The sequence below is a fragment of the Uloborus diversus genome, unplaced genomic scaffold (genome assembly GCF_026930045.1).
Source record: "Uloborus diversus isolate 005 unplaced genomic scaffold, Udiv.v.3.1 scaffold_808, whole genome shotgun sequence".
Classification (NCBI taxonomy): Eukaryota; Metazoa; Arthropoda; class Arachnida; order Araneae; family Uloboridae; genus Uloborus; species Uloborus diversus.
In genome coordinates this window covers 14,848-86,936 of record NW_026559020.1, presented here as the reverse complement: position 1 = coordinate 86,936, position 72,089 = coordinate 14,848, and the positions used below count along the sequence as shown (strand labels likewise).

The 72,089-nt window shown below is 33.4% G+C and overlaps 1 protein-coding gene across 1 annotated transcript; it reads right to left on the bottom strand.

Moving 5' to 3' along the window:
* Window positions 1–45,585: 45,585 nt before the first annotated feature.
* On the bottom strand, window positions 45,586–63,840 carry LOC129233924 (rhythmically expressed gene 5 protein-like). Its single transcript, XM_054867846.1, has 5 exons — window positions 63,519–63,840; window positions 60,712–60,778; window positions 51,888–51,992; window positions 47,854–47,931; window positions 45,586–45,680 (listed from the first exon to the last, which is right to left on the bottom strand). Exons 1-5 carry the CDS (start codon window positions 63,618–63,620, stop codon window positions 45,586–45,588), a joined length of 447 nt encoding a protein of 148 aa, XP_054723821.1. The 5' UTR covers window positions 63,621–63,840.
* Between the last annotated feature and the right edge of the window lie 8,249 nt (window positions 63,841–72,089).

Genomic DNA, 72,089 nt, shown 5'->3' with positions numbered 1-72,089 from the left:
ATTTAAATCTGCCGACAGTTTTTTTTTTTTTTTGGTAATAATTTTTCTTTTTTTTGGTATGCAGCATGTGAATTCTCACTTCCATGTGTTAGAATTTAATTGATTTAAAATAAATAAAGAGATAAAAAAAGGTAAGAAAATGAAAATAAATAAATGAACGACAGATAATGCACATTAGAAATTGCTTGTTTTTGTTTCGGAAAGGCAAACGTTGTAAAGAGTTTTAAATCTAAAAATATTTCCTGTAACCATCTGAAACGCAATATCACTAATTAAAATAGTTTGCTATAAAAAAAGGCTAATTAAAATTGCATGTTTTAGTTTACCCTGTACAATTTTCTGATTTAAATGTGATTAAGTTAAACATTAAAATATAAAATTTGAAAGATAAATATGCAAAGAAAAATTGGAAAGTTCAATACTAGAAATAGGTAGATGGTCAAAACGAGGTAACCCCTCCCTCCCCCCCCCCCCCAAACCAAAGAAAGAAAGAATACCAAGAACCTCTAAATAATTTAGTGGTTCCGTAGGCACTCTTGGTTAAAATATTAATTTGAATAAAGTTGAAAATTATTAATTTAATTTGATGTAGATAGAAATATTCAGAAATAAATTAAGGAGTTGAGGGATGTAATTTGAAACATTACTTATTTTCAACTCATATGAATAAGAAACAAATGTATCTATTGTTATTTATTTCTCTGCATCACATCATGCATCTATTACTTACATTTTGAACAATATTTTCAAATCAAAACAATATTATAAAGAAAAGAAAATAGACACTTTCTTAAAGAAGCAAAGAAAAAAATCATTCCCAGCACGAATAGAGGACTTGTACTTATTTTCAATGTTCGTGGAAAAGCAATGTTTATATTTAATTTTGACAGAGATTTTAAATACAACTTAGCATGAAGAAAACTCATTCATTCCATACTAACAGTTCAGGTCATTACCACATAAAGATTACAAAAGTCTCTAATGTTCAATTAATTTTTTTGGTGTTGTTACATCTGTAAACTTTATTTCAAATATAGAATTTCTAACATTTTTACACAAAAAAAAAAAAAAAAAGAGAAAACAAAGACATTTTTCTCAATGAGGCAATTAAAATCAAATTCAGGGTACCAAAACAGAATTTGTAGTTTTTATAGATTTTGGGTAAACTATTATTGTCAATAACTGCTTAAGTAACAAAATAAGCAAAGATTAATCTTTGTGTTTTCTGAAATGCAATGTAACTTTAAACTATTCACATGTTCAAAATGTGGTTATTATTATCAAATTTTTAAAAATTCTTTACTCCAAAGTATCATTTCCTAAAACTAATAACTATGGACAAAACACAAGTTTAATCAAAAATTTCAGTCATTTATAAGCATAAAGAAAATAAATTTTGTTATAGGCTTTACTCCCATCTACTCAATTAGGGAGTTTCGATTAGACAGGGCAAAATATACTGATGCTTGTAATTTATTTTCTTTTATACTATTTGTGAAGTGAATGTTTGTGAAAAAAAAAAACCCTTGATTAAAATAGATTGAATTTTTTGTTCAGATTTTTTCATATAGATTGCAATTCCATTCATTACCCTGTATCATGGATGGATGAACATGACCTATATTCCAACATCTTGAAAAATGCTTCCAGAATTTAGTCAGAAACAGAGAAGGTGCATTGACAGTCGGAAGTGGACTAAGATAACAGTTGCTACCTATCCCTTTCAAAATTGGAGTTATTTGCAGTTATTCAAATCCTGTCCTGTAGTTTAAGTGGGGAGAAAAATCTCTTCTTGAGAGGGGGGGGGGGGGTTTCTGGATAACTACACAAAGAGAATAAGCATCAATGAACTGTTCATTTAATGCTGAAATAAACAAACCTAAATATATCTTTCATAATTTTATGTATACCTTAAATTACTTCAATTGAATACTGAAAAATTTATTAAAAATCTAAATTGAAAACAATATTTTTACATGACAAACAAGCATAAACCTTAAAGCATTTGTTTTACAAAACAAATTCAAAACTCTAAATTTAGAGAATCAAAACAGAATTCCAGCTATTTCTCAATTTCTGTTGCAAAATTGTTTGTTTTACCTCTTTACATTTCAATATTATTATACAAATGAATGATAATAAATATGATAATAAGCGTGACAAATCAGAAATACAGCACTGTTTGTATGAAGAAGATCAAAATTTTATTTAATTACACTATTTAGCATTTAAACACAGAATTTTTGTTGGTTTGTGTGTCATTGTTGAAAGTCCAAAGACCATTTCGGCAACAAATTTTCTGAAGTCATCAGCATAATAAGAAGCATAACAAACATGAATGGCATATTATGTATGGAAGTTTATTATTTTTTAAACAACTTCATTAGTTTTGATAAAGCTGTCAAGCTAAGAAAACTTGGAAAATGATTTCTGGACATCCTTGTAAACTAAATATTGGAGATCATTCTATTATACAATTCTTTAAGCGAACAGTACAATACTATCATGAGTTTTCTAGAACATCTGCATCAGGGCCATTCAGCTAGTAGTTGAGTTTTCTTCAAGTTGCAGAATATCTGGAAGAAACTTAAAAAACATTAAGGGCAAATAAATTTAAAAGCAGAAGTAAAACTCTTCAAATGTGCTAAATCATCAATACGGCTGAACACAATTGGTAGGAATGTTTTTTTAAACTAGTTCATAAAATTATAAATGGAAAATAAATAAACACACTTTAATTGAAATAGAACTGTATTTCAACTACTTTGCATTAAGTGTGTTGTAAAATTTAATTTCAAATAACAGGGCGTGTTTTAAAAACACTTGAAAAAGTAAAACACATATTACAGGGGAATATTTTACCTAATTCATCAATCTCTTTTGACTAGCATAGATTGTTTTTCATTTAATTATGTACATATTTATTACTGTGCATCATCTTTGCTCTTAAGAACAGGAATCATCAGTTTATGATGACTAAAATAAGTAATGAACGTTCGTGATTCTAAATTTTTTAGGAACCGTGAGAAAACTTGCTTGTTTTTTCTGCACCTTACTTAGGAATATCCACAACAAAATTGTAGGGGGAGGTGGGGCACATTGGACAGTGAGGCATGTTGTACGGGTTCCAATTATTTGAATATTAATATTTTTAAATTTATTTTTTGACCAACAAATAGCTCCTATGGTCCTACAAATCCTATAATGAAATCACATGGTAGTTATATTGAACAAATTTTATTTCAGAAAGTGTTATTTCAGCAGTCCTCAGTACTTTTCAGAAAACTATGAATTAATTTTTTTAACGGTTTTAGTCAAGATTGCGAAAAAAAAATTGCACTCCTGTCTTTACATGAGTTCAATTTTTTCAATTTTTCAACTTCAATGAATTCAACTTTTACATGAATGCCACTACCACATCAAAGCGCTTACTTGTGATTGTGATTGGAAAAAATGTGAGTGCATACTAAAGAAATTAACCATAAACTGTTATTGTTTGTTTTTAATATATAAATTTAAGTGAAGTAAAAATATAGGGAATGCAATATACTGATGCTTGAATTTAAGTTCTTTAAAATAAAGCCACATTTTTTAGCAAATTCATTTATCTGTACCTGATATTTTAGCTGGCCACATGAATCAGTTTTGAAAGCTGTATGTTTGAGCACCACTGTTTTAGAGCATTTGAATTCCCCTTAATTTCAATGTTCTATTTCCTGACAAAAGTATTGATTTTCTAAAGACTTCAACAAATTAAGATAAGCTCTGATAAATTGAATATTCATTTATATATATATATTTATTTTTATGAGTGGTTGAAATGAACTCGGATGCAATTGAATTACTTTTTGAGTGGGTGAGGCAAAATCATGAACATGTAATAAATGAATATAAATAATGAAAGAAAAATTACTTTTAAAGTTGATACATTATAATAATAATATAAGAAAATAAATAACTCTGATTTAAGGAAGCAGTTACTAAACACTTTATTTTGCAATTGGTTGAAAACATCGGATAAATATCAATATATCCAATATACAGTCGACTCCTGCTACAAAGTGATCCGACTTAAGCGAAATGGCAATAACGAGATTTTTTCAACAGCAAAGAATTTTTGAGCTAGCGCGAATTCCTTGCCCGCAAAATGAAAATTTTCGGAAAGGAACCGCAGTGAGTAAGTTGTTTTCGTGAATGGACCTTCATCCCTTTAGAATCACTGAGAGCAGAAGAACCCACACTGTACTAGTCTTTTGTCGCTTATATAAATAACTACTTCTCATCTTCCATTATTTTTTTTTTTCATTCTAAATGCGAAAAGAAACGAAATATAATGACACCTAGGAGCGCTGCTTTATCTAAAGTTGGTGAAGATAGAAAGAAAAAGAGAACGTTTCTGACAATTAAAGAAAAGGTAAAGCTTCTTGAAAAGCTGAAGCTGAACCAAAAAATGCTTCGAAGGGTAGCACAACAATTAGGTATGATGGTATGAGTGAATCTTTCATACGTACAATTAAAAGTCAAGAAAAGGAAGTCCATAAAAGTTCACCGAGTAATAGTATCCAAGCAAAATGCAAAAATTATGAAAATGGAAGCTGTTTTTTATTCTAAATTAAAGAAACCAGGAAGAGGGGTAATGCCATAGATGGAAACTTTATAAAAGAACCAATGAAGCAACTGTATTTAAAAATATATTAGAATAACAACAGCATAAATCATCATTTTCACTTTTTTTAAGTTACAAATATCATTATTGAATCAACTGTACAGGACAACTATAGGGCATTTGTTCTCCTTACTACATGCCGTACGTACAGTACTGGTTTATTTTATGTCTTTCTTTCCCATTGATCATTGTTTCTGTGCATCATAGCAGTATTTTATGTTGAATAAAACGGCTTTTTTTAAAAATACAAATAAAAATTCAGTTCTTTATGTAAGAAACAGTAAGGTATGGTTAAGAAAAGGTTTTTAACTGTTTAAGGTTGTATTTACACGTGTCTAAAATGATTGGTTATGTTTATAAAAGTTTTTACACATACCTTTTTCCACAACGCGAAATTTCGACTTACGCGAGGGGTCTTGGAACGCATCCCTCGCGTAAGTCTGGACTCAACTGTATATCAAAATATGGGTACGTCCACCGTTACTCTTGTGACCATCAGAGAAAATTTGTGTTATTTCCAATTATTATGTCACATTATACATTTAGGTTAAAATTCAGGATTATTTCAGAAAGTCATGTGTGTTTTGCTTAAAAAAACATATTTGAATTATAATTTAAGAAATTTTGCTTCCCTTGGGAGAAGATTAAACATTTGTTACTCTTGTGACCAATGGAAAAGGCAAATTTCAAATTTTAAGTTTGAGCTACAAGTCCTGTGAATTGTACAGGAATAATAGATTGAAATTCAGAGATTTACCAAAGGTATTATTGCTCTTGAAAAGGATAGTAGCAAAAAAGTTATCTGATTACAAGTTAACATATTGCACTTGCTTTTGTAAAAAACAGAGTGTTACTCTTGTGACGTTACTCTTGTGACAATTTGTCCAAAATAGTATTTCTGGACAAATGTAACATTTGATACACTTTTAAGACACTAAATTGATACTTTGATACATTTATTTTCATATAATAGAACTTTTAAACATTTATTACATTTTAAGGCATGGAAAATTTAATAAATAATAAAACAATTATATTCTATAAAATCCTCGAGAGTTGATTAAGGTGGGAGCATCAGCGTTAGCTATAATTTGGTTTTTTTTGTACCAAATACTGTGCTCATCAGGCTGAAACTTGAAAACTCCTTTTATTTTTGTTGGGACCAAACACTTAACCTGGTATTCTTCATTCATAACAGCAGTTATCATGCCATAAAAACATGCACCATCATATGTTAAAGATACCCATTGACCACATTGCAGCTTCTCATTCTTTGCTTCTGAGCTAAGTAAAACCTCACTGTCATCATCAGTATTGTCACTTTTTTCACCAATGTTTTCGGTATTAAATCTATATTTTATGAATGAGTGATGTTGCGGATAGGGCTTGTAGTGGATTGCATCGCGCCTTGCTTCAACAAAATGTATTTTTTGCGTGCCTTTCACACTTTGTACTTTTTCCCATTGAGGTGACACACGTTCTTTGGCTGTTTCGATTTCTTCGTTTGAAATGTGGATAACATTGACTTTTGTTTTTCCAGCAACGATTTTTGTGAAGTCTGCAGCATTTCTTACAATTCCTTTTTTAGCACGTACTTCACCCCAAACGTATCTTTTAACAACAGCACCAATTCCATCAACAGCTCCTTTTCCATGCGCTGTTGAAAAGAATGTCCAACTAAGTTTGTTCAAATTGTAATCTGATTTAATCAAAGACATGTTAGAAAAATTGTATTTTTGTTTGAATTGTGCTGCACAACCATCAGAAAAAATGCTTACATTTTTTACAGATGCGTTTCCTTTAAGGTGGTCTTCTAAAATTTTGCGAAGAAATGCATTTACAGAAAAAATATCATGTGTTATGTTATCAGAAACAATAGCATACGACTTCACTTGGCCACTTTCACACCATATGACTGCTGTAAAAACAGTAACTTGTGGATTTGACCAGTGTGCAGACTGGATCTCATCTTGATAAAGGCAGGTATAGTTTTCTGCAAAATCTACTTGCAACACAATACTTTCAGTATTTGTGTTGCTCTTTGCATACTGAAAATATGCCCGAGTTGAGGATTGAGTGAATAAATGAAGCAGAAAAGGGTACAATTGCTTTCTCAAATCATGTAAAGCATTAATGATGGTTTCAGTTACTTTTATCTTCTCAAAACGTCCAGCAATGCTTTTCCACTAAAAATAACTAATACGCTGTTCTTCATTTTGGATATCTACTTCTTCAAAAAGTATTTTTATATTATCTTCGCAAATCACACATTCAGAGTTCATACACTCAAATGAAGATGTATCACAACAAATAAAATCTATTAAATCCTTAGGTGATCCTACATTAAAGGTGGGTAATACCTCTGCTATTGCTTTGTAAATTTCTTCGAAATTTTCATGGTATCGACAAATACAGATGTTCTGGGGAATACCTCTATATGGTTTTACAAAACTAGGTCTCATTGCTGCAAATGATGATTTCCCAATCTTAATGTCAGGAAATGTGTCTTTAAATATTTGGAAAGCTTCCCTTATTGTGAATAATAAATACCGCCTAGGATTTATGGCATTGTTTTGATTCTTCTTACGCCGTACTAATGCAGCTTTAGCTGAAGGATCAACTCTACTTATATCATCTCGAAGATAAAAATCGGTTACTAATTTATGCGCTGTGCTAGTTAAACAAACATTAGCTTTAGGAACTGGGGTGGTTTTTAGAATTACACCAGATTTTTGAGCTAAATTTGTAATGACAGAAAGCTTCTTAGTAGGCGATCTTGGAAGTTTTCTTTCTATACGCTTCATCATTCTCCCTAAAGCTTGCGGAGTTAAAGATTTCTTTGTTTCATTACCATGTCTGACTTTTGCTAATTCTCTACTTTTTCTTTTCCTAAGCTTCGCCTTTTCTCTTGCCAAAGCCTTTTCAGATTCTGATATCAATCCTTTCACTTTATCATAATATGTTTTGTTTTGCTTCTTTCTCATCTTCAAATATTCTTTTTCATTTTTGTGCCTTTGCCTCCATAATTTCTGTCGCTCTGCAGCATTTTTTCTCTTATTTTGAGCTATTTCCTCCATTGCAAACAGACTTCTTGTTGAAACCAAAATGAAATTTTAAGTAATGGTAACACTAAGAAGAAAGCAAACACCATGTGCATATTAAACTAAAAATGAATAAGTTGAGCTGTTTCACTAAACCTGATATTTCATACATTCCAAATAAAACACAATTAGAAAGTATATGAAAATATATACTGATAGCATAATTAAAAGTATAATGTGCTTGAAGAATTGATCCACTGATGAAGTATAATGAAGAATTAATCACCTTGATTAAGTGTCTAATTAAATACTTCAGAATTATTCTGATCAGAAAGATAACTACTCAACTTGAAGGATTGTTGTTTATTTTTATTTTGATCTTATTTATTTGATTTCATTTTAGTATTACTTAGAAGTCAACCTACTGAGAACAAAATGTTACTCTTGTGACAGTAAAATGTTACTCTTGTGACATCACCCCAGAGCTTAATCTATGGATTAAAAAAATGAAATATTTAGTGTAAAATGTGTCTGATATTAACAAATCAGAAAATAAGAAGTTTGAAGCGAAAATTTTAAAAAGTTTTTTCAAAATTAAAGCTTTGATATGTTTTTGTTACTCTTGTGACATGCATGTATTGACTACTAATTAAGCACTTAAAATTAGCTATTAATTAATAATAAAAATGTTTTAACTACATACATATGATAAATAAGATTATACTCTATTAAATTAAATGCAAAGTATCTATTTTTTTTGAAAAAAGGGAGATCCTTAGTCAGTTTTACAAAATCAACATTTTAAGAATTAGTGGAAATAAAATTGAGTGATCTTAATTCCCATTAAATTTTCATTGTATATTTATCTATGTGGAAATTTAAGTTACATTTTCAGTAACATCAATTTCTGAGAATTAAAATGGTGTATAACACTTGAGGTTTCATGAAAAAAAAAATTTGTGAAAAAAGGTTCAATTGCTGTGGACGTACCCATATCGGATATTTTTGAACCCTGATCTTTACAGATAATCTCAAAACCCCACGATGACAGCCTTTATTTTAAAATGCAATTCCACACTAGTTAAAATTTAACTCCACATTAATTGAGATAGGATTATTTAAAAATCATTTTCCCACCAAATATCGAAATTTTTACGAACTTGATGTGGGGTGAGAGCTTCATGTACTTTATCTTTCTGCTGATCTAGAAGAGTAGAATTCTTCTAAAGTTTGATTCCAAGAAACAAGTTGTGTCATAATGACACACGATAGACGTGAAACATTTTAACTATTCATCAAACACTTTTGAACAGATTATGTTTCTTATTCATATTTTTACATAAAATTATATACATGTGTCCACTGATAATGATCATCTTCTTCCTTCTTAAGAAGAGAAATGATCTGTTTACGATTACTAAAGTATGTAATAAAAAATGTACATATTGATCTCTGCGCTGCCTGAACGCAGTACATGCAACCATACAAAATGAGAAAGGAAGCGAGAAGAGTGTAATGTCTCATTTTTCTCCAATACCTGAAGGCAAGCAAGCCACTGCTTTCCTTCTAACCGACATTGCTTATCCCCACCACATTTCGTCACACAAAAAGGAAGGATCATAACTTCAAAGCCCTCGCGTAAAAAGTTTCACTTAAAAAATCTTTGATTCAGCATTTTATCATAAAAGTATTGATATTTCAACCCGCAAAATTTTAAATGTACCCAATTTCTGACAAACAAGAGCTGGTGCTGGGAGGACTTTTACAATCTTAAAAACCCATGATAACGGTCCTTTTCTCAAAGGTAATTCAACACTTGTTAAAACTTAATTATGTATCAATCATGGCCATAATTATTTAAAAATCATTTTCTCAATAAAAATAGAAATTTTTACTAACCTGAAGCGGGGGTGATAGCATGCACTTTATTCTTCAGGTGATAAAGAAAGAGTAGCATGTAAAGGAAATAACTAGGCAATCTAAAAATTAGTAAACCCTAATTAAAGCATAATAAAAAGTACCAACACACTACTTGAAACGAACTTAGAACATCTCAGTTTTCTGTTTATGATGGAACACACAGCGAGTGACATGCTTGTTGAATAAAAAAGAGTAAATTACCAAAATAACCGAAACTGCCTACAATTCATTAAATTTTTAATAAAATAGTACATTTTAAATTGGCTCGCTCAACTAGCTCAACCTAAAAAATCAAAAAATCGATAAAAACTGCCGTGTGTCAAGCAAGTGTTCTACTTCATATCCACTTCAAACGCTTTGGCAAATTCATGTGGTGACATTAATTTCATAATCGAATTGACATTTTTTTAAACAATTTTTAACTGATAAATATTTGGCAGAAAATCATAAAATCGTTTTTCCTTAAATCTAAACGTTATTAAAAGATACTGCCAGCAAGCATTGAAAGTTCTATAATTTATAAGCATTTTATTTCCTCTGCATCTCCTTTCAAAAAACAAAAATTTGACACTGTAAATATTTACGTTGCATAAAGAGAAGTTTTGACTTGGTTTAACTTGGAGTTTTATAGCTTGAAGGAATATTAAAAACGATAGAAAATTTTTGTCAATGATCAGGAAAAATAAAAACCCTAAAATTAAAACATAAGTTAAAATGGGTTTTAATATCAAGTCACATTTATTTAAAAAAAAAAAAAAAAATTCTGCAACATACAGCATTTATAATACAAATCACAAGTTAAGCCATCCTCACGTACATCACAAGTGTATGTTTTGTTCATAGACTAATAATAAAAGTAGACCGAGCTATGGCAACCCTTTTGCTGCTCATAAACCAAACCATGTGACTAGTGGATATCCTAGCAACAGCGGGCGTTAATCGTAGCAGACGATCAACGCCAGCGCGAAATAAAATAAATAGAATTGATGGAACATGGAAGAATGATCTTTTATGGAGTCCGATTTGTAAGTTTGTTATTCTAAGTTGTAAATATTTTGTTAATATAGTGAGTTTTTCGTTTAGATAGTATTGTGCATTTTCTTTAGTCAATTTCAATAACTCTCTAAGCAATAAAAGATGCAAGCGACCAAGAAGAATCAGCAAACGGTAAGATTTTTACCTACAGTTTCAATTTAAGATACCGATTAGTACATTTTTTGCGTTAACGCAAAACGTTTACGCCATTTCGTTCACGCCAACGCTGACAGCTCCAAATGAAATAAAAGTTACCGAAAACTGATCAAAAACTATTACTAATGTCAAAATAATGCATAACTAAAAGAAAAACAGTTCAATCTCTGCACCTGGAAGTTTTTTTTAATGAAAACACATTGTCTTAAAATACATGTCGAGTGGAAAACTATAGATAATGCTGCCATCTAGCAACCATGCTGCCAAAGTCTTCGCCAAGCCCTTCCACTAGTCACATGATACATCTATGAACCAATTTTCTTCATCAGCAAGAATGAGAAAGCTCAGTCTACTCTTATTATTAGTCTATGGTTTTGTTTATTTTCACTCGTCGCCAAGCACGAAATTGATCGCGCCAAACCGAATACAGAGATCTGTCGTTAAAAAAGTTTAATTTACACAATTTAAACTTTTGCCTTGTCTTAAAGTGTTGTTTTTTAATAATGTTGTGATTCGATTAAATGATTTAACAGGAAAACTAACTTTAAAAGACCCAAATAAAGTGTCAGAAGGGAATTTTAGCACACCGGAACACATGTTCTTGATATAATTACGCGATAGTTAAAGAAATAGGAATGGACTCACTCAAGTAAAGCTACACACTTATAATTTGAACATTGTAGAACAGTAATATGAGCATTAAAATCTTGGACTCACCTTTAATTTTCCAGATTCTGGGTTTTTCTACAGCACTGTCATACGCTCCATGTTAATCCTACGGGAGAAGAAGAAACACTGCCTCAGGCGGTCTTCGACCAATAGGAAAATGATACCGCGTTGTCGCAACTCTGAAAACTACGTTTTCATATAGGGACTCTAGCGTTCTGAAGGAAATGGTGGCAACCATCGAAAAGTGCCTAGTGAACTTTAATGCCTACCGTTCGGATGGATGGAGCGCCCGTGAATGGCGGCCCTAAGGCTTGCGGAGACACAGCTGTGAGAACCGATTTCGGTTTCCGAACATCCCGTAGATAAGTTAAAGAGACTGACTCTTTGTGACCGTAACTGATGTCCGAAGTTTGTTTTGTTTAGAATGGAATTCGCTTGAAAAAAAAATCTTCTGAATTCAATTATTGAAGTGGTTCGAAATTATTCCGTTGGTGCATATTTTACAAATCAATACATTTTACTCAAGAAAAGAGTAAGTGAACTCCTTTTAAAGTTATTAATTAACCATGTATTTTTTTCATTTTAGTATACATTCTTAATCTAGTATGCTAAACGTTACGTTACAAATCTTGAATCTGCACAAAATAGGTCTAATTTGTACTGCACTACCTTTGTTCTGATTGTACTCATTTAAAAAAATTCCGAAGCAGTTTTGATTCGTAAAAGTGCATTAGTATTCTATCTTGTAGCACACATACTAGTGCTGTTACCACATTTTCAGTCGGTGAAATTAGCTTTTGAAGCCTCAATAATTTTGCAGGTTATCTTAACAAGGGGCGGGGGGTGTCGTGGGGCAGATTGCCGTTGAAATTTACAGGGGGCAGTTTCGATCTTTTGGGGGAATTCTCAATAATAATGGGTACCTCCTCTGTAGTATAAATGGAGGAACTCTGAATTCAGTACTATTGTTTATTTTATGTTGTGAAATAAAAGAGGATATTTTCACACAATTTGAAAAAAAAAAACCCTGATCTTGGTTTTTTAATGCAAATATTTTATTAAACTGTAATTCAGGTGTAAGGGTAGTTGGGGCGATCTAAATAATTTTAATGCTATTAATGTTTTTTGTTTTATCCTCAACAGGGGAGGTGCGGTCTCACAGACCACTCAAAAGTTCATCCGAGCACCCCTATTTCATTTTCAGTCCGATTGAATGGTTTTTCCAAATAGTTTTTTGACCTTGAACACTCCCTTTGCTTATTAGTATCTTAAAGCAAGTGTATCTGTTTTAAATTTCATTTGCATTCTTCAGAAACAGTCGGTGAAAACGCACCTCCCCTTCAGTCTTACAATTTTCGGCAGTAGTAGACATGGCTCTTAGCGTTAGAACTGCGGATATAGATTCATTTATCTTATCCACATTATGTGGAAGAGATACAAAATATTCTAGATGAGGTTGAGAGTTGTTTGAAATGTTCACACAATCGTTACGCAATGATGTTCTATGGAAAATGAAGGCTGAATTATTCCTCGAAATACGACATGAAATATTAATAGTTAAAGGACTCAGAATTTTCCTGTGACGTGATATAATCAATATTCTGGTACTAAAAGGTTCTGTATAAATTTGCGGTAACAAATATTAACGACTCAACTTTTTGCCATTGAAGTGAAGTGAAGCGCTACGTCTTGTCATTGCGTCATGTTACTCGCGCCTTGCACTTCTACGAATCACGTGTAGATAATCCTTGGAATTTCTTTACCATTTTCTTTTCCCTTCTTGTATTGTCCAAAAATGTTTGAATAAATGTGTTACTTTTGTGTAACTTCGTTTTCTTCATGAACATAACACGCCAACCACCGTACGCCAACCACCGTAAATTGGTGACCTGAGGACTTATTAAAAAAAGTGTATGCAGTTAATGTTATCTGGTTGCAGCCTTAAGAATGGCGTGTTAATGAAGCATTTGGCGTCATTGTTTTCCTGAGGACTTTGATTAGTAAGTTTTTGCATTTGGAGCTACTACTGTGAATTAGCGATGACTGCTCCCGATCAACAAAATCAGGTTGCGAAAGTTGCACTTCGCATCCCACCAAGTTTTGCCTCTGGCCCTCAAACTCCTGTTGGACAACCTCATCAATAAATGCCGCAAAGTCAAGCAGTCAGTGGAAATCAACCTCATGGGCCTAGTGTTCCACAAAATTTTAGTACAACACCTCACCCTTATGTTGGTCACTCACCTGGTCCGCAGCAGCAGCAGCAACAGCAATCTCCAGTCTCTCAACAAGCTCAACGGCAGCAGGCACAGCAACAGCCCCAGCACCAACAACAACCACAGGCTCAACAGCAGCAGCAACAAGCATCGCAACAACCATAGCAACAGCCTCAGCAGCAACCTATACCCCAGCAACAAACACAACAGCAGCCGCATCAGCAACAAGCCGGATCCCAGCAGTCTCCCGCTAGCCAACAACAATCGAGCATACAGTACAGCCAGACTGCTAATCAGCCTCATCAGTCCCAAAGCAATTTCAATGTTTCTCAGAGCACCACTCCCCAGCCTCAAGTATACACTACCCAATCTGCTACATAAACCACTTACCTCACCGAGCGGTTCTTCATTGAAACCTACAACTCCTTCATCAGAGGATGAAGCAATTGTTCAACCAAGGACTACACGTTCTGGATGTCATGCGCATTTTCCCGCAAGATATCGTTGACACTGGGAGGAGAGTGTGCGGCAACAAATATTGACAACTCAACTTTTTGCCATTGAAGTGAAGTGAAGCGCTACGTCTTGTCATTGCGTCATGTTACTTGCGCCTCGCACTTCTACGAATCACGTGTAGATAATCCTTGGAATTTCTTTACCATTTTCTTTTCCCTTCTTGTATTGTCCAAAAATGTTTGAATAAATGTGTTACTTTTGTGTAACTTCGTTTTCTTCATGAACACAACACGCCAACCTGCGGTAAATTAAAGAACTAAAATGAAATCATTAATAAATAATAGATTCATTTTTATTACGAGTAGTTAGTTATTTACTGCAGCATATGATTTTCTCAAAAAAACTTAAGACTAGAAAAATTTCCTCGTAAAAGCTATATTTCGATTCAAAGTTCCAAAATATTTTTTCCCCATGCTAATAAAAGTTCAAAGAACATCTAAGGGAAATTACAGAAATGTATCTTAGTTACACGATTTTTAAAAATTTGTAAAGCGGTCTGAGACCTCATGTCCTACTTTTTAACCTCCCCTCTTATGGGTTAATTCATGACCAACAAATAGCCTTTTGTGCTACAAATCCTTTAACAAAATTAGGAGGTAGTATAGTTATATTCAACAAATTTTATTGTTTTTTTTTTCAATGATAAGTAATTTTCATAAGTCTGCACCTTTATTTTTTTAACTGGTTTTAATGAAGAATGGAGTATAAAATTGAACTCCTCTCCTAAAGTAAATTTTTTTTGTCATAAATTGCGTATTGCGTATGTTCTACTAAAAATAATAATGAACCAGCTCTCTTAAGATTTAGGATGCAAGCAGTGGTCAATAATGAAGCTTGGTTTTGCTATTTCGGTACATCATTTAAAAAAAATCAATTATAATTTTCATCTCATGTTTTATTGCTTTCAAACTAAACTTTCAAAATTACGTTTACTTTTGTAGAAAATCTGCATAACCAAATTTATGATGCAGCTTTTATTCCTTATTTTTTGTTATATAGGGGAGAGGGGGCACATGTGGATTGTTTTAGTTTTACACAAAAACTAGTTTTTTTTTTTAAATTTAAGCTGACTTTAAAAAAGAGATAGTTGTCAGTTCATACCGGGGGTGTGTATGTTTTTTGTTAGTTAGCTCATAGCTTCTCACTTAGGGAACCAATTTTGATGATTCTTATTTTGATGAATTGGGGGATGCTCTAACTTAGATCCCATACTTTTGATTGACCATATTTTTTCTTTAGAAAGAAAGTACATATCATGCAATAAATTATTAAATACAAAACCCATTGTTATAAAAATTCCTTGCGGTACAACAGTAATATTAACATTAGAATGAAAGCTTCTGTGAAGCAGACGTGAAGTTCATTCACCATCATTTGCTCTGTGGTATTGTTATCTCTGCCAACAATAGATAACAGGGACAAAGTAAGGAGACAAAGGATTTTTGTCACAAATAACTTGTTTTGCTGTGAAATATAAATTTGTTCGTGAAGGCATTAATATTCAAATGGTTTTAAATGTATGGATAGGGTTTTGTTCTCTCCCCCCCCCCAGTAAATGTAGGGGATTTATATGAAGTTTCATGATGGTAACATGATACTATTTCTGTGAGACATTTACACCAAAAAGAATGACATTAAAATATTTTAGAAAGAAATAGAACCAATTTCAAAACTGCTGCTGGAAATTGCTCTAAAAAGTAAAAAATAATTTATTTTTTGCACACCATTGATGCTACTTTTAAATATATTTTTTTAAGTCGGCAATAAACGATAAATAAAAGGAATGACTAACCCTGGATTAATTACAAATATAAATTTTAGTGGATCCAGATTCTTCAATAGCATTCACATGCATTATATTGATTACAGCACATTCGTGCAGTTGTTAAATGTTTCGCCCTTAACTTTAAGTGTTTACCTATTCTGAAAAATATAAACTAAATTCAGTTATTCATCATTATCATTTTTGACAACTTCAAAAACTATGTTTAAGAGAAGTATGCATGGTGTTTAAAGAATAAACCTTTTTTTTTTTTAACTTTTTGAATCGATTTCCTATACACCATACAAAAACTAACACTAATAATTTAAAATGGCTTACACTAATAATTAAAAAAAAAAAAGTCAGATTCCGATGTCTAATAGTGTATCATGCATGCCTTCTACTAAAGTCTACCGGCTTTTGAAAAAGGGCAAGGCACGCCAAACGAGTCGCTGAAATTTATTTAACTTGTTGTTTAGCCAATATTGGAGGTTTTTTTTTTTTTTTTTTTAATTGAATGCGTTGTACAGTGCTAATAAAACCCTTTTTATGCTCCTCGGAAGGTCAAGAAAGATCGATAGAATAACTTTAATAGCAAAAATGCTAACTGGTAAGCCGGCCGCCATGTCTTGTGGTCAGATAAGTCTTACTGTTATGGGGAGGCCCCGGGTTCGAATCTCGGCTCGTCTTTTTCTAAGCCTCGACTTTTCTTTGAGTGAATGAGTTGTTGTGCTGTGAATGGTTGCCTATCCTATAAACGGGTCCTTATGGCATATGTGCACTGTGGAATTTGGACTTCACATCAAACTACGGAACAGTTGGAAAAGTGAAGGCGCATATCCCTATTTGCCAGCCTTGCTGGCACAAGACAACAAGAACAATTAACACGTGAAAAAAAAACTCGGTTGGCTCAGTCAGCTACGAAAACAAAATGGCGACTGCGCAGGTGAAAGTGCAGTGTTTGCTGTATTTAGCTGAATGAAAATCACCGGCAACCGTGCAAAGAAATTATTCACACATAAACCTGGCGCAAGTGTTGCATTTAGTGGACCTTTATCGTAGATTCGGCGGAAATTTCTTTGTAAATTTATCGATGATTTTGTTTCTGTTAACCGTAATGCACACTTCGCTTTCTCCCGTGCAGTCGACATTTTCTTTTCTTTTGAAAGCACTTAGCACCCTCTATTTTAGGCAATTTTTTGTCTTTTTTTTCGGTGTAAGTTTAATTTTTCCCTGATCGTATTTTTGTTTTCAATGTTTCAAATCGTGAAGATCTTAATCGCACATCCTGCATGTTATTATGTCAGTGTAAGCATACGTTTAATATCAAATGGTGGGATCCATTGTTTTTTGCACTCCATGCAATAAATTATCAATTTTTTAAAATTGATTTTTTTGCTATACTTGCTCCCACTTTTAGGGTTATCGTGCCTCCTGGAGTAGCCCTTACAAATAAATCAGACCATAGTGTAACAAAGAAAAAACTGCAATCAAAAGAGCTTAGCGAAATATTTTTTACGCATACAATTTCTGCCTTCGTGCCACTCTTTTAAAAATGTGAAGTCTTAAAATCTGCCAAAATTTTAAGGATAGTCTGCTAATCTAGCGAGTTTTGGAGAGCAATGGAAAACTTCTTTCACTCGCTTTGCAGATGGATGTGTTGCCACACGCAGACAACGAAGTCACGTGGTATTCTCAATTTCTCACAAGATCTTTAGACTTGGCACGTTTATTAAAGCTTCGGCAGACTTTTGGACCTTACGTCCTACATACGCTCCTAAATCCTCCAAATGTACTTTGAGATCATCTTTATACATAAAGGGCTAATCTCTGTCCGGATGTCCGGGGTAAACTTCAAAACTACTGGAGGGATTTTAACCATTTTTTCACTATAGATAGCTACATAATCGGGGAACAACTTAGGCTATAATTTATCGCTAAGAAACTTAGTTTAAGAAGGTCGTGATCGAAAACAGTAAATGTCATGTAATTTCCACATCAAATGATTAAAGATTAAACCCATTGTTTCGAAAATTCGTTGCCTGACAACAGCAATATTAAAAGTAATCATAATGTAAATTTTGAAACAAGGCCTCTCTGGAGCAAGCATGACATTGCTTTCTTAGGAATTGCATCCTCATCTTTATTCATAAAGGGCTACTTCTGTCCGGATGTCCGGGGTAAACTTCAAAACTACTGGAGGGATTTTAACCATTTTTTCACCATAGATAGCTACATAATCGGGGAACAACTTAGGCTATAATTTATCCCTAAAAAACTTAGTTTAAGAAAGTCGTGATCGAAAACAGTAAATGTCATGTAATTTCCACATCAAATGATTAAAGATTAAACCCATTGTTTCGAAAATTCGTTGCCTAACAACAGCAATATTAAAAGTAATCATAATGTAAAATTTGAAACAAGGCCTCTCTGGAGCAAGCATGACATTGCTTTCTTAGGAATTGCATCCTCATCTTTATACATAAAGGGCTACTTCTGTCCGGATGTCCGGGGTAAACTTCAAAACTACTGGACGGATTTTAACCATTTTTTCACCATAGATACATTATGAGGGAGAAACTTAGGCTGTAATTTATTCCTTAAAAACTTAGTTGTAAAAAGTTATGATGGAAAACAGTAAATTTCATATCATTTCCCCATTAAATAATTAAATTTGCAACTCCAATAAATTATAGGGGGCGCAGCAGTCACTGTCTAATGGCGGATGAAAAAAGCTGAAACAAACAAATGCCATATACTTATAACTTGCTTTGACGTTTAGTGAATGACAGTTCTTTTTCATCGTATTTGTGCAAAGCTTTCTTTTTTATTCTTCTGAAATTTCATTACACCACAAACTGCTTGAAGCCGGAAATTTATCCCAAAGAAAACTTGTGGAATGGAATGTTTTACCTTTTTCTTTAGTATTGGTAATCACCGCAAGGTAGCGTATTCGAGCTTTGAAGTTGCGAATATAAAACCCATTGTTACAAAAATTCGTTGCCTAACAACAGCAATAATAAAAGTAATCATAATGACATTTTTGAATCAAGGCTTCTCCGGAGCAGACATGAGTTTAAAGTCGTTTAAACATTTGGAAACTCTACTTTTTGCATCCTTAAAGAAACATTGTAAAGAGTTTTTTTTTTTCTTTTGAGTGTGTACTATTTAATTAAATAAAGCGCACGGTTTTTTTAGTGATCTTTGTTTTTGTTAGTTCGTATTTTGGAAATTCTTCAAATTTTTATATGCTTAAATTCGTGCTTTCGTTTCTAAATGAATATTCGTTCGTTCTTTATACTTATTGCTATTTTACTTTAATGGGTAAGGAAGAAGCTCGATTTTTAATCACGTCAAAGTGATATGTTTTGAGTTCTTTCAGTTAAAACAGAAAACGAAAGGAAGTAGCGATTGTTTCTTATATTTATTTCTGACCCAGGCAACGCCGGGTATTTTTGCTAGTTTAAAAATAAAAATCTTACAAAATGTCCAAGTTTAGGTCAGGACACACAAAATATAATTTACATCGAAATAAATATCCTTAATAGTATCCACTCTAAATTTTAGCATAAAAAGTCGTCAGTGGCTCCATCCCTAGGATCCCTCGTGCGTAATAGAAAGGTGGTTCAACAGGTTGCATGTGCCCTGAAGACGGCTCAGCCTTTTTTTTTTCTTGACTTGGAGTCTAGAAACCATTGATCCAGCACACCCAGAGGTATTTTTTTTTTTTTTTTGAACGAGATCTTAGACTTTGTGATCACTACAAATTCAAGTTGCACCATTGACCGTTAGTGTAAACAGAGGATCTTCGACCGGTGATTCGACCAGTCCCAACTAAACCCATAATCCGGCAGCCATGTCCCCTTTTGAGTATGCCTAGATAGGCAGGCATTTCTATTTCTTCAATACGGTTCGCGTATAAATCGTTACATTACACTACAGGGTCCATCTTACCTACCACAGCTGTGGTTTATCAAACAAATAGAGCCCTGGAGATAGTTAAGCCTCAGTTTAAGTTGTTAAAGCATTTGTTACAAAGAGTGGGATTATTAAGACAAAATTTCTGTGGAAATGCATTCCTTTTGTCTCTAATTTTCTTTTAAAAAAGACTAAAGAAAATTTAATTATTAAATAAATATATCTCATAATTTGTTAGTGAACAACAGCATGTAATCGGCTTCTTTTTGAGATTTTTCGCCTTTCAGCTGTGCTAGGGTTGCTCTAAAACTGACGAGCCCAAACAAGGGCAAAACTGCAGTCTCTGTATGCTGTAGCGAGTAGTTCGGTATTTGCTTCCAAGCAGCGTGGGTTGTAGAAATATAGTTACCTACTTGTAGTATTAATCTCATACTATTATCTTTTTAAAAAACTATTTCTATTTAGGTTTTACCGTGCTGTTTTTCATGATGCTTAGCGTATGCGTCCCATTAATTATGCAGCACCTGTAGTAGAATTTAATTCTCAATTTTAAAAGCAGTGTTCGCCGCATGTTGAACGGCTATTTTGACCAGTTTAGGAAAGTACCTGTCAGGCACCCCATTCGTCGATCGAAGCATTCGATAAACGAACAACAGGATTCAATCTCTCGTTAAGACTGTCTGTATAAATTGTAATTCGGCTGCTTAGTTTATCATTTGAAGATAACCACTTGTAATACATGAAGACTAATAACTGATCTATACGTATTAAGAATTAAAAAAGAAATTAAACCTACACAGAATGTTTAAAAAAAAAAAACTTTTTTTTATTATTGAAAAATACAAAAAAATCTATCATTAATTAACGGAAACAAACAGGCAAGTTCCCCGAAAAGCAACGGACGTCTTGTGATGAAGACGCAAGCAGTATTGTGCTCTTGGGGTCACAGACGATCTAATTTGAAGATGTGTTTGGAAAATAGATGAAGCGCTGACTCCTTCCTGACTAGAGAAGGAGGCAAGATAGCCAAAAGGAGATGCGGATCTTCATTTATAGTCTATCAGTGATGGCAATCTGGAATCTGTAAGTGTTCTGGGTGTTGTAGACGATCCAAGCTGAAGATGTTCTTGGAAAAGTCAATGATATGCTGACTCCTTCCTGGCTGGAGAAGGAGGCAAGAGAGCCAAAAGGAGATGCTGATCTTCATTTAAAATCCATCGTTCAAGGCAAGATGGAATCTGTGAGTTATCTGGGGGCCGCAGACGATCCAGGCTGAAGTTGTTCTTGGAAGAAATCACTGAAGCGCTGACTCCTTTCTGGCTAGAGAAGGAGGCAAAAGAGCCAAAAGGAGATGCGTATCTTTGTAAGTCATTGTGAAAGTCAATCTCCGGATCCGGAAGTCGCAGAATAGTCGACTCTTTGGCAGACGAAAATTTCTCGGCTGACGACAGGTGAGGCGTCGCAGGAGAAGAACCGCTCCTCTTGAGGAAGATGCATCGCTTTCATTATAAACGTCTTTTCATGTCATTAAAATTTGCTTCAGGTAGAGTTGTGGTTTTATTTAAAAATATTTCTAACAGAGTTCAAATTCACAGTAAAAAAACAAGTTCTACAAAAAAGTCCTTAAATTTAGTCTCATCGCCTACTTGAATTTAAACAGAGATCAGAATAGCAAATGTAGGGTCGACTTGTTACCCAGTTAAAGATTTTCATTTGGGTCTAGTCTTGCTCGAAAGTTATTCAATGTGGTGCGCATACTTCGCACGATTTGTTCACTTGACCGCATTTCTACAAGCGGAACAAGAAGATAATCTTCATTCATGATTCTAGCACTATCATAGTTGTTGCGAATATCAAATGGTTCCTGTGTATCATCATCACTGCAATGAAATTTATAACATAAATGAATTGCCATAAATAAATTTAAAAAAATGAAATTGATACTTAGTATGAAGGTTATAAATTTCGTCCTAACATAGTTTTCGTGCTTAGAATCTTGATTTAGCTTTTTTCTGCTGTTAATAATAAGCAGGGCATACAAAGGGTTTCTAATTCTCATGGCAGGTGATGCCAAATAATTGTTTAGTTTCACATCAGCATTTTAAAAGTTTTGCGGCAAATAAATTAAGCTACATTCTGAAGCATTTTCAAGTAAAGTGTGAATATAATAGCAAAATACAAAGATAGGGTGACGCAGTGGGAGGGAGGGAGGGGAGAGATTTAACTCTCTTTAAAACCCTTGTTTTTAAGTCACATTATCAAAGCTAGTATGTTAATACTCGTACTTGTATAGACTACGAATTGTTATCGTTCTTCCCTTCTCGCAACACTTAAGAAAAATTTCTACGAGCCATTCCATTAAGGAAAACTTCAAAATGTTAAACTAAATTGTTGTGGCACAAAATGGCAGTTCCTTAAACTTTTAATGAGCAAAATGAATATCCTTTTTCTGAGCTCATTTGTGTCTAATAATAAGACTAAAAAAAAGTGGGGTGGGGAAATTTATTCCATATTTGCTTTTAAGTAAAAGAAAAAGGAAGTATTTATAAAATGTCAGGACAAAGCTTTTTCGCTTTTAATGGTGAGATAGAAAGATAAGTACCAGTTTTGCTTCCATCTCTTGTAGAGGTATTCAACCGCGGCCGTCCCGGCAAGAAGCCCGGCCGAAATCAAAGCAGCTTTAAAGTAGTGCATTATCTGAAAAGTTAAAAATGTTTATTCATTTATACATCTATGAAAAATTTTCATGAAATAAGAATGTCATTTATTCAGCAAAAACGATGACGTTTACCCTCCCCCCTCCCCAAATAATATTATTTTTCTATTTGTTTCTAATTTTCATTTTTAATTTTGAAAAAAAAGTAAAAATTAATATTAAACGTTAGCCCGAAGACTTTATCTTAAAATTTTATATTATGTACTACTTGCATATTTTTCGGAAGATTAAAAAAAAACTTTAACAAGTGTTAGTGTCCGCCCTTGTCAGTTCAAAAATAAAGCATTTTCTTGATTTTTTGAAAAAGAAAAATCCTTATTTCAGATTTTGATCACGTGGGATAAAAGCTCCTTGAAATTCAATATAGGCATATATTTTTAAAACAATGAAAGATAAATTTCATTATTACTGTAATTAGCGGAGTATTCAGATAATTTCTAGGAGATAATTTTAGCCGAAGAACTGCAAGTTTTTATCCATTTCAGAATAATAGAAAAATATATTGTGGACCCAACGCTACTTCCTCGTAGGCCTATTAAATTAAATTGATGTTTTTAATCTTAATATATAAAAATCAATGTCCTGAGATAACATATATATATATATATATATATATATATATATATATATATATATATATATATATATATATATATATATATATATCAACGCACAGCCGAAACCGCTGAAGTTTCAGACTTGAAATTTGGCAGGCATGTCCGCATGATTACGAAAGTAACCACTAAGAAAGGAGTTTTCGAAATCTCAATTAGTTCGGGAGAAATTAATTAAAACCTCTTAATTTCTGCGAAATTAAAACCTGTCATTGAATTCAAATCCCTTATTTTCGAAGGCTTTCCTCCATTCAAATCATTATTCAGTACTTCATCTCAACTTTTGGTAGATAGCGAACTATAAATTTGATATAGTTTTTGCTTCTCACGCGGTTCTTCGAGGCTTTTCTCAAGTCAAACCATAATGTTTCTGTCTATTGCTTTCATTTTTTCAAAACTAGAAACGAAGTTTTTAAGAACATCATCACAGGCGGACTATCCTTTTGAATTTAGAAGAGTGCAGTTTCCTGTTAAAGTTTGCTTTGCAATAACCATTAATAAGTCACAAGGACAGGCATTAAAAGTAGCAGGAACCGATTTAAGAATTTTTCACACGGCCAATGTTATGTAGCTTGCTCCAAAGTCAGTTCATCAAGCAGCTTAATAATTTTAGCACCAGAAAAAAAACTAAAAATGTTGTATACAAAGAAGTTCTTGCTTAAACATAGGTATATCAATAAAATGTGGATGGCCTGTGTTTGCAAAGATATTCAATACTTTAAAAGGATCGTTAATAATAGTTAAAGATCGGTTAAGGACAAAGGCATATATGTAAGGAGTCCAGGGGCCCCGGGATCCTCCCCAAATTAGAAAAAGTTATAGGTAATAAGTAATTATTATAGGGGATTTTCGAAATTAGGTGCACCAAGCACTGTTAACCCCTGCTAATTCCATTACCCGAGCAATGCCGGGTACGGGAATGCTAGCTTCTTATAAAAATAAAGTGGCGTGTTCATGCACGCACATTAGAAGTGATATTTCTTAAATGCAATTTTTTTATAAAGGAATTTTCTAAGGAATATTTCATAAATATTTTATATGATTAAACTATTTGTTCATCGTGAACTAATGCAAAAAATACATTTACAATTTGTGTTTTTCGAAATGTTTTAATAAATATCGCTAATTTTCCCACACTTGCTCCTGATTCGATATATCATTTACCTAATTTTTTACCAACTTAGCAGTATGTCGCCAAGTTAACGAAAAATACTTGGCGATTCTTCACTACATAGTCGCCAATTTATGACATTATTTTAATGTGCATTGAAATTAACTACGAAAAAGAAATCCGTTTGCACCCCTCTTTTTGAAACAATCGGACGCAACCGAAAGGGGTGCTGCATAACCAGATCGTGCTCTGTCTATCTTATACCAAAAGCTCAACCTTTTGCGACAGGCTGTTTTTGAGGTATGCGCGATTTATGCGTACATACGCACGAACAAATGTAGGTACGCTAAAAAGCATTCTCAAAACTGAATTAAAAAATTCTGTGGACAAACTGGTTGACAGTTTACAACGTTGTATCGAGATAACTGGATCCTATTTTGAATAAATATTTGTTTTAAAACCAGGTTTATTTTATTCTATCACGAAAAAGTTCGTTTCTTTCAGATCACGCTGTTTAAATTCGTAAGTACATGCACATTCGGAGGTTAAAAAAAAATTTGAATTTTGTCACCTTGAATTCAAATTATGTTTTTTGCAATCACGTGTGTGTGTATCTAGGCGTGTGTGTTTGTGCGTGTGTGTGGGGGGGGTTTGTGTGTGGGGGGTATGTGTATGTGTTTGTATGTGTAGGCATGTGTGTTTGTATCTGTGTGCAGGCATGAGTGTTGGTAGTTGTGTGTATGAGTGTTAGTGTGCGTGGGGGCGGAGTGTGTGTAGGCACATGTGTTTGTGTCTGTGTGCAGGCATGAATGTGTGGGTAGTTGTGTGTATGTGTAGGTGTCTGTATGTATGCGTGTGTGTATGTATGCGTGTGTGTATGTTTGCGTGTGTGTATGTGTTTGTGTGTAGGTGTATGTGTGTGTGTAGTTGTGTATGTATGCGCGTGTGTGTAGGATATGGATGCAACCTGGAGACGATTTTCGCTAGAGGAGCAGCATCGTGAGGAGCCGGTTGACGGTGATGCTGCAGAGGGTGCTGGCGGGAAAATAACATGATAGGACATCAAAACAGTCAAATAAAAGCAATAAGCAATCGAGATTGCTAAAAAAAAAAAAAAAAAAAAAAAAAAAAAAAACGTGCAACTTTCATTTGGGAGTGAGTAAAATCAGACATTTAGGTCGAAACTTTAGGGATTATGTTTTAGGAAATACAAGATTTCCTGGACTCGTAAAACTAAGTAAAGGGCATTGGTTTACAGCATATAAATCGAATAGTTCATACAATGTATCACTAAACTGTAAAATGTTTTAAGTTTACTTATTTTACTATTTGGAGTAAACTTATATAGATGAATTTATTAAGGATCAAAAAAAAAAAAAAACTTCTTAGTTTAAAGCGTCATTGTACAACGCAAAGAAATATAATGTGGACCCCACCCTAGGTAAGTTTGTGAGACTATTAAATAATCTAAATAACAAGTGCGTGTAATATTTAAGTACTTGCGTTATAACTAAACACAGGGAATGGCACCTTTGAATGTTAAAGTATGAGGTGTTTTTGTTAGCAATAACAATCATCAACTGCGTGGAAACTATATGAACGTGTTACAGGAAAAACTTTATAATAATACATTAAAGAAAGCTAAACTATATTATATTTTCTTCCTAAGTTTCTCGCGAACTTATACATAAAAATCCTTTAGAGATTCCTTTTTTCAAATTTCAACGTTGATTCAATGAGCTAAATATCGCCAATAACACCAAATTGGCCTCAGATTCAAAATATACTTTTTGTCGCCAAATTTGGCGATATATCGCCAAGTTGGCGACACAAAGTTGGCGATCAACACTTACTGATGTTGCCAATATACGTTGGCAACATTGTCTATTTTGTCACATACAATGTAGACAGTCTACATTGAAATCAACACCAATTTACCCGATACAATGTTGAAGCGATCCTTTTGCAACATCCGAAGCAATCGAAAGGGAAGGTGCACATCTAGATCACACGTAGAGGTTACAAAATATCAACATCCTACGGATTTTTACAAAATGGTTTCAAGAAATAAAAATTTACCTCAATATCCAATAGAAAAATCTCAGAGAAATCACTTTGATGTTAGCAACTTAAAAGTTCTTCTCCAAATGACGCATAACGATTCTTGAGAACGAAATATTGTTGAGGTAACAATTGAATACCATTGTTATAAGAAGAGGAAAATATTATTATATTTTTCATCGTATCTAACAATAGGATTACAACACTGTTTACTGGTGCGGATTTGCTAAAATTTATGAAAAAAATTGAAAATATGGAAAAAAAAAGATGATGAAACATATCAAAAAATATCTTAAAGTGAATTTTTTTTTTTTAAATTGAAAAAAAAAAACTTGCTCCAGTTTTTCCTGACTTTTAAACATTACTTAAAAACAGTTTTTAAATGCAAGCTGCCGTCAGAATTGATGTCACGTAAAATATTATATATAAAACCGTCGTTTTTCGTCAAATCATTAAATTTGATTTACAGTTGCTTTAAAACTCTATTTTGTGAGTGAAGCGGTTTTTACTACAATTTAAAATATTTCGCCAAATAAACAAAAAAAGACATCAAATAATATCTTTCAAATGTAAAAATAGTTCCGCAACTCTATTGTTTATCCCCAAACTCACCCAGCAACCACGCTCTCATAATCCATCCGTCTAACGAAAAAAAAAAAAAAAAAACATCCAGTGGAACATTTAAAAATCATCGTTAGAAAAAAATAAGAAAATGTCGTACATTTCACTCGGATAAAAACAAATCAAAAGTTTCTTTTCTTCTAAAACAAATCGCCGAAACAATGAATTACATTTACGGTTGCTTTAAAGATATAATCCTAGACTGAACTGCTCAGCGCCTAACGCGCCAAGCGACCACGCTACCGGAACCCAGCCCTTTTGCAAGTGAAGCGGATGTTTTTTCTTTGGCAAAGAAAAATGTAAACTATATCACTCATTATGTCATATACAGATACATAAAACGTAGCGAGACAGAGTGAAGCCCGCATTTCCTAATAGCAACGGTTTTAGATCCTGTTATCTATTCTTCTATATATATATAAAAATGGACTTTGGTAAATTTGTTCCCTAAGATCTCAGAAACTACCCGGCAGATTTGGCTGAAACTTTCACCGTTTGTTCTTTTTGGTACTGGGGAGGTTTGTAGACCAGTTCGATAAAAATCCGATTGATAGTTCCTTTTTTATTCTAATTTGTCCAAATTTTCGCATAAATGCCCCAATATGACGGTTAAAAAATACGTGCACATATTAAAATTATGTGCCCATCGAAAGCGCTTATTTTTCTGCTGAAGATGGCATCTGTTAGAAAGTTCCAAGTTGTATGAAAAACGAGTTATGGGCTTTTTTTGTTCCATGTTCGAAGGCTTTCCTCAACCCAATTCATTATTTAGTGTATCATCTCAACTCCCAGTTCATAGTTAGAATTGTTGAATGTTTGTGTTTCGTCCGACTGCTTGAGGCTTTTCTCAAGTCAAATCTTAAAGTAACGTTTTTCCCCCAAGATTGGCTAATAATAACTATAGATTTGGTTGATTATTTTCCACTTAAACGGAACTTTAGTGTAATTAATGGGTTTTTTTTTATTATTTGTGCTGATTGGATTTTTTAATCATTATCCAATCTAACAGCAGAAACCTTGCCAAAATTTATGCAGAAAGATTTCAGTAGCTGATGCATTTGGCAGTTTTTTCAACTGTCACGGTTTTTGAAGTCAAAGACTACGCAATAATGTTTGTCAGCTTTCACCATGTAAACAAAATATCGTCAATCAAAGAATCTTTAAAAACTTTTTTTACTGTAAAATAATCCAGCAACTAAATTAGGCAAATCCATAAACAGCACAAAAACTTCCATTAATGTGACTTTGTGCACAAATTCAAACCATCGCCAAATTTTACTACTTATTTTGGAAATATTACGGATGAAATTGTTTAGCGCCATTTTATGGTGACCAAAAGTATCTTAGCATATGGCGACAATATCTCTTTAACAAATACTAGTAACATACCGTTTTACAAAGTAAGGAGGGGGAGCATTATCCAAGGTATCCCAAAACGATTCCCGCAAATTCGGTAATATTTTAAATCGCACCTAGAACCCACAATAATTCAGACTTTCCAAAATAACTAAAGCAAGTTTAAGGGGATCACGGGCGCGCGGCTACATTTTTTTAAGCAGTTCGTTCTTCAATAGACATACAGAGAAGGTAAGACTCAATGTAAAAAAAAAAAAAAAATAAGCATTAACTGATAAATCTTTTTAAACATGTGAAGTTTAATTTCATATTTCGGAAATTCTTCAAATTTGTATACGCTTAAATTTCGTGTTTTCGTTTCTAAATGAATACTATTTTGCTTTTTTTACTTGCTGCTACTTTCGTTTTATGAGTAAGGAAGAAGCTAGATTTTAAGTCACGTCAAAAAGGTGTGTTTTAAGTTCTTTCACTTAAAACGGAAAACAAATGCAAGTAACGATTGTTTCTGATAATTATTGCTAACCCAGGCAACGCCGGGTATTTTTGCTAGTATAGTTTAAAGTAAAGTACTGGAAGGTTCACACCAAACGTGTGTTCTGTCGTCGTAGTTGAACTATGTGATTGGATTGGTAGGTTTTTCCCAACCAAATGATCAGAAAGTACCGTACCTAGCAACATTTGTTTCGCGGCTCAAATCCATCTGAGTTTTGGCACCAATGTCATAAATACTTTAAAGTATATCAGACTAATCAGTACATTATTAAAGGAAAAGATGATAGAATTTAAAGACGAAACAAATTTTATTTTCGTCCAGATAAATTACAACAGGGTAGTTCTGTACACAAAAGATCAGTGCAGTGGAAGATCTTTATCTTTGGTGGAAAGAACAAATTAGGCAATATATGAAGTTTTAAAAGTTTTCGTTCAAAAGATCGGACTACTAATCGATCGGAGTTTCGGCTGGATTACAGTAACGTGGTGAGACTTTGGATATAAACAATACATTTGTTTACATTTTAAAGCTACTGTTAATGTAATTTATTGTACTTTTTGTTTGTTTGGCAAATATTTCAAATTGCAAAGAGTTGTTTTTCGTTTTTAAAGAGTCATTTTAGTTGAAGAATGTGTTTATTTTACATCGGGAGGGGGGCTTCGCTTATTTAGAGAACTGTTTTTACCTTTATCATTTTTTTAAACGATATCCTTTAGGTTATTTTGTTCTTTTTCATATGGCGGACGTTGCAGTAGGATTTCCCGTTTGTTCTAGATAGGTAGTTAGTTTTTTACACTTAATATCTGAGGACGCTTTTTATCCTTTGAGCATGGCTGAAGGAATAAACCATCTAGTACGGGAGAAAAAATAGTTAGTAAAACAACTAATCAGCGGGCATTAGATAAATCAAGTTGTAATAAATACTGTACGCATTCTGACAACAAGCAGCTTAAAACATTTTCTTTTTACTTATTTTTTTCAACAAAATGGTTCAAACACTTAATAGTTGATTGAATTTTTTTTTTTTCAATTTACAAAATTTACAGAACAATGTCTGTCGAGTCCTCTAGTATATAGTTAAAAATTCATAAAATCTAAGTTTGAGTAATTCAGAAATCAGTAAAAAATAATTACACATCACAAAAGAAAAATCAGATGACCAATAGAAAACTTTCAAAGAAATAAATTACTGATCCAACTGGAAACTAATAAGAAAAGAAAAAATCTTCATAAATCACATTAATTGATAAAGGCACAAAGGCGATGTCTAATTAGAGAAAATATTGAAGAACACATTGTGATTTATTGTACACTAGTGGCACCCGCACGGCTTCGCCCGTAATAGAAAAATTAAGGGTCTTTTGGTTCGCCTGTATATTTACAAATAATGTATGGTGAAATTTCTCGCCAATTGGCTTGTGCCCATGTTACGGTTCCACGTTATGATAATTTCGTAATTTATGATAGTTTTTTTCTTAAAATTGGAATAAAAAAAGAACCACATCGAATTTTCGAAAAATCGCTTTGAGGTGCACACCCCCATGCTACATACTAACTTTGTGCCAAATTTCATGAAAATCGGCCGAACGGTTTAGGCGCTATGCGCGTCACAGACATCCTACAGATATCCTGCAGACATCCTACAGACATCCAGACATCTAGACATCCTCCGGACAGAGAGACTTTCTGCTTTATTATTAGTAAAGAAAAAGCAATAAATGTGCATATAATTTTATTTTTGAATAATAAATTTAATATATTTTTACTGCCTTATTGACAAAATCTAGAAATAGAAAGGGCGATCATTTTTACAAGACATTGTCAGAAGTTTTCTGTATTTCAGTGAATAATTAAAAACAATGTGCGGAGGGGAGGGAGGGGGGAACCCTTCAAAATGCTTATGACATAATTCTTGCTGATTCCTTTGTAAAATGACCCCCTGAATCCAAATATAATCACCGTTTTCCCCAAACGTGTATCACTTTTTGGAAATGCCCCCCCCCCTTTTTTTAAGTTTTTGACAGTGTCATACCCATTATTTTTATTTGGAGAGAAAGGGAGAGTTATATTATCCATTATTACTCTATATAGAAAGCGATATAGGGGCTATAGAGATGCATAGTTCAAAAGCATGAGCATTTGGAGCTAGTTGAGAAATTTGCTCTTTTTGAAAAAAAAAAAAATCTTTTAGAGCTTTTCGTATACGCTTTGTCGCGGTTTTATCAAAAATGATTTTGGAGCTGCATTAGTTGCAAGCAAGTTCTAAAAAAGTCAGGGTGTAGTGTTTTCTTTCTTTCTTTTTTTTTTTTTTTTTGTTTTTTTAATTGTCGGAACTGTGACAAAAAGCTTTGATTCTGTGATATTTGTAAATTTCTAAACTTTTCCAAAAATGTCAAATTAAATAAACGAAATCAAGAAAAGGAAAAAAAAAATGGAGAAAACACAGCAATAAAAGTCAATTAATTAATTTTTACAGAAGCGATACACAGATTTCTTTTTTTTTTTTTTCAAAATTAAGACGACCTCCAATGTCCATGTATTATTGCAACGTAACGAGCTTAAAATATATTCCACTTATGTTTCATTTCTTTTCGCCAACAAAACTTTTACTGATAAAGCGCCAGAAATGTCAACCCCGGTGAAACTGAGATCGTTCTACGTTCGGGGGGAGGAAAGAGCGCATTTCATGCTTGGCGATAACTTTTCTCTTTTGCCAACCCTGTTTTAGGGTTGCTCGGTGCGCACTTCGAGTTTGCCCCTCAAAACACCCCCTAAAAAAACATCAATGGTACAGTCTGAGGCATGCCCCCCCCCAGGTAGGCACCCCTCACATATATGATGAAGAAATAGCCATAACAGTTGATTCTATCATTGTAACTATTGAACAATGAGGAAGTGTTGTTGTTTAGACTCGATAAACAATAATTCAAACAATACTCAAACGTGACAAATATGTAGAGTCCGTAACATGTTCATAAACGTGCAGTTCTTTAGTAAATAATTCCTGTTTTACCTTTTTAAAAATTATTTTGGTGCTTAAATGTATTATAGATAAATTGAGACATAGTAGGAAACCTTTTTTAGGTAAGAATAGTTATTACTCTCACAGAAAATTTGAAGATAGTTTAAGCAAAAATTTCCATGACTTTTGAGTGCAGAGTCCATAACATGCTATATATCTTCTTATATCTGTAGAAATTCAATACAAATCTAAGCATTTTTCAATCCTATGACCAGGGGCGGCAAATAGGGGGGTCAAGAGGGGGCGGTCGCACCCCCAAATTTTTTGTAACGATGGTATGTCCAATATGAGAGGCTCGTGCAAAGTGGTGTGGCTGCATGGTTTTCTAAAGAAAATTCCTTGATATTTTACATTCACTTTTACGCTCATTTTTTAAGTGTATATTTATTTAATGAGTGTTCATCGCTTTTTTTTTGCTAGAAACACGTTTCAGCTGCTCAATGCATTATCTGCTTTTATAGAAACTTCTTAAAAATGCATGTGCTTATTGAATAAAAAAAGACAAAATACCCTTTATGGGGCTCTATAGTTATGCAATCTCGAAGTGACACAAGATGGTCTTCAAGAGTTAAAACCATAAAAACCTTTCTCTATAACTTCAAAGCAGTGATTTGACGACTGTGAGAATTATTGCAAAACGATTCTTTCAATGGTGAAAAAGCTCATGCCCTTCAGCATGTATGATTTCGTTTGAATTTTTATTCAATTTGTTTCTATTGCGGAAAGGGTTTTAAAAATGCTTTACTCTATCAAAACATCTTCAATCCGCCACACTTAATTTTCGGACTATTCAAGCCACAGTTCAATCTACAATTGATCTGTGCGTTCATACTACCATAGTTCAATCTGCAATTGAAATTGAAAATAGATTTTACATAGATGCATATTTCAATCAATGGTGAAACGTTTTCAAAAAAAATTCTTCCTCCGAGCCAATTTAAAAAAGGCGCCAAAAAAAAAAAAAAAAGAAAAATCCACATGATGATGTGAAGTCAAACACTGATTTTTTAATATTTTGTATGAAGTAATAGATTGTTTTTCGAATAAAATTAACACAAGATTTGATGAAAATTATTTTTCTGCATGGTTGGCTCTATATTATCTGGATTGGATTTTTTGAAAACAAAAAATAAAATGTTTCAATTATGAGTGAAATTTTTAGCACTAGGCAAGAAAAATTACAGGCAATATACCGACAGACCGGTTATCACATCCAGAGACTGCAGTTCCGTCCTTGTTGTGGACTCTTCAGCCCATCTCATTGAAGCTGAGAGAACCGACGAGACTAGATTATTCAATGATGAAAAATTAAGCTACTCGCATTTTTTGAAGTTGCCTGTGTGATTTTGAAGAGCAAGACATAAAAAGTGTTTTCATACATAACTTTGTTACTTCAATTATTTTTTAACTATTCCAATCAGCTCAGCTGGTAGAGAAAAATTTTTGTTAGGTTAGAGAAATATTTTCGAAGCACAATGGGCAAAAGAAAAAAAAAAGAAAGAAAAAACCTTTTCTATTTAGCTGTACTGGCAAAACAGCACGACACTGGGCACTGATAGTAAGACGATTCCCTGCTCTTCTGAATTCTAAAAAACATGCATTAAAACTTTTCCAAAAGGTATAAAAACTTCAGGATCGAGATGTTTTGTATGATAACTTATTAGAAAATGAATCAAAATTTTAATTGCTTCTAAGCACTAATTTTTATTCATATTAAACCGATTTTATGACCACTTCCTGTTAGCTAATGTGTGTTTGTTACCGCATTGTGATAATACATATTTAAGAAACTCGACCCCCCAAATTAAAGGCTGAAATGCCGCCCCTGCCTATGACATAAGCACAAATAGGACTAATCATTTACAAAAAGTTTAGCTTTACTATTTCCACTAATCATGAGTAGGAGGCTAAAACATCCTTATGAAGTGTAGAGTCGGTAACAGCCAAATACTGTGAAATGCCCCAGTTACTCTATGGATGTTTCCCACCAAGAGTGATGACGCAAAATACCCCCCCCCCCCATTTTACTTGGCTTCCCCCCTAGTAGTGCTTTTTCCCGATAATGACCCTAAAATCATTTTGAAACATTTTTTTGTAAAAAATTCAATAGTGTAGTCTCCACCATGTGCCATCAACCCCCCCCCCTCTCTGCCCGGGGTCGGCACTCTTATTTAGCTACTATTAGTAGGAAAAAATACTGAAATATTGACCACTGGCTGTTCTATGCAAAAACTTTAGTTAAGAAAATTCGTCTCCCAAGGGCGGGTAGCATCCCCTCTAACAATTTTACAGACCCCCCCCCCCAAAAAAAAATTGTTTCTTTAAAATTGAGACTGAAATTCTTTTAAAATGCCTTCTTTTGAAGTTTTCGCTAGTGTAGTCTCCATCATGAGCTCTCACCTCACTTCCTCTTCCTCCAACGGCACCCCTGCTGTAGCTATTATTTGAAAAAATTACTGCAAAATTTATTCACCGAGTAGAATGCAGAAACTTTAGCAAGAGGTACCCATCCCCAAAAATCATTCCCTCCCCCCCCCCTCCAATTTTAGCAAACACCCCCCAAAACGTAACCCTCATAATGAGACAAAATCCTTCAAAAACAACTTCTAATCTATTCCTTTTTTTTTTTAATCGTAATATAAATTCTAAATTTACTAATTTCTCTATTTTATATCAAATTTTCAAGTTCAGACTGCATATTTTAGCAAATGATATTTTAATTTGCTGAAATAATTCAGAAGCAGTTTTATTTAGGAAATAAGAGACGCAGTTCTTTAAATATCTTCTTTTGACAAATTTTACTATCCAGTTTCATTTTTTCTTTCCAGGAACGATGAAAGGTCACGCCAATTGCTGTGATGAAATATCTGACGAAATAAAGGGAAATACGAAACCACATTATTGCTAACAAACTAGTGCTAAAGTTTCAATAAATTATTTTTTAAAAAATTGTTTTAAAAGCTAGTGTACTTCATTCATTAAAGAGGAGTCATGTAATGTTTGTGCGGCTTCGAAAAATAAACTCTCCCTGACACATATAGAATTTGTTCGAGAATCTATCTTTTTCGTTGAAATAAGTTCGATCCAAAAAATGGGGCTTTTAACAGCGAAATTAGCATGTAATCACCCATTTAAAACGAGTCTGATTGAGAAACATAGCGTGCTCCCTGGGTGCAGCGCCCTCTGCATTTCCCGCAGATCTGACCTCACTTTTCATCCTTCGATCAGCACACTACTCTTTCTAAGCACTATATCCATAAGAAATGATATAGGTTGTCACAATAATAGAAAATCATTAATAAAATGAAATATTCCTTTTATTTGATTTTTGTCACAAGAAATTTGAGTAAGCCCTTGTTTTGTGAGAAAGATGTTAAGAATACTCAATAATTGCTAAACTGATGAATATATACTTTAAAATTTATTTTTTCTTTTGCAGGATTTGTTCTCTCACAATGACACAAGAAATAAGTAATACGAGTGCCAAATCTCTGCATTGGAGATCTTGATGCAAACATGTTGCACTTGATCTACAAAGATGCTTACTTCAAGTATGAAAATAGATGAATATGTCTGGTGAAGAAACGAATTCTCTCATAGAAACTCATCAGAATGGACAATCTTTCATGTGTGGAGTTTATAACACTGCAGCATTTCTGTTTCAAGCTACCAAGTCAAAAACCGAGTCGTTGAAGGAAAGACCTCACACTTGCGAAACATGCGACAAAACTTTCACCCTGAAGGGAAATTTGAAACGACATATGCTCACCCATACGGGTGAACGCCCATACGTTTGTAGCATCTGTTCGAAACGCTTTGTCCAGCAAAGTAATCTGAAAATGCATCTTTTGACTCATACTGATGAATCTCCGTATGGTTGTTCAATATGCCAAAAATCATTCAAACAGAAGTACTTTCTCAAAAGACATATGATGATCCACACCGGTGAACGTCCTTTCAACTGCTCCATATGCTGCAAATCATTCCGGCAGAAGTCTCATCTGAAGACCCATGCGCTCTTGCATTCGGGCGACAAGCCTCACAACTGTGATATCTGTGGGAAATGTTTCGTCGTGAAAAGTCGGTTGAAAACTCACTTTCTGTCCCACAGCAAAACGAAGCACGCGCGAGACGTGTGCCACAAATGCTTCCCTCTGAGAAGCAGCCTGCAGGGCCACATTCAGTCTCATTCCGAGGAGCAGTCGTCAGAATGTGACGTTTGCATGAAAGCTAGTCAAGAGCCTCTTGAATTGAAACTTCAAGCCGAATCTCTAATTCTACGTAAACCTTCACTGTCCTTGTCGTCATCTATAATCAGTGCAAATGATGAAGATACATATGACTCTTCTTGATTCTTATCAGTGTTTTATTATATTTGTTTATTAATTGATCAAATTATTTTATCTAAATCTTACTATGAGCATTCATGTAACTAAATGTGGCAGCTAGAAGCAAAAGGATGTAAGTGACAAATTCAAAAATTTGGAGATAACCAGTACAAATGGTTGGTGGACCTCTCCTCTGTCTTGGGACAAGAGACGTACTAGTAGCTCTAGTAGGTGCAGTTATACAGCGTGATTTAGAAAAACTTCTCAATGATAGTCTACCTAGGACCTTATCTTGAAATGCGTTTACTCAAAACTTGAAAATGTCTATTTATATCACCCTTGCTTCTCACTGTCTCAAATGAAGAATGTTAAGGGTTCACAATCCTTCTAAGTTATTTTCAATACAGTAGTTATTGTAAATACTTTAAAAATGCTAGTCATATATTCTTGAAACGTAGACTCAATGTTTATGTCAATCTAACCCTCTTTTGCCCACCGTGACGCTGGGGTCACATCAAATTTCATCATAACATACTTGCCAACTTTAACTAATTAGGTGTAAAATTTACCCAATTTTTTAGTTGCTTTTTACGCATTAGTCCCGATTTTTTACGCATTGCGAAATCCAACTGCATCCACTTCTACAAAGTTCTTTTATTTTGATTTGCTGTGAGAGTCTACCGCATGGATATCGCTAATTTTGCGCTTACCAATATTTTTAACTTTTTTTTTTATATCTCATGTTCCATAGCAGAGGATTTGCACGATCGCCATCTTGCCTTGCAATCTCGGGAATTTCGATCCAGTTGCAGGTGAGTCGATTCGAGCCAGATTATTAATTTTTTTTTCTAAAAAAAATATTCAAAAACTTTTCAGACAGCAATAGAGTATCGGAATTAGGGAATTAAGATAGTAAAATTGTCGGGAAATTTTAAGGGTTACTTAAATTCAGGGATATTTTTATTATTTCGAAACTTTTTTAAAAATTTTATTATATCAGTTAATTTAAATGTTAAATAGATTAATTTATTATCCCTTTGCACTCATCTTCTTTAATTTTGTGGGTTCTTAGTTAAATTTGAGCAAATTTTTAATCGGATGAGATAGTGATATGCACGAAAGGTTTTACTGATTCTCATTCTCAAAAGTTGGGCAAATATGTCATTATATATCCCTCTTTTGAACATTATTTCTAGTCACAAAAACCTATTTTTAAAATATAAAAAATTTTTAATCACAAATACCCATCTTATATGTGTTTAATACATTATTCTTAACATTCTGTGAGTATAGATTTCTTTTCTGCAGGAAATGATAAAGTGGGGCAGTTGAGAATAGAGTTGTTTTTAATATGTACTTTATTTTGATGTCCAAGCGGTTAATTATTTGGTGAGATCTATACTGCAGCTTGTTTTCAAAACTGCGATATATCAAAGTCTTGTTATCATTTTGAGCCATTTTCATTATTGTTTGTATTCTTTGTTCTGGATTGCACAAAATACAAATGAGGCAAAGAGTTTGTAGTTGTATTTATCATTCAACAAATAAACTAAATGTCAATATTTAGTTGTGTTTGAGGTGCGTAATTTATGTTGAATGTATTTTAAAAGAAAACAAAAAATATTTACCACCAAAGTTTTTTTAACGAAGAAAATAGGAAAAAATAGAGATAATGAATATACATTTAGTTTTTTGTCTTGATAAAACGAAGAATTTTAACAAAAATTGCAATGGCATAGTCCATATCATTTCAGGGAAAAAAAAAAAAAAAAAAAAAAAACAATCTTACTTTCCATAGTCTCTGAAGTTTTTATGTTGAAATACGGAAAAAAGTAGCAGGCACATTTTTGGTTTTTCCCCATTCCCCCCTTGAAAAAAAAAAAAAAAAAAAATCATGGGCCGAGATAAAGTCCGCCGAAGATGACAACCTGGGAGCCATTTCTCACTTGCAGTTTTCGACAAAAATTTGAAAATTGCTTTATGTTTAGAAAGGTGCTCGAAATTTTGTTTTATTTGAACGATAATCATTATCCCTTTAAGACGATGTACACCATTTGAGAATATGTATTTCATTTTTCTTGATACAGTGTTTTGAAAACAACATTCTATTTATTTATTTATTTATTTTTTCAAAAACGCGAACTTCTAAAATTTTGATTTTTCACTTCCTTTTACAAAAAGGGAAGTATTGTATTCGCGAAAAAATTTTCATTCAAAAATCGACCTTAATTTCCATTTTACTCACCCAGGGCCGGATTTGGAAGTGTGGAGGCCCCCATTTAGGGTTCGAAAAGATCATCATGTTTTCGAAAATATCCGATACTTTGATATATATCCGAATATTTTGATATATATGTACATATCCGATATTTTCGATCAGCACTTTAATAGTAAATACATCCTGAAGTTACTGCTATTTATTTTTTTTTACGTTATTGTTATTATAATTTATAGGGGTGAAAAAACGTAAAATTTGCTGACCCGTGAAGGTTAGGATATTTTGTAAAAATTTTATTGCGGGGGCCCCTTTGTTGTGGAGGCCCCGTGGCAGTTGCCCCGCCTGCCCTCCCCAAAATCCGGCCCTGTACTCACCTCCGAATGAATATTGAGTTTTTTTTCGACTCGACCATACGTGGATAAGTGCTTAAGAACGTATAGACACGCAAAGTATCCATAATGACGATTCCCGAGGAAAAACAACGAATTTTCTCGTGACGTCTGTATGTACGTATGTATGTATGTGCGTATGTATGTCGCATAAACTCAAGAACGGTAAGTCCTAGTTGAAATTTGGTACATACACTCCCTAGTGGGGGTCTAGTTGTGCTCCTCCCCTTTTGGTTGCATTCGGGTGTTTATAAAGGGGTCTTTTGCCCCTCTTTTGGGGGAAATCATTGATAATTTCGATGTAAACTCAAGTGGTGTTATAATTTGGCGGACACTTGGCGATATATCGCCAGTCTTTTGGTCTCCAGCTTGGCGACAAATTTGGCGATTTTTTTTTTTTTTTTTTTTAAAAATCTGTTTTAATTTTGCCACTGTTGGTGATATTTAGGGAGTAAACTTTTGTTTCACATTACCTTCATTCCCTGTAAGGGAGAGCTTCCACTTTGGAGTCAAGTTTTAGAGGCATTTGAAAAAAATATGTTTTTCAGGAACTGTTTGTATGTAAAGGTAGACTTTTAATTCAAAATTTTATTTAGTAGCAAGTAGCCAGCAGAATATTTTAGTTATTTTATAGCCATTCATTTTGTTGCCACTTGATCCAGGATTTTTTATCATTATTATTATTATTATTATTATTTTTTTTTAAAGAAAACGAAAACGCAGTCTTTAACCAATTTGGCCGACTGAACATTTCAACGTAATGTCAAAAGATTCTTTAAATAAAATTTTGAAGTTTTAAGTCTAGCTTTACATACTAAGTTCCTGAAAAATCCTCACTTTTTCAAATGCCTCTAAAACCTCTTGAACTCATAAGTGGAAACTTAGCGTTTTTTGAGAAAAATTCAAAAATTATCCTGCACTATTCCGGAGGTAAAACAATTTGAAAATTTTGTACAAAATCGCAAGTGAAAAATGGCGCCTAGATTGCAAGGTGCACCTCTGACCAGAATTTTCTTTTGGAAAATGCCTATAACTATGTATAAAAATATGCTTGTAAACTATTTTTCAAACTTTAATTTCTATCAAATTCAAAAAATTCTGAAACTGTGAAAGTAACCCCTCTTCCTAAATTAACATGGATTATACCAAATACGAATGGATTATACCAACTTCCAAGGCACTCACAGCCTGGATTTTTCTTGGGGCTCCTTAGTTAGCAAACGTCTCACAGGTTCGTACGCTCCTTCAAAACTCCTCCAATACTTCTTCATTTAGGAAATTTTTTTGAAGAGCCCTTCAAACTCCTTCATTTTGGTTTAAACTCCTTCAAAACTCCTTCTTTCTTAGTTCAAGACTACATAATCTTCCTCTATGACAGTAGCTTGAAATACTTCGGTTGACAACTTAACTTTGTCTCTAGAGCGAAAATAGTACAGTAAAATTAGGCCAAAAAATGGCCAAACCCAAACATCCAAAAAAAAAAAAAAAGTGAAACCTGTTGCAAAATTACTTCTTACGGTCCTTCCAGCAAGAAGGGGTAAAAAGTCCCAGCACTTTGCGCGTCGGGGTTTTGGGGGGAAGGGGGGAGGGACGAAATAATCCTCTATTTAAATAAAAATAATTTCTATTACTTAAAAAAATGCTCAAAAGTCGCAGAAATCACACTCTATAATAGTAAAATAATAAACTCTCCCGGAAAAAAATTCTAATTAACAGGGTGCACAGGCGGGGGGGGGGGGGGGGGCTCATGGATCAGCTTTGCGTCATTGAAATTTTTAAGGCAGTTTTTTCAAGGGGGTATTTCTTTCTTTTTTGAGGGCTTTTATTCTGGATGGATACTCCGTCACAATTAAGGGGTGCGCCATCGCTTTTTTTTGGGGGGGGGGACCCTGAATTTAAATTCTAAAATGAACTGTTGCAGTGAAGTTCACGAAAAAATTTCCCTGATTCAAACTTTTCCGAAGTACAAAATGCCACACAATGATATGGTAATGTCAGAATGATAATTCTAAAAGATCTAAGCGAGCTCAGTAACCAAATTATTTGTGATTGGAGTTATTAAACTGTTTAGAGCGCTGGAAAACAAAATTCCTGTGCAGCTTAAAAAAAGTCCAAATTGACCAAAGTTTCCCTACTTCTTGATTAACTTACTTCAACTTTTCTACAACCTTTTGCCATCACCGTAAGGGGGGACAAACCAAAATTGCCAATAGTGAGACGGGCAATGTTGCAATTCTGCACCCTCTAAGTCGGTGGGGGTTCTCATTGACAAACACCGAGCTACCTCTCTTTTACGCAGCTGGTTATATGAATTATGCTAAATATGCATACATATACTTGCAACACTATCTCAAACTTTTGAGTACATTATGCGATAAAAAAAAAAAAAAATTGATCACATCAAACATCAGCTAAAACATCAGCTATCCAACGATCTAACGCAGTGACAAATTCAGGTGGTCTAGAACCTGTAGTGATTCAACGATAGAACAAGTCTTGATGAGAACAATGAGCAATACAGCAATAGAATGCTAAATATTTACACCTTTTTGTCTCCCATTTTGGAAATCACGATCCGTTTCAAAAGCCCCCAGAAGTTTCTTCCCTCTCAAGTTGGTAGTGGTATTGCTCGCTGATGATAAGGTGAGTTGCGATGAGAACTTTAACGTACGGGTACAAAGGATATTGAAGGCAAACAATTTTGTGGCATTTCTTTGCAAAAGAGGGTAAACAGTTATGTCTTTAGCTTCTGTTGCGAGAGTAGTTACTATCTGTAAAGATGTGTAAGCCCAAACCATCTTTTACACCGAATGGTATGAACAGTAAAGATGGAATAACAAATTGTTAAAAACTTCTGGTACGAGTTATGCGCTGATCCTCCATCAGTATTCGATGAATCTGGTTTCAGAAGGAAAGAAATCTTATATCGTTAAAGTGCTATTATCTGAAGCAAAAGGTTCATCCACCATCACAGAACGAACAGCTGGTGTCATGTATGAGGCAGTGAGAAGCAAAGGGATGTAAGTGGACATTTTCAAGTTTTGAATAAAACTCGTTTAATGATAACATCCTAGGTAGGCTTTCACTGATTTTCTTTTCTAAATCATGCTGTATAGAAGCAACTACCAGGTCTACTAGTACCATCTCTGCCTCAAGATAGAGGAGAGTTTCACCAACCATTTGTACTGGTTATCTCCAAATTTTTAATTTTGCCACTTACATCCCTTTGCTTCTCACTGTCTCATATGTAATAAATGGAAGATACCTGCTTGGTCATATTTTTGGTAATGATCTGTAAACTTCAAGGAAATATTCCAGCAATGCAGTGTATAGGTAACTTGTAAGTATGAGAAAGCTTGTGTCATTTTCGATGGGTGCAAAGAAAGCAACACAGAAATATAATCTGCGTTCTGTTACAACAGCCAAGCCTTCTGCTCTAGAACAGGGTGGCGACAGATCAGGGAAATCAGGAGGATCAGGGAAAAGTCAGGGAACTTTATTAATCAGGGAAATATCAGGGAATTTTGAAAAAATAACAAAAAATCAGGGAAAATTGATTTTATAAAGAAAAAAAATTTTTTTTTTCTTTACAAAATTAAGTACTTTAATTTCCTACACATTTTCCGCCAATTATCTGTTCAAAAAAAAAAAAAAAAAAAAGTAAAAATTAATGAGGTGCGATTATACACTGCCGCATAGTTGTGCATCTTTTTTCCTCAACGTCAAAGTATCGAATCTTACTTATTAACCACAGGATCAACTTCCTAATTGCTTCTGTGTCTGTTAGGTTGTTTATTTTACCTAGCTTGAAATTTCCTTTTACGCTTTCAATGCTTCGTAAAATAAACAACCATACAGGCAAAGAGGAAGCCTTCATTAATGCCTTATCTCCTTTGCCTTTATTCCATTGTCTCAAAGTAATTAGCGTGCTGTAATCACGATTTCAAGAAGAAAACTTTGGTTTTTAAATTAATACTATAAAAGCTTAAAAGTTCTTCGCGTTTTTATTTTAATTGCTAAAATTGAACTTTCAATAAAACAATTTTTTTTTTTTTTTTTTTTTTTTTTTTTTTGCCGTTATACTATTTGTTGTCACCGCAGATTATAAAGGTTTTCTTTTCTTCAGACTTAAGTGAGTCTTTAATTTTATAACCAAGTTGTATTCTTCTTTTATATATTTTGAAATTAATTAATTGCTTTTATTTTCTTTTTTTCTTTTTTTTCTTGCATTTCAAAGTTGTTTGTTACAAAAACAATCGAAGATTTTTTTTTTTTTTGTTACATACTGAAATCATTTGAAATAGAGTTAACTTGTGTACTTAAGTAAATTACCTTTTTTTTTTTAATTGTTGAAATGCTATATTCATTCATTAAAACCTATATTCTTTATTAGAAAAAAGTTCCCTATGAATGGATGTCAAATTGTTTCATCTGTTTTGCATAAATATGTCAATTAGTTATATAAGAATAACGACATTACGTCTATTCTTTCATTATTACTTGTTATTCTTGCAACAAATATTATACTGTTTCAAAATTTAGTTCAAAATAATTTCAATTACTTTTTAGTTCTTTCATAAATACACATATGTTTTTAAGAGTAATTTTAATAGTTTTTTAAAATTCTTATGCTAAGTGGTTTCTGGAAGTAAAGTATTTTCTTTTTTAGTTTTCTATAATCTTTCCATGTATAAAAATTTAATTTACTGTTTTGTAGGTCCCCCCTCCCCCCCCCCCCCCCCCAAAAAAAAAATGTCTTGTGATTTTTTTAAACCATTTTATTAAAAAGTGGCATCTTTTTAAAATATATCTTTAGTTCAACAACTTTACACAACTTAAAACGTTTAAAATACTGCATTTTATACAAACATACAATGGATTTCAAGTGGAGCAAAGAAAGAAAACCATTATCATTGGTAACGTAAATCAGGGAAATTTGGTGAACTTAATCAGGGAAATCAGGGAAAAGTCAGGGAACTTTTTTTCACAGTTCCTGTCGCCACCCTGAAGACTTTCTGCGTCTCAAATCTTGTGTTTGCTCTGAAGGGTTCATTGGATATAGTGAATGTTTGAAAAGTCTGAAAATGGACTGAAGTGCTCAATTATATGCTCAAACTGTGTTAGACATAGCTGCAACAATAACGATTTTGCTGAGGATCTAGATTCCAAAAAACATCTTGACTTTTTGTTACAAGATTAGGAGAAATCACTTGGAAGCAAAAAACAGGTCAGCGTAATTTTTCTGGTTATTTAATCGAATGTGCACCATCAGAGAGGGTGGGGGGGGGGGAGGATAATATTTTAGTATATAATTTTGTTTTGGGAGATGAGCTATGTTCTTATGGGGTGGACAGTCCTGATTTAATGCATTTTAGATTTGCATGGAATAATACTTCTACTTGAAATAAAAGGGGGGGGGGGAGGTTGAGGATTTATTTTATTTGACGGAGGGGGGGGGGGTGCTGTAGCTTTGAGGTGTACCATCGATCTTTAAGGATGGACGCACTCGATTTCTAATTTTAACTTAGCATAAAATAATGTATCCATATGAAATGTATGGAGGGGGGGTTCGGGGGTACTGCCTCGTTTTACGGGGATAGGGGGGCTCTGTAGCATTGGTGGGTTATGTTATCCCTCTTGGGGGTCAAACACCTTTAATTTCATGCTTTTAAATTTAGTATAACATAATATTCTCACTTTAAATTTACTCTAAAAATTCTGGAAAAATACCCAAAACTGCAATTTTTAGATGCCCCCCCCCCATTCAAAAACCCGACGCACAATGGGGTGGGACTTTTTACCTGTTCTTATTGGGAGGGTAATAAACAATTTGCACCAGGTTTAGCTTTTTTTTTTTTTTTTTTGGATGTTTTGGATGTTTACGACCCCTATTTTTACTGTACTAAAAGGGCGGTTTTTATGTAGTAATTTCGTTTTTTCCATAATTTCCATTATTTTTTCCATAAAGATGTGATTTACAAATTGATCATAGAAGTTACAAAAGTAGAAGGTTAAAATATTATTATAAGATCATTAAGACATTTCATAAATGAAGTATACCATGCTTAAATGGTGTTTGGCTATTTTTTCAAGTTTTATGATTATTGCTTTTCCCTCCACCCCACTCTCAGCTGCAAAAGTCAGTTTGTCTAATTATTATTAAAATATTTAAAAATACATAAGCAGATGTACTATATTAAGTGATTGTGTTAAAAAAACAATTGTTTATCAAATCACAGTTATGATATTGTAAAATGAGTCATCCACAAGTGATGTCATGCCTTGAGGGGAGACGGGTTCGTGAAAATGTGACAAGAAGAGAGAGGGTGACGAAAAGAAACATCACGCAGTTATTATAACAATATGCTTTTGAAAAACATGACATGTGACAAGAGGAGTAAGATAAAGTGTTACACTTTGTGACATAGAGGAAGGGGGTCAAACATGTTGAAAAAAAAGTGCAACATCATTTAAAGACAGCCCATTAGTACTCCTTCAAAATCTCATTTTACTCCTTCAAAACTCCTTCATTTTATTTCTCAAACTGAGTACGAACCCTGGTCTCAATGAAACGTCAGATGTCTTATGATTCGAAAACAAGTGTCAAAGTGCGGAATGTTCTTAAAACGGCATAAATGTTAGGAAGTATGTTTGAAGGTAATGTTTATTAAATAAAAAAGAATGAACTATACAGGTGGTATGATTTACAATGAAAGGCATTGGCACTCATCACTAATATATTTTTTCTTCTTCTCTTTTTTCAATGTTGCCAATTAACTCTTCGGAAAAACTTCGGAGCTGGAACGTATATTTTACGTGGCTCATCTCTGCTTTCTGAAGTTTCGTACTGATGATCTAGGATTAGAAGAAAAAGAAAAATCCATCTTTATTTCTCTTTAAATGTGACAAATTGCAGATGTGCGATTCTCGAAAAAGTGTTCCATGCTTGACGCTAAGTTTTTTTTTTTTCAAGTAACTATAAATTAAATATGGGATTAACTGTTATGCTTTGATAGTATATTAAAGCATGTATATTCCCCCTATAGCATTTTGTTTTGAATGCTTTGGTTAGCTGCAAAAAATAAAAAACTTAGCGTTACGCACGGGACATTTTTTCGAGAACAGCTCAGATTGTGAAATATTGTATTTAAATCTGCAGAGGCGGATTTACCATGTCGCATCGCGAGGAGTCCCCACAACAATAAGGACCCCGAAGGGAATTCAAAAATTTATATGATAAATGTTTTACATGATTCTGTGATTGTCAAATGGGCCCCCAAAATGCATTCCGACGGGCTCCCAAACCTGCAAAACCGCCGCTGATCTGTAAAATTTGTCTTTAGTCTACAAACGAGGCCGTGAGAGGCAAGGGGATGCAAGTAGCCAATTTCAAGTTTTGAGTAAAACGCATTTAAAGTTGCGGTCCCAGGTAGGCGTTCATTGAAAAAGTTTTCTAAATCATGCAGTATAACAGCACCTACGAGGGCTATTGGTATACTATATCTTGCCTCAAGACAAGGAGAGGTTCACCTGTCATTCAAATTTTTAATTTTGGCACTTACATCACTTTTGCTTCTCACTGCCTCAAAAGATGTCACGTTCAGAGGCACCCTAAGCTAAAATTTCTGGGAGAGGGAAGGTTCTCAATTTGAATTGAAATTTTTGTTTTACCAAATTATAAAATACGAACAAGCACACATGTCATACATGTATAAAACTCAACGAGAGGAAACATAAGGTGTCGTTAAAAATCAATAAAATAAAAAAAGAATCTCGATGTTGCAATATTGTCTACAAACTTGCCGAATCGTCGGCAATGTAGTTTATTAATTCACCGAATCGTCAGCAAAATGTGCCGAATGAGGAAATTCTTTGGGAGGTCCCAGTGATCTCTCGTGATCTCCCATCGGAACGTCCCTGGTTTTGCTTTGACGGGGGGGGGGGGGGACTTCACAAGAAATTGTGAGTTTGTGACTAGAGGGAGGACGTACTAGAAGTGTGACACCAAACATTTTGGTTGAAATGAAAAACCGTTTTTTTACAACAATATGTTTATGTAAGAGAATGAATGACATCTGACGAGGGAAGGGAGTAAGGTGAAGTATGACACTTGGTAACAAAAAGGGAAGAAGGGAGTTGAATATATTGAAAAAAGTGTGACATCATTCATTGACAGCGATTAAACACAACTCACTTAAGCCCAGTTTAAGCAAAATACTTTCAAAATGTTACTCCTTTTCTTCTCCAACTTTCAAGGTTAATATGAGCTTTGAATGTTGAATTACAATGAAGGATTCCAACAATGAAGGAAATTTGCCTGTTTTCATCCTTCACCAATGTAAAAAATATTATTTTATGATTGTTTTGCTAAATAGTAGTTTTTGCTATGAGCTCGTTTACAAAAACCGGCTCATTAGAGGTATATATGTGAGCAGTTGCGTCGCTACCAGGGCGCATTCCGCCCCGGGCGTCACCCGTCTGGGGGGTGACACCCAAAGTGGAATTGCAAATTTTTAAAAAATATAATTACTTCAATTCAGAAATTTTCCCCCAAAATTTTAAATTATATTTACTCTACGAAACGCAATTGCATCACAACGAATTTCTCCTTTCCTATTACATCAAACAATCTCAAAGCTTATCTAAACTAAACTGCATTTTTAAGAGAATACAAATGTCTTCCCCCTCTTCACCTCTATCACGAGTGATTATTAGACTCAGCACTAGAATCATATTGTCAATATTTAGATATAGTGACTTCCTCTTAAACCAAAAAACGGAAACCCATTATCTTTCCTTATGTTTGAATTAATTGAGGAGCGATCAATTTCATTAACCCCCTTACTTTTTTGACCTCGCGACGGCCATGCACTCAGGCGTCTAGGACAACTTACATAAAAAGTGTTCTTTTTTTTTTTTGTCTCTTGTGCATTAGCTAACTTAACATTTCGTTGAAGAGTTCTCGAGACTCTACTACTGCATCAATAAAATTATGTTACACTGTATATATAGTAAAAAGTTTTCTTACTTGGTGCTGATTTGATAGTTTCTTGATCATATTTCTCCGATGGGTACTTGTACTGGGATTTGGTTGCAGCCTGCCAGACTGAAATGAAAATAACAAAAGAAATCAATATTATCAGTCTTTAATCTGCAGTGAAATCATAAACATATTTGAATACGCTATGTTCCTTGTTCATTGAATAAATGTCTATAAAATACAGAGCTGGCTGTAAACAAACAATACGTGACTATCACACAGGCGGAAAATTTTTTAAATGCTGATAAACCTAGTTTTTTTTTTTTTTTTTTTTAAATCTTCTTTGATTAAATGCATACTTTTTATTTTGATTTTTATGAAAACGAATTAAATAAGTTTAAATTTTGATGCTGCTTAACATACACTTCTATCTTTCGCAGCAGAAGAATATTTATTTTCCGCACAGTGTAGACTTGAACAAGGACAGACGTTTTGTGATGTCGTATTTTATATTTTTCTTCGAACTAATGTCTCTCATTCAAGTTTTTGTCTATTCCCTAATCCAGATAAAATGAAAATTTAAGCATGAAAAAACATTTAACAGAAGGTTTAGCAGTGTTTGGAAGAAAGATTTTTTAAGGCATTTTACATTATGGTAAAGAACGTTTCAAGCTTTTTGTATTAAAAAAATATTTTCTTAATTTTAAATGAATATTTACAGACATTTTGTAAGAGCTTAGAACGCAAAATAACTGATAGAAATACAGGATACATTTCAGGAAAAGAACTAAAGTCAGAGCTAATGTAATGCATTGCAATCCGGCTGAACCAAGACATGCACCCAAAGAAAAGTTTCCGTTCTACTTGTAGAAACAATTTGTGTGAAATTTACGTACACACGTTTATTGCGCTAAATACAGAGCAATCCAAAAATCAGTAGATTTTTTAAAAACCTTATAATTATTGAACAATTAATTTAACAAGAAACCGATGCGGTTTGCACAGGAATGCTCAGAAACAAGGGAGATTTGATCTCTATCCTCACGTGACTTTAAATAGCCTCACAACCAGAAGTCACAAAGTGTAAGATCTGGAGACCTCGAGGGACATTCTTGTAGATATTTCATTTTTGTAAAAGTTTTGCTAATAAAGATTTTTCACACAAAGATAGCATGTCCAAACACAGAAGTTAAAGATAAAAAATCTATCAAATTCCATTTTAAATTCAGTTTCTTGAATCTTTGAAAATCGCTTGCGCAAAAACGCTTTTAAAGCAACATCAAAAACACATTTTGAGAGGCTAGATATATGCAATTCGTTTGCTTCTTTCACGCATGATAATGTTGAAGATTGTATAAAATGTATAAAACACTAGCACCACCTTTTAATCAAAAAAGTAACTAACACACACACACACAGATAAATAAATAAATAAATATATATATATATATATATATATATATATATATAAACATCAATAGAACAATAAACAGACAAGGTTACAACACAGATAAATGACAGAGATGACGCCAGTACTCTTCAGCAGTGGAAACTGCTGAAGAGTACTGGCTTCATCTCTGTTATTTATCTGTGTTGTAACCTTGTCTTTTTATTGTTCTATTTATGTTTATATTTACCTGGCTTATTTGTTTGGTTGCTTTGCGCATCTTTGGGCTTCTGGTTTATGGTACTCTAATTTTTTCCTATTAATATATATATATATATATATATATATATATATATATATATATATATATATATATATATATATTAGAGACGTACCGAGTAGCACTTTGGCCGAGTAGCCGAGTACCGAGTACTCGGCCTTTCATTACTCGGCCGAGTACCGAGTTACCGAGTACTCGGCCTTTCACTACTCGGCTGAGTTACCAAGTACTAATTACGTTTTAAGAAGGACCACCGACACACGTGATGAATTTTGAACTTATTGGAATAGTTGTATAGACCTCCTTGTATATATAATAGTTTTTAAAACTAAATTCCTGCTGAAATTTAATTACGCATTATTTAAAACATTTTGTTTATGTCAAAAATTTTACAAAAAAATTATATTTAAAATTAAAAATACATAAATAAAAGGTATGAATCAAGTTGGAATTAAAACAAATTATACCAATTATAGTTATAGTCTGCCAAACATGAATAATTTTTAAAAGCAAATAAAACAAATGTGCAGGAACACTGCAGACACATGTTTCTGCGATATAAGGAACGTCTTTTTCAGTGCATAAAATGTGAGCTAAAGAATGTAAAGACATTTGACAAAAGAATCCGACTTTTGTCGGATGCCTTTAAAGCCACGAGCTCACACTTTGTGCATTGAAAAAGGAACTCCTTGTAATGCTATAACACATGTCTGTAATGTGCTTTTAACGTTGTTTTATTTCCTTTTATTTTTTAAGCAAAGGTATTTTTATAATTCTTATAACTAATTTTTGTTTGTAGCAAAAATCCATTTTTAATATAAAAATTCCATATTTTCTATACTTACTTTTTTTGCACAATTTTTAATAAATAAGTTTTATTTACTTTGGGGACATTAAAATAGAGATTTATTCCATTGAAGCATTACAAACTTCATTATTCTCAAAATTTAAATTTGACTTCTATAAATGATTGCAGAATATTATATATACATGCACTTTTTTATAAATTTTAATATCTGTCTTGGACAATATTCAATTTTTTGCAACTACTCGGTATTGGCCAAGTACCGAGTACTCGGCAAATTGGCCGAGTAGGCCGAGTACCGAGTAGTTACCGAGTACTCGGTACGTTTCTAATATATATATATATATATATATATATATATATATATATATATATATATATATATATATATATCGTTATAAACAAAAATTCCCCCTTGTTTTTCAGCACTTCTGTGCAAACTGCACCATTGTATTGCAAATAGTTCAACAATTATAAAGTTTTGAAAAATTTAATGACTTTTGGATCCCCCGGTGTAATGTTAACACTGCCTAATGCAGTTATTGCTACAGCAAAAATTCAACTTTTTGAAACTTAAAATGAAAAAATTACGAGATCGACAGAGAATCAAGACTTAGTAGCTTGATGGTGATTTCGATTTGATGTGTCATATGGCTAGTTTTTCAAGTAGCGAAAAATTGCGCTAGAATTTCCAATTGAAAAAGGTTGAAAAGCTCACTTCGTGTGGGTGTGTTCGTGTGTATAAAATTTGAATCAAAACATACCTCAAAAAATATTAATTAAATAAATTTACAAATAAATTATCATTGAATTTTTGATAAAGGCGGCAACATAAAAAAAAACTGCACTTCTTTGTTGCGCAGACCCTGTACGCCTGCCTCTTCATCACTTTCTCTATCCACAGACTATAAAATATTTTACATCTCTTTTTTACTTTTTTGAACGAAGAACAGAGATACTGTATTTGCGGGAAAATATTCACTCAAATTACGATCTTAATTTCCATTTTATTCACCTCCGAGCCCAAATAAATGTTGAGTAGTTTTATGGCCTGTCTGCCTGTGCACATGAGATATGGACAGTCGAAATATCTATTTCGACAGCTTGTATGTGCGTATATATACGTCGAACGACGGAACGCGCATAACCCAAAACTGCTATGCCGTAAAAAGTTGATATTTTTTATACATAGTCTGGCGCGGGGTTTAAGCACGCACCCCCCCCCCCCCAGTCCCCATTTAGTTGCATTCTGATATTCCAAAAAGGGTTTTCAAACTTTTTGTGGGAAAATCGATGTTATTTTCAACGCAAACTGAAGTAATGTCATAAATAACCGCTTAGCGATGTATCGCCAACCTTTTTGTCGCCAAGTTTTTATTTATTTATTTATTTATTTTAATCATTACCTTTCAAAGACGGTGTTGACTCAATAGTTTTTTTCTTTTTTTCAAATCCAGAAGTGAGAATAAAAGAGATTTTTGTTATTTGAAACTCTTGATGTGTTATATCCATTTCTCCTAAGTAAGATTTTTCTTAAAATATTTTGTTAAATTGACTTAACTAGTAAATTTTGCATGTCAAACTTCGTAGATAAGAAAGTGATTTCATACCTAGTCGTCCGCCATTTCTTTGATCCGGATCCAGCAGATCAAGAGTGTGCTCGTCGTAATTCAGAAGATTGGAAATCCCGTGAAGTGTCATGATTTTCCTGCAATCTGAAATAAAGATCAAATTCAATTTTAAAGATGACAGTGGAGAGGAACCATTATTTAAAATTATGTGTCTATTTAAAATATTCATCCCCCGACACAAAATATACATTTTCAAGACTTAAACAATTTGGAATCTTTTTACATAGAAATACAGGAATATTTTATTGATGGAAAAATTTCACACTGAATTAATTTTAACTAATTGTACGATTACTTATTATGTAAATATTAAAAATGAATTCAATGAAAAATTATTCTTTTTTTTTTGTATGTGTGTTGTAACATTTGTTGTGCAAGTGATTAAAATATTTCAAGCATGAAAAAGTACATTATCAAGCAGGGTTGGGTTTTGGACTGTCCAAAACTGGTTTAGGACAGGACAGGTGGTTTTTACCGTCCAAAACTGTCTAAAACTGTCCAAAAGTGTCCGAAACTGTCTTAAACTGACCAAAACTAAGATAAAGTTAAAGGGGTGTAATCTCATCAAGTCGTATTGACTGTAATATTCGTAATGCACAAATATAGACATAACCGATGTTTAATTAATGAGTTTTTTATAATATTTTTTTCTAAAATGTCATTTTAAAAAATATTTTACTTAAAAAAATTGGCAATAACTACTATATAAAAACTTCCTTATGTAACAGTTGGTAGAGTTATGAGAGGAAATTCACAACACTACCAAGACTCAGGTTCCATTTATAATTGTATAATAATTGTATAATAATTTCAGTTCCATTTATAATTGAAAGGAATATAATATTATTAAATGTGCAATATTTAGGTGAAAAAAAAAGCTTAATTTTTTGAATGATTTTTGCAAATAAGTTTTACACCATGTTTCAACAAAAACTATTTTTTAAATAATAGATTAAAGAGCAAGAAACTGATTAAACACTTATATTGTAAAACTTGTGTTATTCTTTTTTTAGTTCATATTTTTTGATACATTCTGAAACAACAAAAAATTGTAACTTATTGCATTTAAGTCAATTATTGCACTGTACTTTGAACACATTTTGCACACATGCATAAATGTCGAAAAATTTGGTTTATGGAGGAAAAAAAACTCCTGCATACAAATTGAAATTTTTAATGAAGAATTTAATTTCTACATAATTAGATTGAAATCAGCTGCATAAATAAACTACATATATATTTATACTTGAATGTTCACATTGAATAAATATATTAAATAGTCAAAAAAATAATTTTGACACATTTTGTTCTGTTTTTGATATTTTCTCAAAAAATATAGTTTCTCAAGAAATAGTTTTAGACACTTTCGGACAGGATGATAAAAAACTTGCCAACCCTGCTTTAATTTGCACACATGCATTAACAAAGGAAAATTTGGTTGCTATTATCAAAAAAAAAAAAAACTAATGCGAAAAAATTGAAATTTTGATCAATAATTCAACTTCAATGACTCTAGATTCAAGTCAGCTGCATAAATAAATTGAATGTTCTCCATTGAATAAATGTTCAATATAAAAAATTACTTCGATTCATTTTATTCTGTTTTTGATGCTTTCTCACAGAATGCAATTTTTCTAAAAATACAGTTTTGGACACTTTCGGACAGTTTTGGACACAAGGGTTTTGGACAAGACGGTAAAAACCAGGGTTTTTACCCTGGTTTTTACCGTAGTGTCCAATACCTTGCCAACCCTGTTATCAAGTGATTTTAATGAAAGTAATTAGTATAGCTGAATTCTAATAATGGATGGAAATCATGTACACTGTTGAAATAAAAAGGGGGAGGGGGTTAAGATGAACAAATAGCAAAACAACTTTTTTTCAATAAATGCACTTTCTCCTGACCAAGCCCGTGATTTTTTTAATTTGTGTGTGTGTGTGTGTGTGTGTGTGTGTCGGGGGTGGGGGGTAGGGTTACTTTCTGTTTTGGCAGTTCCTTCTTTCTGGAACAAACGAATCCCAATGAATATTTCGGCTAAGATACCAGAATATTTTATTTGGCAAAAAAAGAGCCAACTACTTGTTAAAAAGAATCACCTACACTTTAAGAATATTTCAGTTTTTTTTTATATAAAACTTTTTTAACTTGGGAACATATTGTTTTGATTTCAGGAACCTCACTCTACACTATTTGATACATGACATTAAAAAATCCCATCGCCAAGAGGGCTACCATTAATTTTCATCCTTCTTCTCAAGTGCTGTAAACATAATTAAAATTCAAATCATTCAGTAAATACCAAAAACAACTTCAATGCTGGCACTTCTCGATAAGCATGACAAAAGGTTCTGATCTGAAGGAACTGAAAGGTTCTGGCAAAGAATTCAGAAAAAAACATAGCAGAAAAATAAGAACATTTGTTACTGCAGATTTTTTCTTTTCCTTTTTGACCTTCAAATCTGCTCTTCTACACGCGGTACAATTATATGTTCTTGAAGCTACTGCGATGGTATTTGTAGAAGAAAACTATAACATTCAACAGAAAAGGAAAGCAAAAACTTTTTTATGTCTTTTGATCCTCCGAAAATGACGTTTGTTGATAGGGCTGGTGTAATTTGAACCAAGTTTTCTTCGTTCAAGGAACGTATCTGCGCTACAACCTGGAGGCAGAAATATGATCGTCCTGACCTTCACTCGCAAGTTTATGACAAGACGCCTCTCGTGTAAATAATACACTTGATAGATTTTTGGAAGTCTAACTTTTTTTACGACATAAGATGAAGGTTTTTGTATTTCTTGTTTGTGTTTTTGTGTGGAAGATTTGAAAAGGAATTTTACGTGTAATAAAATTGCTTTCTTGTGGTTTTAAGTTACTCTTATTTCATGTAACTTTGAATCATGTGGATTAACTTTGTACCACCGCATAGTTTTTAGTGCGCACAATTGAAGTAAATTACAAGAAGTGCTCCAGTCTCTGACCAATGGCGGCTGAAAGTGGAAAAGCAGACAAATCCAGTAACTTATAACCATCAGTATTTAAGTTTAATGAATGACAGTAATTTTTCTTTGTGTTTAAGGGGATTCTTATTTGTATCCTTATCAAATAACATTGAAATCGCAAACTGTCTGAAGCCTACTCTTTTGCCCAAAAGAGCAATGGAAGTTTTACTTCTTGGGTTAATTTCTTAAATCGCCTCATGGTTACGTATTCAAGTTTTAAAACTGCTTAAATTTGACTACAGAATTTCTGCAGAAGGCCTAATACTGCCGCCTGCTGCCAAGGATAGCTCCTTCGTGCTCTACTTTTCATTTTTCAAAATAAGTTGGCAACACTGTCTGTACCTAGATGCAGAATCCAATAATTCTAAAGTTACTGATTAGAAGTGATTCTTAAACGTTGATTTGAAGATGTTGAAATATCTCGGCGTACTTTGCCGTATTCAATGCAATATTGTAAATCATAGAAGTTTAATGCTACGAAATAAAAGTAGAGAGGGTTCAAAGAGTTAGAAGTTTTATTCACCGGGCTCTAACACTCTTCTGCTACAATATTTTATTTTAAATCTCACTTCTCACATGGTTCAAAGTGACCCAAAGTGGCAAGAGAGCTTTCAACCAGGTTTTATTTGTTTCTAAGTTTGTTTACAATAATAATTTTTCCTAGTTTTGGTTAACTGTAAAATATTTAATAAACATTCCCGTAGTTTCGTGCCAATGAATGCAAAACTACTACAAATTAAAAATGGAGAAACCGTGGATTTAAGATGTTTAAAACAAATGCTTGGAAGCATTGTAGAATTTTCTCGCGGATGTCACGTTTGCACATATTTACGGCATTTTCAAAAAAACACTAAAATGTAAAAGAAACGCAACAAAATTCTACAAGGTCACGGCAGTTCCCAAATTTGCTGTACGTCACACCTCGGAGACACGGACCGAATGTTCAAAATAAAAGCAGAATCCTGGCAGCTAAGATTTCTAAAGGGCAGCACACATATAGGTCCGACGAGAAGCCGTGTCAGCCTAGATGGAAACTAGGGGCCCATGCCTCGGGAAACCCAGAGACACTGACGCGAAACCCCCCCCCCCCCCACTTTCTCCAATCAACTCTAATTTGAATTCTGAAATTTTGAATTCTAATTGTTTTTCGCAATCACAAGTTGCGACAAGACCCTACTCATTGGAGTTATTGTTTCTAGAAACATCCCCCCCCCCGCCAAGCATATCCCTCCTCCTGGTTGGTTACGTGTGTAAAGTTGAGTGTGTGCGTAGGGCTTACGTGTGTGCGTGTATGTGTGTAAAGGCGCGCGCGCGTGTGTAAGTGTGAATGTGTATGAGCAATTGAGCATGCGTGTGTAGGACATGGACGCCACTGTCCAGCAGAAGTGGATTCTGTGGGACAGTGCTCAGGACCAGAGGAGCTGCACCAGTGGGCGGTGGTGCTGCTCTGGTCGAAGCTGAAAAAGGAACCACAACACCAAGGATGGTCAAGTGAGAACAATACGCAATTGTAATTGCTCAAAAAAAAAAGTGAGGAAAAAGAAAAGGGGGGGGGGATTGTCCGAATACGAGAAAACGTAAAGATTAAGTAAAATTTACTCTTTTGGTATTTACTATAGGGGCACTTAAAATAGAGGTTATCGTTTTCTACAGTTGTGTTTTTTTTCCTCTCCCCCCTTCCCTTTCTTTTCTTGTTTTTTCCCTTTTTTTTCTTTTTTCCCCTTTTTTTTCTTCTTCCCCCTTTTCTTTTATTTTCTTTTCCTTTTTTTTCTTGTTTTTTTTTTTTTGGGGGGGGAGGAGACGGTAGGGGCCCGGCGACATAACTGACAAGGGGCCCGCCTTGACTCTCTGCGGCCCTGCACATATATAGACAAAAATAAGGAATGAAGATAATAAAGGTTTAGCCTTTGTGAAAAAAATGACGAGGACCCTTGCAGACCTAGAAAACGGTGGTTGGACCAAGAAGCCGGAACAGGCTTTTAGCCTAGTCCTTGATGATGGCATACTATGTTTTCAGTAACTCTTTCCGAAATGAAATGGTATGATGAAGATGTTTTACTTTTGCGAATGAAAACTTACTTATTGCATTTTGAGTATTCTGCAATGGTAACATGGCCCCTAAACCGGCAGAAAAACGCAATTTTGAGCATAGAAAATTGAACAAAATAATGAAAGACTTTTAACTGAAAGTTTGGATATCATCATAGAAGCTTCTCTTGATTAATGTTTCTCACAGATAGAGACCACCATTTCAGATCTTTTCTTTTCTTTTTTTTTTTTTTCCTCTTTCAAATATTAGTTGAAAAAAAAGTAACAAAAGTTAAATTAATATTTCCGTCCCCGTAAAACTTGTTTTTAATTTTCTACTGATTCATTGTTTTTTGGCTTGCAAAAAAAAAAAAAAATAATAATAATAATAATAATAATGATAATAATAATGTTTTAACAGAGGAACTTATAACACAGTATGACATAGCAAGGCTGGATTGAATCGCAAAGAATGGCTAACCTAATTACACGAAAATTGGAACACGAGGTTAAGTTTTAATGTGAATTACAAGTCTGTGATGAGCAAGAAGTTCCGTCCAGAACTAAATGAGCCTACTTTCCTGGATACCAACATTGACTTTCCAGCATCTAAGCAATATTCTCGTAATTAGCTAAGATTGAAAATGTCAAATACCTTTTCAGCATTATAAGCTGGTTTCTAAAAATAAATGATGCCTGTCAGTAAAAAAAATGATGAAACAGACGAGTAACAAATTTATAAACAACAAACAAAGTAGCAGCATCTTTAAACGATGCAAAATCAACTAATGTCTTTACGCAAAAAAAAAAAAGAAAAAATCTTTAATCTTTTCAAAAGAAGAAGGAAAAAAAAGAAATATTAAAGAATTAAAGAGATAAGTTCAACAATATAAATAAATTTTATCAAAAAAAAAAAAAGTTCGCAGCTCTTTCTCATGGGTAAAAACAAAGCACTGTGGATTTTACTCTTCCACTATTGTCAAGAAAATAAAGTAAATAAATAAATAGGCTTTAATATTTTTTTAGAATTTTAATTATCTTTTTGACCTGTTCGCAAATGAATGAAAATTGTCCAAATCAAAAAGTGAAATATGGGAATGAGGTGTCCTCGCAAAACGCAGATGCAAAAAAAAAAAAAAAAAATGTTCGAATCAGACAATGCACACAAAAGTTATTAGGGGGAGGGGGGCAGCTAGACCGACACACTCATTTTCTCCTTCTCAAAACCCTACTTTCCAATTTTTAATTTTTCGATATCTATTTAATTATATTATTCATTTTTGACCTTTTTTTGCGATATTTAAAGATGCATTAAGGCTTCTTTCATGTTTGTTTCTTCTTCCTTTCCGTTTTTCGGAAAAGTAGGCTAAACATGAGGTTGTTATACGTAATTTTAAAGTTGATTTTTTTTTTCGTGGACCATACCAGTAGCAATTTCAGTTACTCATACATTATTAAACCATCAATTGATTGAGTCAAACTATTAAGTTAGCATTATAAGTAAATTTTGATTAGCCATTTATTTATTTTTAAATTTCATTTTAGTATACTTTAACAGATTAAGTTAATTTTTATACTTATATATATATATATATTTAGTTATAAGAAAATTTTTACACAAACCCACTTGCTTTATTTTTATACATTATGTTAATTCAGCCTGGTAGTAGTACTACACCTTTTTAACATGTTAAATATAAAAAAGTTTTAACAGTAAGAAATAGTTTAAGTATTAATACAATTCATGATTCTATTTTCCTATTGCTTTAAAACAAACATTTTTGTGTTCAAAACGTATTATTTTACCAGGTTGAAAGAGTAAGTTAACAAAAAAAAAAAAAAAAAAAAAAAAATCATTTCTCAACCAATTTTAAGAACACTCCGAGAGTTAAACAATGTTTCGTTCTCATTTATACGTAGCGGGAGAGATGAAACCGTTACCTGCATGAAAGCTTTCTTACGATATTTTTCACATGATAATAAAACTACATTTACAGGATCGTTTCATAGGATGCTCACGATAGTTGTGATGAGGATGTATTTGATATCCATTCGTGATGCGCATCGTCTGTCAGATGTTGTGGATATCGCAATAAATTCAGAGCCCATGTCGTTGTGCAGAAAAAAATGACATTTGATGCATATCAATTTTCGCTAAGATTTCTTATATTTTCCGAAGAGAACTGTTATTTAAATGTTATACATTCCTCAAACTTACCAACTCACCAACCGACAGTTTTTCTTCCATCTCATAAACGTAACGTACATTGAACATTTTTGTTTTCAACTCAAGGCTGCCCACAGGGGAAGATTATAAAGCACGTTGCGCCATCAAAATGGGGGGGGGGGGGATTTTTAAATTTTTTTAGATATTTATTTAAATTTACTTGTTGATTTATTTTTAATTTAAGTTATATGTTTTATTTTATTTTGCTCTGTTTATATTTTATTTCATTTATTTATTTAATTTGAGAGTGTTTGTGTGTGTCATTGGCGTGGCACAGAACTTTTCTAATAGAAAAAAGTTAGTAAATAAATAAATACTATTTCAAAAATAAATAAATAAAAGATATTAAAAAAAATTAATTAAATAATAAAAGAGCGAGCAAATTTAAAAAAAAGAAAGAGGGTTGAGAATTAATTAATTTTTTTTTTTTTGGGGGGGGGGGTTGTAACATTGACCTTGGAGGGAGGGGGAGGCACTCCTGATTTCAACAATTTGATGACATAATTTTTTTAAAACTTCTTTTCTATTTCGCAATATTTTGATGAGGTATTAAGCCCTTGCCCAAGATTCTATTCCTTTATCATGTTTTTATCTTTGAAGGGAAAATGAACTCAAGAACTGTACAATTTACTGGCATTACTTCAAAGAAAATGCGATTTCGGCCATCGTGGACAATACAAGAATAAGAATGCGTGAACGGTCAAGTGAGTTTGAAAACGCTGTGAGACAAAATACAGATATTTTACACCACATCCAGCATTCTTCACCAGTGATTGAACACTTCACAGCACAGAACTAAAATGAAATACGAACGCTCTAAAACACGGATAATTGATCTTCCCTAACCCGGAAATTTACGAAGTTCAAAGAACGACAATGCCCTTGACGTCCTCTATTTCGGGAAGTCCCATTTCAAGGCCAACAGTTCCGTGTCTGTGAGATCATTGCCAAAACAAAAAACAGCCATTTTTTATTTGACAGCGGGGGAATTTATTGCGTATCTTATGTTGTTTATAAAATCAGTGGCGTGTTTTAAAAGTTTCAGGAAAACTTAAATTTCCTTCGATGGTAACTACGGAAGTTTTAAATTCTGAACAATAACGCCTAAATTTAGCAATTTGGTTTCAACGAAAACCTGAAATTTAATAAATTTATGTCAGTATTTAATAAAATTTGGATTATTCAGCAAAAAAAAAAAAAAAAAAAAAAAAAAAATTGGGCTACACGCTACAATGTTAAATGTAATTAAACAACGTAAAAATTGCAGACATGTGTTTTGGGGGTTACTAAGTTTCTATTTTTTACTCATAATTTCTTTTCCATTTTTTCACAAAAAGAACACGAGGCGGCATTTTTGAGCAAAAAATGTGCATTTGATGGGTAGAAAATTTCCAAAATTTCTAAATTGCACATTAAATTATGTCTAATTTTATTTCGTATGCATAAAGTTCAGTCAGAAAAAGAAAAAGTTTCTACAAACACTAATCACAAAACTAATATTGCACTAAAAAAAGAAAGAGAGAAAATAAAGGGTTTTAAGATGTTACCTTTTGATGGTGAAACTTTGCAGTACCTTTCTACTAGATGAACATACGTATACATTAATTTACCCATCTGGAAAAGAAAAAAAAAAGAGTTACTCTCAAGATTATCAAACTTACTGGCGAAAAAGAAACTATTATAAAAGAAATAAAGAATTTTAACTAAAAGCAAATCACATCAACGGAAATTTCAAGATTATAAACACGCAAGATGATGGATTTAACAAGAAAAGCGAAAGAAATCTTGATTTAATAAATTTATTGCTATATACTATAGCTGTGTAGACTAACGCTACGTGTATTTGAGAATTGCAGAGAAACCTTCCTTCAGAGCTATCAGAATGGAAACCCAACAATTATTTATTTTTAAACATAAATAAAGTAGAGTGTCGTTTGGTTTGAACATCGTTTTTCTTGTTTGTTAGTACGGCGCTCTTGTGTTCCCTCAGGGACTTGGGGAATAACTGATTAATTCGATGAAAACAATACAAATAATATTTATGCAGGGAAAGAAATATAATGGCTATTCAATAATATTTGACACTTTTCCAAGAGAAAAGGTTTACGAGCGCCTAAATCCCCCTCCTCTCCGTTGAAGTTTTAGCAATATCTTTCGAAAGAAAAACTTCCAAAATGTGGAAAAAAATCGTCAAACAGAAAAGACTAATTATCTTAATGAAAATTAAAAGTCGCTATTTTACTATAATCTTACAGATTACTTGAAAACGAAGGAGTTTGCAAATTGAAATATTTTGGAAAAGGGATTTTTTTTTTTTCCTTTTCTTTTTTCTTAAGAGAAGAAAATGAATTTTATCAAAAGCTTGTTTTGGTATTCATTCATTTTCATTCCAAGAATAACTGTATTCAAGGTTTTTCCCTTTTTTTTCGTTTCAAACTTTTGACCTAAAATCTACAGCTATCATCATCAAAATGAGGTTACATAAGATGCTTTTTTGTCACTCATCCCTTAATTGTTTGCTTATTAAAAGATAATCTATTTTATTTCAGGTTATTATGTTTTCGTACTACCTCATTTGAAACATTCCAACCAATAACAGTAAAAACTTGACTCAAGACCGGTACTTTTTGCAGAAACCAAGTATTATGTTTAACAATAGATTAACTCAGAAAACCACTTGTTGGCTTTTTTCAGATCTTTCTTTCAATGTTGAATATTTTTGAATTGACATAACCTCTGCTAAATTAAAAAGAAATTTTTGCCTCTGTGTGATGTCCAGAGTAATCCACTTACAGTGTGAAATGTGGTATTCAGATGATTCTAAAAGTGACATTATGCTCTCTGAAGTACAATTTTAAAATTTAGTTTACATTTTTAAAATTTAAATCTTTGTTCCTCGTAAAATGTCCGCCCAACACACGATTAACTTGCATTGTTTTCAATTTTTTTTTAACTTTTTATTAATACAATTGACCGAATTCAATTTTTATTTTCAAATTTGAAGTAGTTCATCAGGGCTAAGGCTCATACTTTAACGACTTCAACCAAAAACATTTGCGAGTTAAGCGAACTCGCTCTGATGTTCCATTTACTACAACCAGAAACCATTATATAACCGTTCCAATATCCTACTAAATGAGTTATACAAGCTTAAAACAAAAAAAAAAGCGTTCTCTTTTTTTCTTTTAAATTTCAAGATTTTTTTAATATCTTCTTATCGATTTTTTTACTCTCAGCAACTTCAGACCGTTCAAAGAAATTTGAAATTTTTTCCCCTTCTTTTTTTGGCATCAATAGAAAAAACTGAAAAAAAAAAAAAAAAAAAAAACACATATCAACAAAGATGAAAATAGAAACTATTGCATTGGATGCGCATACATGGGTGTCCATAAAGGAGGGGGTACCCTGCTCCATTGAAATTGCTATGGGGAACAGGGGGAATTACGGATGGATTTTTACCTGAATCCACGGCGTCTACAGTCGTTATGGTTTTGAACTGTCCACAGGGAGCAGTGGGGCAATTGCACAACTTTAATTGGGGTAATCTGCATAACCCTGGACGACGCTGTGGGCTCACTCCTTACCCCTGGTGTATATAACTTACATTTTTTCTTTATGATCTGCAAGTCATTTTATTTGACGGACTAATTAGTGGATATTTTGAGCATACCTAAAACAAAGCCTTCACACATTTCCGTTATTTAGGAGGGTCAGGGGGTGTCAATTGCACCCCCAGAGTTTGAGAAATAAATGTATTTACAAGTAAGTGGGCGTGGTTTTTTCTGCTCTTTGGTATTATTTACGCCTTTGGCTTTATTGCCCCCCCCCCGGAAAAAATCAAAACAACAATCCTCTCTTCATAACCAAAATATTTTGATGGATTCAAGATATTGCCAAGAGCCAGCTGATAACTAATAGCAGCAGATCGTAAAAGCAGATGTCTATTTTTACTGATGAAATCTACTATTTCTTTTCAAACCTTAGCAGCTTTTCAATTTCATGTTTTGTATCAGGGCTTAACTTCACTCCCCCCCCTCCCCCCCCCAAAAAAAAAGAAAGTGCAGTCATGCTGTATTCAACAAAACTAATACTCGTGCATAAATAATATAAAATACCTCTTAAACTATAAAAATTGATTGAAAATAAAAATGGGTTCTTGTAAATTTTCATTGTAATTCAGAATTGGTTTTAATTCCAGCACCCATGAAGAACAAGGTCCTAAAGATGTTTCAAGCAGAAGTGTAAATAATATTTCAAAGGTTTCTAATAAATATTTTATGTCATAGCCATGCATGTACTTATTTCTTTATAAATACACAATTTCACGAGATAACAAATTTAATAAAATAAATACCTTTTCTTCGTAAGTCAACATTTCCCATATTGGAATTGCGCTGGAAGACACGCTACCTGCTACCAGCCAAACGATGATCGCCAAAACAATCTTAATATTCATTGCTTTTAATGACTGTGCTATTTAAAAATAGATAAAAAGAGCAGTTTAACATCACTGTTTACACAAAATTATCGTCTGCGTTTGACGCTAGAGCATCTCCGGCTCTAAATAGCTCAATAAACGCTCTCCAGTCGTAACCGCACTCGGGCAGAGTCAAACTATTGTTTTTGCCGGTGACGTCGTCGCGTTTATATATGACGAGCTCTGAAATGGGCGAACAGCGGTCAGATGCATTCCAAAAGTTTACGGAGACAGATGAACGGAAAACCCGAAGCATCTCTTGTTCTTTTTTCCTCCGCGCGTGTCTGACGCACGGCGGGGTTGCCATTTTTGGAAGGAAGCGAGTCCAAGTCAGATTTCTACTTTTATCATCCTTGTTAAGGCATTTCAAAGGGTGGGCCATGCCTCCTCTCAAGATTTTTTTTGTAACTGCTTTTGTTACTTCATTATGAATGGTCCGTCGAAGACACTTAACATGAGATCTGGCGTCTTCGAAGTTTTTATTTGACATTCTGGTGAGATATGAATGTCTAATTAGGCAGGGTAGGTAGGCGGAAAATTTCATCTTTTCTGTTTTTTACTACTCGCAAAAACAAAATATTAGTGAATTCTTGCTTTATTCAGCGTCACCTCTTCCTTTTTTGTAAAAAGAAACTAGAAAGTCACCCGTCAAGGTATGACGGGGGGAAAATTGCTTTTACTCTTCTACATTTGAAGGAAGCCTCACTATCACCAACAGACAATTGCTTATTTGGTGATATTTTGATAGTTAAAATTTTAATAACCCTAATTCCAGTGGATTAACCCTCAACTCCAGAAGATAGCATTGATTGTTTATGTTTCTTCATTCCCCTGAAATGACACAGTTTTACCAGTAAAACTGTTAAGTTACCGGATCGAGTTCAGCCTTTCCACGATAAAGCCTTTCCCTGCATGTCAAACATTACCAAATTATCATGCCGGGACGCGAGTTTCATGGTTGAAACACGCGGGTTACTTGATCATCGGCTCTTATTTATATGAGGATACTTCCTTTTATCCATTTCTTTCAACTACATAAATTCGGCCTCGAGAACAACAAACAACTGTTTTTTATACTTGTAGTAAACTACAGTGGACCATGATAGAAACAAAACTAACCGAAAATAAGATCAAAAAACTTTGACAATGCTCTTTTATAATAAGTTTTGTGATACAGCCGTGCTAAGCACGACGGTATGGCAAAAGATATTAAGTCGTATTTGTACTTTTTATCAAAACTGAGCTACGGTCACAAAGTAATTCTTTGTCACATACTTTAACTAAATACAATGTTTTATGGCCATTTGCGAATCGGAAATATTTTTAAAAAATCCTGAAAATGTTGCATCTGTATCAAGTACATGGAGGCACTCAACTTTAAACGGCAAGTTCTTATTTTGAATTCAGATACAGATACGACTTTTGCGCTTAGCTCGGCAGAATACTGCTGCCTGGATTGAAAAAAAAAACTGCTTTCTGATAACGCCTTATCAACAGCTAGGTTTTCTGACGACGATCAACTGTGTTGGCGAACTAAGCACCAGAGGGGAGAACCCCCTAGTATGTATGATACTGTAATGCTTTCGTGTGATTTTTACAGTGCACAAGTCTATATATATGAAGCAGTGAGCTGAGAAGCAAAGGGATGTAAATGTCAAAAACAAAAATTTGGGGATAACCATACAAATGGTAGGTGAACCTCCCATCTGTCTTGAGGCAAGCGATACTACTAGTAGCCCTACTAGGTGTTGTTATTCAGCATGATTTGGATTCCTACCCAGGATTTATTCTTTAAACGCGTTTTACTCAAAAACTTGAAAATATCCACTTACATCCCTTTGCTTCTTACTGCCTCATATAATCAGTTTTACACAGCAGACATGGGCGTAGTCAGAATTTCCGGGCAAGCACAGACGTAACAAGGTATTCGTTTTTTTACCCCCCCCCCCAGTCTCAAACCCCGGAAATAAATTGAAATTTCAGCCCCCCCCCCAAAAAAAAAAAACATCTATACTAGTTATGGTCAGATACGAGGGAAAACGCAGTTGACGGCTCCCCTCAGATCTACTAAAAAAAAGTACTAAAAATGTAATTTCAAATTAATATGATATTGGGAATGAGCGTGGAAAATAAAAGCTGTCTTCAAGGGAAGGGCAATTGTCCCTCTATGCCTCCTTATAGCTATGCCTATGAGAGCAGATGAATATAGTACTCAATGATCAGTAAAATAGCCAGTATCAGCATCAGTTACGCAATGCTATTTTATTTTTAAAACAATAAATTATCTTATTTCACAAATGATTGTAAATACGAGCTGCGTCGCCCGGCATTGCACAGTCCACCTCGAAAATAAAAGTTATGTAAAGTGACGCGTGTTCATCAAGCTTGAACAGAAAAAAAAATCAGTAACATTTTATGGCAGATTTCGGAAAAATAACCAAAAAGTAAACATTTTAAATCCCACCGATTATAGGAGTAGCCTTTAAAACAAAACCCAGAATTTTATTTGCTCGTATTCGAGACAAAAAATGGCAAGAGATCTTTCGTCTCAATAATTTTTTTCACCGTTATAAATTTTAATAAAAGCATTGTCACAGAAAGTTGAGATGAAGCACTGAATAATAATTTGAATGGAGGAAAACCTTCGAGAAATAGAGATTTTATGTCGAAATCTAAGCGTCATAATTAATAGTTTTTAATTGATATCCCCGCTAATTATTATCGCAGGATTATGTTAAATAGCCAAACATAAAGACGGGAAGATTACGAATTCATCGATACCTGGTTCGATGGTCAGTTCACTGTCGTTCCTGAGAAGAAACTTGGGCATAGATACATAGATGACTACATAGATACATAGGTACATACATAGATAGGTACATAAGTACATAAATAGATACATACGCTCAGTTTTCAATTGTATAAGATTATCCATATATCAATACTTTTTAAAGTACGAAACGTTTTACATGAAATGTATATTTGCACACAAATAATGAATAAAATAATTAATTTTAAGTCTGAATGCAAACAAATAATCTAAAAAGAAAAATAAACAACAGTCATTTGAGGATGCAGTTACTGTTTAAAGAAGAGTTTGCGCTTACTGAAAATATCGATATTTTCGATAGTTTCAAAACAATCAATATTATTAAACTCTGGTAATTACAGATAATACCAGTTTGGCATTGAAATACTTAAAATTTTGTAACATGCGTTTTCTTTTTTAAAGAAGAATGACCTGTTTGACCAGTAGTACCTCCTTTTGTTGGAACGTGTGATTTTCACTGAAGTGGCACAGCATGAAACTTTAAAGTAAATGTAAAACGAAAAAATAAAAATAAGATAAAAGAAGTTTCCTTTAGCTTGCTAAAGAATATTTTAAAAAAAATCAATGCACCAGACTGAAATAGGTCGCTTTTAATTGGTTTTTTAAAAGGTGGGTCCAATATTTAAAAGTTAGGTAATTCCTGATCCACGAGGTATTGTAACTTTCCTTACGATGACTTCACTGCAGTAACTTTTTCATGTGACGCAAAAAACATATTTACAGGGAAGTTTTACCGCAAGGCACTGGAGTGATTTGAGGTTCATTTGTTTTTGAACAAAAGCATTATTATTAGTACATATGCCTCAATAGATATTTACAAAGAGTATCAAGCTTTGATAAGGCCTAGATTGCACATTGAATGAAGATGGATAAATGAATATCTTTTTCTTGTTCAAAAATGAAACTCTTTTAGGCATTATTTTTGAGACTCGGCCATTATGTCCCTATAATACGTACTCAGATTTAAGCTGGATATTCTGAAAACTTGAGTCTCATCACTTTTGTTACGTCCTTTAGTTTTGCTAAAGTGAAACTATTTTCAGTTTCAGGTATCCGACTAGGTTCGGGGCAGTTTTTTTTTAAATTTTTTTTTTTAAAAACCTCATTATGAAATAATATTAATTATTTTATAGAAACCTTACCGGTTCTGAAATTGCCCAACGGGTCATTTCACGTCAAATCGCTTAATGCCAAGTGCCGTCATGTCTCCGTTTTCTTCCATTAATTTTTTACAAAAAGATATCTATGAGAAAAGCCCAAATTTTTTTTTTTTTAGAGTTTTTGAATAAAAATTACGCTTTGGAGAATTTTTCCAAAAATTCGATTTTTGATCATTTTTCGGAGTCACCGTTTTGGCATGAATTTAGAAAATCTCTCTAATTTCTTTATTTTTCAACCAATTAAGCTGAATTTAGTATCAATTTCAAGCTAATACTTTTCTCTTTCAGTGTGAATGATAGATAGTATTCTTCGAATAGTTGGGTGTTGCCACTCTTTATCTAAAGTCAGTTCTTATGTTTTTTCAATTGGGAGATTAAATAAGTCATATCTCCGGAGTACCTACTATGATCTGCATCAAATTTTTTTTTGTAGCATATTTAAACCATTCTCTTGCTATGTAGAAAAAAGTAGAAGGGTGTTTTTTGTTGTTTTGAAATTTAAAAAAAAAAGTTTGTTTTGCAGAAAATACAAGTTTTCTATAGCTTTAAATCCCTTTTAAGCTTAAAAAAGCCCCAAAACTTTTCATAACAATTAATACTGGACAGTTAAAGGATAAAAATTGGTTTGTATCAATAGTTAATCGCTAAAAATTGTTCACTTCGGGAAAGAATTGTGCAAAACCTCCATTTCAGACAAAACACTTGATTGGAAGTGTACTAAATATTAAGAATAATAATTTGAAGAATAGTGTAAGAAATATTTCTAATAGCATTATTTTGCATTTTTTCGACATTAATTGATGAAAAAAAAAGAAGAATTACTATTGAAAAGTTTTCATAGCATAAACTTGTTTGGATTACGTAACACCTGACAATGTTCTTCCACTCTTACAATACTCATGTAATACGCATCATTTTTCGTTCGCTTTGAAAGTGAATCGACACATAGCTTTCGCCGATTATAAAATGTGAGATGAAAGGCATGCTTCTGCGGACTGCATTTATTTTAAAAATTTACTATTTGTTTCTTTTGATACATCTCTGTATCAAAAGATGAGAAAATCAGAATTTCTATCAGTAAGTTTCAAAGAGATTTTAAAATGCTCTTTAATCAGCAAAAATAATTTTCTTTAGAGAAATCCAGAGTTGCGCTGCATGAGTATTGTAAGTGTGGAAGATTATTGTCGGGTGCAACGTAATCCAAACAAGATTATGCTATGAAAACTCCGATAGTGATTTTTTTTTCACTGTTAATGTCGAAAAAAATGCCATTAGAAATATTTTTTACACAATTCTTTAAATTGTTATTCCTAATATTTAGTACACTTTCAATCAAAAGCTGTTTCGTTTTTTCTTTTTTTTTCCCGAGGAGTGGGTATTGAAACAAAGGTTTTTGCACAATCCTCTTCCAAAATGAACAATTTTTTAGCAATTAACTATTGATACAAATCAATTTTTATCATTTGGCAGTCCAGTATTAATTGTTGTGAAAAGTTTGGGGCTTTTTTAAGCTTAAAAGGGATTTAAAGAAACAGAAAACTTGTATTTTCAGCAAAACGAACTGTATTTCTTTTTTTCAAAACAACGAAAAACACCCTTCTACTTTTCTCTACATAACAAGACAATGATTTAAATATGCTACAAAAAAAAAAAAAAAAAAAAAAAGATGCAGATCATAGTAGGTATTCTGGAGATATGGCTTATTTAATCTCCCAATTGAAAAAGCATAAAAACTGATTTTAGATAAAGAGTGGCAACACTCAACTATTCGCAGAATACCTTCTGTCATTCACACTAAAAGAGAAAAGTATTAGATTGTAATTGATACCAAATCAACTTAATTGGTTGTAAAATAAAGAAGTTATAGAGATTTTCTAAATTCCAAAATGGTGACTCCAAAAAATGATCAACAATCGAATTTTTGAAAAAAATTCTCCAAAACGTAATTTTTATTCAAAACTCCTAAAAAAAATATATTTGAGTTTATCTCATAGATATCTATTCGTAAAAAAATAACGGACAAAATCGAAAACAGGACGGCACGGCCGACTATTAAATTTAGGCGATATGACGTGGAATGATCTCAACCGGATTGAAATCAACGTCAGTTCAAATCTTGGCGTTGCCATGGGCATAGCCAGAGGAAGGCAGTAAGGAGTAACAGCCCCTCCCTTGAACAGAACCTCTCTATCTCACGCTCTTCCCAAATGTATCCAAAGATAATTTAAAACTGCAGTATTAGGACTTCAATTTCTAAAAATTTCCGGGAGAGTGCCACATAACCATTTTTTTGCCCTCATCTGACTTGTTGCACCTATGCTGGCCTCTTCCTAACGGGAATCCTGATAACAACCATGGGTGTTGCTGTCAGAATACATTAGCCTGTCATTTCGAACTTTTCCAGGGGAAGGGGCAAAGTTGACGCCAGGGGGCGTGGGGGGGGGGGCTGCTACACCCCTCCCCCACAGTTTTTCAGAAATGGGGCCGCCAATTTCCTTTTAGCGATGCAACAAACGAAGAAAAAGGGAAACTCTTCGTTGTTTTAAAAAATTAAAATAGTAAATATAAATGAACAATTGAAATAATAGTGACAAAAAGTATTTTTTGTGTAAAATTTGAATGGAAAATGTAATCTTAAAATACAATTTAGGAACATCCATGATTATCTTTTATTAAGATTATCTAAGTAAAGGGCCGCGGAAATGTACGCTTCAAACATTTTTTAATGCAAAAAAAAAAGTATTTAGTGTACTACTCACAAGACAGCAGAGTGGGTATGTCTGCCTAATCGGAAACTATGGACCCGGCTCAAATTAAAGTATTGTGCATAGAGTAAAATTGGCAAAATGGGATGGAGAACCGGCTACAAAACGTGCATGCCTTGTCTCTCGGCGGGGACCTGGTTGTACAAAACCATGCTTCATGGTTCTTCAGTTTAAAAAATAAATAAATAAATAAATAGGATGGCTTCATATAGGGGCCGCCGAAACATTTCCATGTGTAACTTTTTGGAACAAAAATATTGCCCTGAAAATCCTTGCTAAGTGGAGAAAAATGCGTGGGTCGCCGAAATATATTTGAAACAGAAAGAGAGAAGAAAAAAAAACAGTTTAATGCTAAGAAAGATTTAAAGTATTGTGCTGAATGCTAACACCAGAAGTTCTAAATGTTTGAACGTAAAGCTCAATCAAGAGATGCAGGAGGAATGCTTAAAATATAATGAAGTGGAATAAATAGGACCTATAAGGTATCACAGAAAATTACCACATCCGTTCAAAATGTTAAAAGTTCTTTTTCTGGGGCCGCAGACGCTTGCATTTCAAGAAAACAGAACTATTGGGCTAGAAATTGAGAATTTTACTATGGAAAATCCAAGCAAATAATCGGGTTTAGCAAAGAAAAATTGGAAGAAAGTATTACCCCCAATATTTTTATCAAGCCTTAAAGTTTAAAATGAAGATAGGGACGTAGTCAAACTGGGGGTAGAGTGGAGAACTCCGTAATCCCCAAGAAACGCCCTCTCAATTAATCATTCATCATCATTCACGGTCGAATAAATTTCGTCTTTTGGACTTTAATTAAAAAGAACTCCCTGAGGTCTCCTGAACCTGTCCTCCTCCTAATATTACCGAAGACCCTCAAAAATATCATTGTTAAGGCTTCAGAAAATTTTTCAGGGGGATCTCCCAAACAAATTCGCCTACGATTGCGTTTCGCATTTGAAAATTTGTTTCAATTTTGAAAATTTGCCACGGGAGGACTCCCAATCACTCCACCCATTAACATTCGCAAATTTTTTCTAAAACTGCGTTTTCTACAGATCGGAAATTTTTCGAGAGAATGCTCCCCTCTCTCTCGCCAACATCATCGAAAAACGTCTTAAATCTTGTTTTTAGTGCTTTAATTACGAAACATTTCAGTACGAGTGCCCCTTCAAACCTCCCCTCCCCCCTCCTCCTTCAGTGACGGTTGGCTTGAATTAAGTTTTCGGAGCTTTAATTTCAAGAAACCGGTGGTGCATTCAATTTCAACAAAAAAGACCACAACCGAGTTTTTAAGGCTTCAATTTCAAAAATTTTCGGGGGGATAGCGCCCGCATCTCTCTTTTCCTTAATATCACTATAAATCGTCTATAACTGCTTTTTTCGAACTACAATTTTCAAATTTTATCTGGCGATGACTCCGAGTCTCTTCCTCCCTTAACATTAACTGTAGGTCGTCTAAATCTGTTTTTTAGCTAACAACAACCTTGAAAATTTCCCTGGGTAGAGCCCCGGACCCCCTCTCCTGATCATAATCAAATATAACGTACGATGGTGTTTTCGGAACTTAAATTTGGGGTGGGGGAATCATCGGGGGAGGATATCGGACCTCTTCTCCCCTTTATCCCCAACTTAAAATATAGTCTAAATCTGCGTTTTTATATCTTCAATTTCGAAAAAATGCCAGGAGGAAAAT

Bases quoted from the DNA above. Each gene is read 5' to 3' on its own strand.
- LOC129233924 (XM_054867846.1), bottom strand. From the start codon at position 63,620: ATGAATATTAAGATTGTTTTGGCGATCATCGTTTGGCTGGTAGCAGGT. The intron at 51,993-60,711 runs GTAACATCTTAA...TCTTTATTTCAG, and splicing joins CAAAGTTTCACCATCAAAAG to ATTGCAGGAAAATCATGACA. The intron at 45,681-47,853 runs GTAAGAAAACTT...TTCTAATCCTAG, and splicing joins AACTATCAAATCAGCACCAA to ATCATCAGTACGAAACTTCA.